General features: G+C 35.9%; 1 protein-coding gene across 6 annotated transcripts; it reads left to right on the top strand.

Moving 5' to 3' along the window:
* Positions 1 to 1,965: 1,965 nt before the first annotated feature.
* On the top strand, positions 1,966 to 38,926 carry LOC145663957 (uncharacterized). 6 transcript variants are annotated; one of them, XM_081730192.1, is made up of 4 exons: positions 1,966 to 2,000; positions 3,083 to 3,313; positions 5,104 to 5,234; positions 10,292 to 10,974. In XM_081730192.1, the coding sequence occupies exons 2-4, from the start codon at positions 3,170 to 3,172 to the stop codon at positions 10,353 to 10,355; spliced, it is 339 nt and encodes a 112-aa protein (XP_081586318.1). In that variant the 5' UTR covers positions 1,966 to 2,000; positions 3,083 to 3,169; the 3' UTR covers positions 10,356 to 10,974. The 6 variants fall into 6 exon arrangements, 4 of the variants coding, with proteins under 4 accessions (XP_081586318.1, XP_081586326.1, XP_081586344.1 ...); XM_081730200.1 differs by lacking the exon at positions 1,966 to 2,000 and adding an exon at positions 2,020 to 2,176; XR_014127304.1 differs by lacking the exons at positions 1,966 to 2,000; positions 10,292 to 10,974 and adding exons at positions 8,169 to 8,285; positions 37,143 to 38,926 and having other exon boundaries at positions 2,229 to 3,313.
* Positions 38,927 to 72,089: the final 33,163 nt, after the last annotated feature.

The following is a 72,089-nucleotide window of genomic DNA, read 5'->3' on the forward strand; positions in this document are numbered from 1 at the left end:
TTTTCGGTCTCTTGTAGTACCGTCCCTAGATTCTAGGTGGGTATAAATTATAGTTAGATTGATGTAGATCATTATTTCATAACTTGGATTTCGATTTCTATAAGGTCACTTCCGGTTTTTGTTTCTTAATTGGTATGGGAGCTGGAGTTGAAAGTGCAAAATTATTCTTTAAAACACCTCGTATTTTCGGTCTCTTGTAGTACCGTCCCTAGATTCTAGGTGGGTATAAATTATAGTTAGATTGATGTAGATCATTATTTCATAACTTGGATTTCGACTTCTATAAGGTGACTTCCGGTTTTTGTGTCCTAATTGGTATGGGAGCAGAACTTGAAATTGCAAAATTATTCTTTAAAACACTTCGTATTTTCGGTCTCTTGTAGTACCGTCCCTAGATTCTCGGTGGGTATAAATTATAGTTAGATTGATGTAGATCATTATTTCATAACTTGGATTTCGATTTCTATAAGGTCACTTCCGGTTTTTGTGTCCTAATTGGTATGGGAGCAGAACTTGAAATTGCAAAATTATTCTTTAAAACACGTCGTATTTTCGGTCTCTTGTAGTACCGTCCCTAGATTCTAGGTGGGTATAAATTATAGTTAGATTGATGTAGATCATTATTGCATAACCTGGATTTCGATTCTATAAGGTCACTTCCGGTTTTTGTTTCTTAATTGGTATGGGAGCTGGAGTTGAAAGTGCAAAATTATTCTTTAAAACACCTCGTATTTTCGGTCTTTTGTAGTACCGTCCCTAGATTCTAGGTGTGTCTAAATTATAGTTGGATCAATGTAGATCATTATTGCATAACTTGGATTTCGATTTCTATAAGGTCACTTCTTGTTTTTGTGTCTTTATTGGTATGGGAGCTGGACCTAAATGTGCTAAATTATCTTTTAAAACTCCTCGTATTTTCGGTCTCTTGTAGTACCGTCCCTAGATTCTAGGTGGGTATAAATATTAGTTGGATCGATGTAGATCATTGTTGCATAACTTGGATTTCGATTTCTGTAAGGTCACTTCCGGTTCTTGTGTCTGGATTGGTATGAGAGCTGGACTTGAAATTGCAAAATTATTCTTTAAAACACCTCGTATTTTCGAACTGGTGTAATATCGTCCCTAGATTCTAGGTGGGTATAAATTATAGTTGGATCGATGTAGATCATTGTTGCATAACTTGGATTTCGATTTCTGTAAGGACACTTCCGGTTTTTGTGTCTTCATTGGTATGGGAGCTGGACTTGAAATTGCAAAATTATTCTTTAAAACACCTCATATTTTCGACCTCTTGTAGTACCGTCCCTAGATTCTAGGCGTGTATAAATTATAGTTGGATCGATGTAGATTATTATTGCATAACTTGGATTTCGATTTTTATAAGGTCACTTCCGGTTTTTGTATTTTAATTCTTATGTCAGCTGGACAAAAATACAAAATTATTTTTGAAACACTTCGTATTTTTTATACCTTCCCTAGATTCTGAGCGCTTGTCAGTTATATAAGAATCTAGGTAGATTATTACTGTATAATTTAGATTTCGATTTGTATAAGGTCACTTCCGTTGCATGGGTTTTAAATGGAAAGTTAGCTTAACCTTTTAGCATATAATTACTTTTAAGGACACCTCGTATTTTTCGTCTTTCATGGTTTTGTTCCCATATTCTAAGTGGGCTTATATTTTAGTGTTATTTATGTAGATGAATATTTGATTGTTATTGCTTCTATTCATCAGCGGCCATTTCTTTTTTTTTCTCTTGTTTTCAAAATTACTTTTTATTGTGTTGTTTAATCTTCACCTTATATTTTGACCGTTGTTGTACATATGGCCGTTTAGTTGATATATTTATAATTATTGGAGTATGCCATCTTTGTTTTTATTTGGTTTGTGTATATCGAATAATTAGTAGAACACTGAATGGTATGAAATTTCGCATGTTGCTGGCAACCTTGTTAACATTTTGTATTTAAGGTAGTAGATGTCTGCTAGGGTAACCGGGGTGAGAAATTCAATGTTGAGAATGTTGTTTTATCACATTTGACTAGAAGAAAATGTTGCTTTATCACATTTATTGACATTTAACAAGAAAATGTTTTTGCTTTATCACTTACCCAACGAAGTTATGATTTTTTTTTCGACCACCACTTGGTCTAGTGGTTTTCACGTTTTTCTTTGGTACGCGTGGTCCCAGATACGATTCCTGGTGAGGGTAGTGTTGAACGAAAAAAGTGGTTCGGATTCCACTATAATCAGTTGTCCACGTCTCCTTTACCCTACATAGCATAACGTGGGACGCTAAACCCAACATTAACTAACTTTTTTTTCGTTTCATAGGACTAAGGCTGTGACACAGACAAAATGGTCCCAATTATCAGATCTGGCACTTGTGTCATATAACTCTCATAATTCTAGAGCTTCTGTATATTTTTTGTAGTTCCGTGGATGGTACATTTTTCCTGCCCTTTAATCTCTCTAGAATTTCAATATAAACAAGAATTATAAACTAATTTGCATCTTGTTAGGGTAATCTCTGAAGAGGTTAAGTTAAATTAGCTGTGAAGTTCCATTGACCGCACTCCTGAACTATATTTTACGAAAAAATAAAAAAAAAAAGTTTTAAATATCACAAATTACAAAACATAAATAAGAACATTTCGATCCCTCCCTGGGACAGTGAGCGAGTGATGAAAGAATGAGGAGAAAAGCTAGATGCTATGTTTCAATATTCATAATTCTACTAAGGAGGAGGAGGGGGAATTATTTACCGATGGCAGCCCAATCCCTTGGCAATAGTCACTTTCTGCCGGTTGCATCCGATGGCTTCGACACCTCGTTACTTTTAGGGTGGAAAGGTGTGGGAAATGTGGCAGATGTAGGAGAGACACAACGAGAGGGGTTGAATGCCATTAGTTTTCTTCATAATTATATTTTGTATATATATTTAGGTGTCCCAATGTTGATGGCTTTGGTAAAAGGGGGATAAAAAACGTGTCAAAATAGTTACATATTTCAACTTACAATATTTGGGGTATACATCTATTGCTTTTTCATTGTAACCCTATTCTAATTTTCTTTTTGTAGATTTACAACAAAAGCTTCTGGAGAATCAGAAAGAATCAAATAAAGTGTTAATTAACTTGACAGTTATGCTGCAAAAGGTTTTCCAAAATGGAGCACAGGAAACAATCCAAAGAAAATAGTGTTTGTTCCTTAGTCTCACAATTGTTCAATAAGCTGCCACTCGACAGTGTTGAGGATATGAATGATTTGGAAGCGGAGTTGGCCGAAGATTCGAATTTGATGGAGATTATGGTAATTCATACGTTTAATGGTTCTTTGATTTACGAAAATTAGTACAGTAGAAAGAATTCAAATACTCATAAGAACATATACTAAAAACGGGAGAATTCGTCATTCGACCAAACATCTGCGTGTATTTGTGGCCTAAATGGTTAGCTCTCACTTATGAGAGAGATTTGTGTTTGATTACCGGCTGCAATGCATGTACCTTAATCCATTATGTGTTAAACTGTAGGTCGATATGAGATACTCTCATGATGATCACCGATGGTTAAAGTAAATAACATTTCAACAATAACTAATGGTGTTCATATTAGTTTTATACTTTTTTTTCATGGCAGTGCTTTTTCTTCATCTAATTGCAGAAATGAATAAGATTTGCATTGAAAATAATATAGAAATACTTTCTTACCCTTAAACGGTATTCGATCTGTGAGAAAAATGTACAGGGCTTGATTACGCTAGCCAGGATCATAATACTGTGTGTTCCGTATACCAAGTACAGAATAAAACCCTTGTTGAGCCTAGCAAATATACTAGTTCGGTGTGTCAACATTTCTACTGCTTCGCCTATAAGCTTTCTGAGAAATCTCTTTTTGGAATATTTTCTACATATATATTTAGTAAGCATCAATGAGAGTGATTATGAATTACGTTGGGAGCCAAATGGCTAACATGCTTACCTTCGTAATTTCGGATTCGATTTCCAGTTTAATTTTAGATATCCATGATAATCCTGAATCGTGAGAGAATTGGGATGCTATTTAAATTAAGGGGTAGCAGATTCCAGTCATGTAAGTCATAAATAATAAAACTTGGAAGCTGACGACCTGGCCTCTTCTGTTCAAAGAATTTTAACTTAAAAATTAAGTAAAATAGTAAAATTTAAGTTGTGTTGATGTTTATTATGTGGAAATAATACCACCGCCTTCTTCCGATCAACAATATCTTGAATTATCTAACAGTTTTTTTTTTTTTTTTTTTTTTTGCAAGATTAAAAATTTTACTTCAATAAGGTTAAATGTTATTACCCCAAATCACTCATAAATTTTACTGGAAAAATTGATTAGACAACTCTTTACTTTAGGTTGCACATGTAAGAACTCGTTATTTATTTCACGAAATATAGCTGAGCGAGCGAAAGAGGTTAGCAGCCCCCCAAAGGTCATTGATTTCTACCTGTATCACAATTTAGACAAAAAATAATAAAATAAAACAAAAAAATACCCTTGACAGCCGAAGAACTAGGTGTTGAAGTCACTGTGCGACCCAAAGTAAATTTTTGCCATCTGTGAAAACTGAAGATGAGGTGAAAATAATGTTTTTGATGCAGAAAGTTTTTTTTTAAGAGGGATCCTTAAAAGTCGAAATTTCATCAGTGATAGTAGTTATTACATTGCTTTGAGTCTCTTGTTTGAATGTTGTATTCTATATTTCACACTGTTACAAAATATGTAGCAAGCCCACAATCAAAGGGGCTAGGGATACTGGCCTCAAAATATGGTGTGGCCCCTTAACATAGGGACCTTTACTATAGGAAAATATAGATAGACCTTCAGTAAACAGTCATTTTGCACCCCTAACTTTTCCTATCCCTTTTTTTTTTTTTTTTTTTTTTTACCTGCTGTGGGCTGCTATATAGCTATTCGACGAAGGACAACGTAAGCTACGTTTAGGAACGAAGCTTAAGTGAATACTGACAGATAGATACTTCGTTAGTTGCTAATATTTGCACATTGTTAAATGTTAACTGATTAGTAGTAGTAAGTTCTATTTCAAAAGCTTCATTCTGTTTCCTACAGAGACAGAAGATAATGGAAATAGGAGGAAATAAGGCTCCAAACATTATCCGAGGGATATGCCGAAAACTCCTCACAGACCAAATAGCTTCTAACTTAAAGGAAAGAAATCTCTCACGAAGACTTATCCCAATGTGAGTAAACTTTTAATTTGTAAGTATTAATTACTTTTGCTTTTACTTTGCGAAAAACACAGCTTTAGAGAATGCAATCTAACTTCATTTCTCTCATTACATTTAATTTGCGAAGGGATTTTGTTATCTGCTTCAATGGACCAGCAGTCAGTGACAAATATATTTGTAATATAACTTGTGGAATTACATTGCACAAAAAAATACAAATCTTAGTCGTTTAAAAGAAGACCCAGGCTTCTGAGAACATCAATTTTGTAGATTTCTCATAAGTTTCAAAATACATTTACAACAGATGAGAGATCAGTTAGCCAAAAATGTGTCAAGTGGCGTAACCAGAATGTTTTTCCCGGAGAAGGGAAGGGGCATTTCTCCTTACTTCTGAAAATTGGAAAAACCTTTTAGGAAGGCCTTCATATAATGCTTTTATAATACCTTAAGTTCCGCTTCCCCTGCCCTCACGTCCACGTTCACAATAATAATAATAGAATAGAATCCGTAAAGATTCCATAAAGAAATCATGGTCAGTAGTTGGATCTCTGGACCTTTAATTTTAGTAGCAAACACAACACCAGCAAATACTCGAAATTAAATGAAATACTGAACTTTCTCACGTATAAGTCGCACTTTTTTTTCGGAACTTTTGGATCCAAAAGGTGGTCGTGTCACGCAATAGTGTCTTTTTCCTTGCATTTTCCACTTTGTTGTTTTTGCGCAACTTGTCTTTTAAGTTTCTAGCTTCTTGCCTTTGTGCTCATTGTTAGCCCAACACGTAACAAGATACTAGTAAAGTAGTTAATAATACGTGCTTCTGGTGTTTCGGTGCGGACTTGTTGTGGTGCTCATTGGGCTTTTTTTTTTTTTTTTTTTTTTTTTTTTTTTACACATCAGGTTACGTTTTCCAACATATGGCTGCAAAAAGACATTCGTACAATGCTGAGTTCAAGTTAAAGGTTACCGGATGAATAAAACTTGGTTCAATTACTTTATGTATAAGGTATCATTTTTTCTTAATTTCGAATCCAAAAATCATGGGGAAGAATGGATCTAATTTAGCGTCCCAGGTTTATGCACCAAGGCTACGTGTGATGGTGATGATGATAATGAGAATTGAAGGAACTCGTAGAATGAAGAAAGTGAGAGGAAACGGTAGAATCTTAAGGAAACCTACGCACAGAGTGTTTGTTTATTAATTACAAGGCTCATTTGGTGCGAGTTGGGATCGACCCAGGGTCCACGTACTAGAGGCAAATGCTCTACCACTTAGCCACTGCGGCCCCTTAGCAAAGTACTCAAGCTTGTTTAAATATGCATACAGTGATTATAAATTAACTGAGAAAATTTTGTGGATTAAGTTTCACACCCTCAATAACTTTCACGGTTTTCTCTTTGCTACTCATACCTCTGGATTAAATACAATAACACGAGCTAAAATTTTGTTCTTGTCAGTATTTCCACGCTCGCTCTGCAAATATAACAAACTATCCTCATCAAGGATTCACACCCTCGCCAGAACTAATTTTAATGTAGAAAGTAAAGAAAGAAACGGAACCAATAACATTGTTTGGAAAGAAGCCTATCAGGGTTGAATAGCAACGATTAAAATAAAAGTAACGGAAGATGTCGAATAGTCACTTTGGAGTGGGTAATATATGCTTGTCCTTGTACGTAGAAGTTCAACAATCGCTTAAGATTAGAACCTTAAGGATACCGCTTCTTCTTTCTGTTTTTTTTTTTTTTTTTTTTTTTTTTTTTTTTTTTTTTTACCTTAATACAGGAGTTTGCTCTGAGAATCTTAACTATTCAAACATTAATATTCCATAATACTGGCTTTTCATATATATAAAGAAGAACTTATTACGTCAATAATGTTAATTACTTGAAACAGTACAAAAATAGTTTACATTAATGAAGCTATTCAATTAAAGAAACGTATAGCGCAAGCTGAAAAATTTCTATATTACCCACTATCACAGGGGTTCAGGGATTTTATTACATACAGGCATTAGATCATATTTTTAAAAAATCGATGGGTGGACGAAATATAGTCACTAAGTGGGTCAAATGCAAACATCACTAAAATGGTTATGCGTAAATTTAGGTAAATTTATTACATTATTCTCGTCCAGTAAAAAGAATCAGAGGGTCAGCTTTGGTTTGAGGATGGCCAGGCCCCCCTGGCCCCCTCTAGTTACGCCTATGTTCAAGTAATGCATCGATACTCAACCTGAATATTTTAATGATTCGAATAAAAAAAAAAACCTTCTGTCAATTATCATCTCTAGTTTAGAATGTCGAGAAACCTGGTAATTATAAATAAGATCATTACAAAAAGCTGTACTAGTTAAATTACTGCTCCAAATTTAAATTTCTTTTACTTGTAGTAACCATCTAAGAAAGTATGAAAAACTGTACTGCAGCAATAATAAATTTATTTTACTTGTAAAATGTTAACAGTAACTATGTAGGAAGAGGCATCAAACGGATATTATGTCCATTTTACAAATGTAAAATTTATATCAAATTAATTCATATTTAATATTGATGTATTTGTCTTTTACATATACAAGCCTTTCACTAGAATATCTTCGTAGTTCCTAATATGTATTATAATTTATATTCTTTGCTTTAGTTTTTTTCTGTAGTTTAACGTTCCTTGGTTATGCCTTGGTGGTTAAGGAGACTGGGACCTACTGATTGTAGGGGAATCCGAACCACTTTTTTTCGTTCAACTGTACCCCCACCGGGAATGGAACCCAGGAGCACGCGAACAGAAGGCAAGCGTGCTAGCCATTAGACAAAGCGGGTGTTTTCTTCCCTTTAGTGGTATTTGTGTTTAAACTAGTAAGTGTGTTACTTTTAGTACATTAATTTTTTTTTTTAAAAAAATGTATTTTTGAGGTTCTAAATTTAAAATTTATTTTGTTCACTGAACAGCTTCTGTCATGGAAAAGAGGATAGATGGCGTGACGGAGGCATTTATAATTGATGTAGTTGGAAGGTGGTTATCTCAAGCTTCTTTTCGAGGAGAACAAAGCCAAAGGAAAACAGCATGTAACTATATATTTTGTTGCCTAAATTAGTATGCAGAGGGGAATAATTTTGATTATAGGTAGTTACATGGTGAGACATTTAATAGAGTAATTCAATTACAACTAAAACAAAACATACACTTGTGTAGTCGCGAGTGTTCTAAACAACTCGTTACCAGCAATGTGGATTTCAAAGTATCCATGTAGCAGCGCCTGTTCTGTTCATGGTTCTGGCGGAGAAATCTATTGTATTCAGAATCTCGGGAACATTCCGGAACCAATATCCCCGAAGTTCCTTCATCTTGACGAGATGTGGACCCGGTCGTACGATTTTCACTTCAAATATCATTCCAATATGTAGTGTTTAACGTTCCACAGTTATGCGCCGAATACTGAAGAAGGTGATGATGAGAAATGAATGAAGAAAGTGGGAGAGAACGGGAGAACCCCGAGAAAAACCCACGCATACGGTGTTTGTCCAACACAAAGCTCACTTGGCGTGAGATTTGATCAAACCAGGGACCCTGCACATTAGAGGTGAACGCTCTACCACTGAGCCTTGCTGCCTCTACATAATGAATTTATTTGTACTCTTCTTGTTTACAAACATAGACGGGAAGCTGACAAGTTGAAACTGCGAAAATGAAGTCGTCATAGAGGTGTTTATGTATAGAACGAGGTTTAGGGAGACGGTGATAATGAACGAAATGGAGGAATGAAAGGTGGGAGGCAACGAGAGAACACCGAGAAAACCCTCGCACATGGTCTTTGTCCACCACACAGTTCACTAGTGCGAACTGGGTACAAACGAGGGTCCCATTCATTACTATTTGTTTATACAAATAAGAACGTATGCATATGTTAGGGATTTTATAGTTTTTGGCAAAAGATTTTTCTAGTAATAAAATTGTTAAATGCTGGCGCCGTTTACTTGAAAATTGAATATTCCTTAAATTTCAAGACAAGAGATGAGTGTTATAGATTAATAATTGAAAATGTGCAGAGACATTTACTAAACCGCAACACAATATATGTGTGGAAAAATTATTTTCACGTACTATTAGCATTGTTGTAGCCTCCCATTTTCTGTATTACTAGTGTTCGCAATCCCAGCTTCTGTTCCCGGCTAATACACAGATTTTGTGGTGTTAACTGAACGTTGTGAATTAGATTGTAAATTATCGGCTTGTCGTACTATCGGCAAGGAATTTTCTTAAACGGAAATTCCATATGATGATTACGTCCGTTTCACCGCAGCGGAGTAGTTGATTCAGCTGAGAGACGGATGAAACCAAATACTCGCAAACTCACTGATCAACGAACAAATCAGCAATACTAATGAATGCAGCAGTAGGTTAGATTACCTGTCAGCCGAATGATTTTAGCTCTTCCGTGCGTTTCCCTAAAATTTGTGGAGATGTTTTGAGAGATTTTATCTTCTTGTTTTCTCAAAACCTAAAGCACTTCAAGATAAATAAAATTATATCTTCAGACGTTCCCTATAATTGTTCAACACAAAGTGTGAAATCAATATTTTTCGTTAAAATGTATTTCCAACGTCACTATTTATGAACCATAAGATAAGTTTCCATAAATCCGGAATTTGAAGATTTAATTCCTTTCGGAATGTATATGAAAAGGATCATAATTCAGGACTTTTCTTTACGTCTTTGTGCACGAAGGTTATGAAGAACGGAATATAATCGTATTGTCATTTGACTGTTGTGTACAATTTGCTTGTATACGGTGTACAATTAGAGTATGCACAGTCATTCATGTGAAACGATTTCGGATCACATTGTCTTATTGCCCCTTCCCTATACATTGTGTTATTGCCTTTAAGAAAAAATATGAGACAAAAGCAAACCTTTAGACTCTGACGATGCTAATTTTTTTGAGATAGGATAATAGATACGATGACATCCTAAATGTTGGAATAGGAATAAATAAGTACATTTTTTTACAGCTTAGTTTCAGCATAATAAAGTTTATTTAATGAATTTAATTTTCTTCTAATTTTGTATTTAGGCTAACGGAGAAAGAAACAGCAGAGGCACAACCTACTAATGAAGAAAACCCTGTTAATGATTAAAGTGATTTTATACGTACCAACAAACATTTTGAAATTAACATATAAAAGAAAAATCGAGAAGAATAATTAATAAGGATTAAGTGCATGTGTTACTGATGAGAAAATGTGGTTCAAATGCTCTGTGGAGCTAAATATTTACTTTATTAAACTTATTGTTAAACACATTGATTCTGGAATGAGAGATTTTAGTAATATACAATCAGAGGGATGCTGATGCAAGTAATTGTTACTTGTAAATTTGAAAACTATATATTTTTATGCAATAAATATCCATAAAACACTTCAGTCAGCAATATTATATAAAACAATTATTTGTCTTTTGGATACTATATTTTTTACGCTTAATTCACAGAATATTTAATACTAATAAAATTTCAACATTCAGTGAATATTTAATAAGCGCTCAAAACAATGAAAATAAATATTTGCAAATATTCTTTCAATTATATTACATGAATATTTATTAGGTTTGTGAACAATATTTCTTTCTGGCTTAATAAATATTCATAAAATATTTCATAGTGATATAATTTCAACATACAATGAATATTCAATGAACAGTCAAAAGTAGTGCAAAATAAATATTTGCAAATATTTATTCAATTTATCAAAAAATATTACGTGAATATTTATTAAACTTGTGAACAATATTTCTTTTTGCTTAATAAATATTCATAGAACATTTCATAGTAACATAATTTCAATATTATATAAATATTTATTTAACTTGTGAACAAAATTTTTTCTTGGGTGATTAAATATTCATAGAATATTCATGATAACATAATTTCAATATTCTATGAATATTTATTCAACTTGTGAACAAAATTGATTTTTGGGTTAATAAATATTCATAGAATATTCATAGTAACATAAATTCAATATTCAATCAACAATCAATGGGCGGTCAAAAATAGGCCGATTTTCAACATTCTATAAATATTAGCAATTCAATATGTGCGGTGTTTCACAATATTCAAAAAATATTATTTCAACTTTCAATGCTGTTAGGGGAATTTGTAGGGTAACAGAAATACTGATACTATGTGTATAATCGGGAAATGTATATTTTTGGTAAATTTCATAGGAAAAGAATTACAAATACGAAAATTAGAATGAGTAAAGGAATATGTTGCTAAATGGACAAGGAAGTTTTTTTTCGTTTTATTGTTCTTATTTACTGTTCTTTTGACATGAAATTTGCCACATACATGTCTTTGCCGATTATACACATACTAACTTTATAAGAAATACCGTTCGAATTCGTTATCTATTTATATCTCTAGAACAACATATTTCAGTAGCGGTTCGTGGTCTGTAGAAATACCGGTTGCAATGTTGCAATATCAAAGATATGTAGTTACGCGCAAGTGTTCCCCTCCCCCAAGCATTCTTGATCCTTATCCAAAAGGTATTCAGGAAATATGCAGAGGAAAGTCCTTATAAACTCCATTTGTATATTTATTGATTAAAGTGTATTATCTAATATTGATTAAATATATATATGTTATTTCCTGTTTTTCAAACAACCACTATCAATGTACGTTTATACACTATTTATATACAAAAGCTTCTACGTCCATGTTATTGAACAAGAGATAAATCCATTATATAGCATGTGTTTTAAGCCATAAATTATATCGTTAACTCAAAAAGAAGAAAAAAAGCAAGAAAATTGCATATATTCATGCAAACAGTTAAACATAATTATTTAATTAAGTAAACTATGCATTATTTTAGAATGGAAGGCCTTTCTTCGTTCTTTTCGAGCTTCAAATTCTTCTATGACTTCATTGAAATCTGAAATGCTGCTTGCCAAGTTTTCTGAATAGAAAGCATCGCTACTGCAAATACTTTCAGCTTTATTTTCTTTAAGGTACAGAAACACCTCTCTCCTCCGACAATATGCATTTTGTTAGCATTTCTTTGTATGAATATAAGGGACAAGTTCATTTTCAGTAACTACGTATTTTTGTCTGCTGTTCTATTATAAAGAAGCATGAAATATAAGATTTTTTCCTTCGGAAATGAAAAAAGTAATAGTTTAACATTCCAGCAATTTAGGCTAAAAAAGACAGATGAGTATTGAAAGTGAATAATTTGAGATGAATTTTTTATGCTCTTCGCCGAAAATTGAACACGGGATCATGTGCACGAGCGACACACAGCTAGGAATTAGACCAGTGGTAAGACATTCTCTTCTTCGAGTCTCGATCGCCCCTTCCCCCCCCCCCAGAATAGGATATTTTTTTATTTTAAAAATAAAATCTATCCCAAGAATTTTTACCTTTGTATTATAAATGTAAAATAAAATCTATTTACTTCGAACGACTGCTCTCCCCCAAATATCCACCTTGGATCCGCCCCTGCTACCACCAGACGCGTATTTGCTCTTTGCGAGTTTCTGTTTGGTGACTTAACTTCTTTCTTCCAAGCGTCTATATCTCACTCAACCTATCAATTGAGTCAAGCGCTGTCAAACGGAGGAATTCGTAAGTACTACAGAAGCTGACTATATACCAGTTGCAACGAAATAGCAACTGGAAACGCGTAATACGGGAGGATAGCAGCGATGCAAGAATAAATCCACTTCCTCATGTTAAGAGATAGAAGCTCGCTGCCATATGCTCAATGTTACTGCTTCCAGTGGCAACACTTGCTGCCACTGGATTTGTATATCACTCTTTCTTTCAGTTTTTTTTTAATTATTTGTTTTAGAAATGCATCAATACTGTTTTGCGCTCAAGAGCAAAGGTTTATTTTTTACTGATACACTACTTTAATACTTAAAAATATCTTTAGTATTAAAGAAATATTTGGTGCACAACCATGCAACATATAGTACCAGCCGCCACTGACATATTTATAGGCATGGGACAATAATTTTGGACATACGTGTACTTTATGTATAATGGTGTACACGCCTATGCGTACACCGACCAGTTCAAAGATTCAGGAAATTATTATTATTATTATTACTATAGTAAAACCGTCATCTTCTTCCCGCCCATTGTCATTTTCTTTTTACTTTCAATGTACTTAATGTTTTTAATTTTACATCGGCCAGTCATCCTCACAAGTTTTTACCTTAACCAAGCCACACCAGTTGATTCAGTAACATAACTTGGTTGAATCTTTGATTTAACTTCTCTCTCTCTCTCTCTCTCTCTCTCTCTCTCTATATATATATATATATATATATATATATATATATATATATATATATATATATTCATTTTTGTCCTTCGTTCAATGAAAGATCTCCCATCCCTCCCGTTCACCCTGAAGTTCATCTGTTTCCAAAGTGGCATTTTCTTGACAAAAGTGGTGAGAAAACAAAAAATACTTCTTATGCCCCTCCGCCACTGTTTTGGCCAGGATCGACGGTCAACATTCATTCATATTGCTTTGCTTGAACAAAGTGACCTTGCTTGGGGATATGGGCCAACGCCCCAACGGTAATGACACCCGCTTCTGAAAAACTAGATTTAGGTACCAAGGAAGAAAGATAATTTGTATTGCATCGCCCTGGAGTCAGGCGTTGGCGCTCGTGGTTTTTAGAAGGCAATTTTCAGAAAAAATTATAATAATGAAAGTTTGCATGAAAGGAACTTCGCAAAAATCAGCAATGATCAAAATTTTTAATTGTGCCAAACTACACGCAAAATGCACACAGATTGGTATTACACACAAAATACACACACAGGACAAAATTGCACACATTTTGTGTAATTACATACACATTGACAACACTGCGGGTAGGGCCTACAACTGGTCGATAAATGTTCTTCCCTTATAATTACAAAATAATTATTGTATTGTCGCTAATACTAAATGACTTCCACATCTTTTCTCCATAAATCAATCCATCACAAATGAAGAATGAGTATTACCTGACCAGGATAGCAGTGCGGTTTTGGAAGGATGGCGCTGCTGTTGTGTTTACATGAGTTTCCTGGCAAGCGCGGTAGGACAGGGGAGCGGAGAGTTTTACTCTACAGTGTATCCAACGGTTTTTAAAAGTTGCAGTTTGCATGTTATGCATAGCCTAATCTCTTTCCGCTTAATAAAGAACGCAGTAAGTTATGTAGTTGTAGTGAACCATTCCTGCAGTAATGCAGATGTATTGTGAATAATGATATATGAATGGAAATTACCAATTTGGGAACAACATAGCACAATTGACATTTCAGTGAGCATCTACCGTGTATTAAGCAAATTGTATAAAAGTTGATTACGTTTTATTCTATGTCATTATAAAACAGGAGCAACCTATAAAACGCTGCTCGCTAGTTTGTTCGCAAGTTAATATGGAGGGTGTATTTTTGTTGTAGTTGCTTGTTACTTAAGATGTACTGCAAATAACTTCAATAACTTTTGAAACTGTTTGTCATAACTTGAGCCAGGGGCGGATCCAGATTGAATGTTTAAGGGGGCGGTCGTTCGAAGTCAAATCAAGGTAAGAGTGTATTGCAAAAAAAAAAAAAAAAAAAAAAGTAAAACAACTTTAGAAAAGGAGAAGTAGCTATTGTTTGCAATTTCTAGAACAGAAATGGACACCTGCGATTTCGAAGGTGGACATTTGTTTTAGCAAGAACGCCAATGTAAGTAATTTCTTGCCATTTATTGCTTTATTTGACTTCTGCAACGTAAAACAAAAAAGTAAGGCCTACCTATTTTAGGTTTTATTTTACATTTATAATACAAAGGTGAAAATTCTTAGATATTATTTTTAAAATAAAAAATACCCTATTCTGGGGGGAGGCAATCGCCCCTTCCCCTGGATCTGCCCCTGACTTGAGCATATGCGTGAAGTGATTTATTACGAACTGGACAAAAACAACTGTGATAGATTGATTACAAGTAATCCGTTTAGAAACACTGCTGCTTGCATTTTAGTTCCAAAACCGGCCGCTGCACTCGTTCGCTGGTCAGGTAATAACTCGTTGTTGTAAATATTTACCAATTACCGTCAACCACAATCACAACTTTAGGATCTCGTCTGCATTTTCGCCGATCCCAAGAGGTTCGTCCAGTACATGGCTGAAGTAGCACTCTTATTGGCCACGTACGGATGACGTCACAAAGATTCAAGTTCAACCTGCTAATATGCGTGTTGCTTTCGTTCCTCTGTTTTGTGTGTGTGTTTAAAAACAGAGAGAGGAGATTATCAATATTATTACTTGTGAACAGTGATTTATTTGTGGATTTTGTAGAAGGGGGAATGCAAGATTGTATTCCGTATAACAGAATAACTTTAAAGTCGGTTTGGGACAACGTTATTTTTAAACCTACCTACTTTAAAATTATGATAGGCGGTCCCCAAGTTCTTCATTTTTTCACCTTTTAAAAAACAATTTTATGATAAATACGGGTAGGTATGTTAGATAAGATTTGGTTAGGTAGATTAGTTTACATGTGTTACCTTGCTGCTTTTCGTCCTACTGCCGAAGACAAGTGTGCAGCATCCAGTAAAAGTCCTATAGTTACATTGTAATATGCACAACTTGTCGTAACAAGTGTCACACTCCTACGTAAAACAGTTTTGTTATTACAAATAATTCTTTAGTCTGTTCTAATTTGGTCTTTGAAAACCAAATTCCTTGCCCGAACAATAAATACGATAAAAGATAAGAGTTTACTTTGGGCAGAACAGTGATAGGTGCACATACACTTGAACCTGATTTTATTAAATAGAAGGAGAAAGACGGTATTAAATGTCATTCCTCATATCATAAATGAGTTTTTGCACTTGCTTCTTCTACTTAATAAAATTAGATGCAGGGGCGTGTGACGCTAGCACTGTTCTGCTGAAAGTAAACTTCTGTTCAACAAAACATATTGGTATTAAAACGAATCCAGAATTGGACAAAAACTGTAATCTGGTTTCCGAAGAATCATGAGCATGTATTAAACAATTACCAATATGATGCTACCTAGGAAAAAAATGCTTTACCTTTTCTTTCACTTTTACTCTCGAAATCGAAACAGCCATTGTAGCCTACAATATTTACAGTTTTTGCAACAAAATCACAAGAAAGGATTGACTGAAAGCTGAAGCATGACTTGCGGCGTGTTATCTAACACTGTCTTTAGAAATTAACAATATTTTCACAGGGTACCTCACTTTAGAATAGTGAAGCAATAGGAGGTTGGTTTACATCGGATAACGTCTTTTTCAGTTGGTTTGTCGGTAGCAGCATGATGTCCACTTTTTATCCAGCTGAAGGCATACTTTTGTGCATTGAAAGAAGTAATGTCTGGCCCATTAATGTTTATGGAAAGAAGAGATTCGAGGGTTTTTGCAGATAAATGGTTTCTAGCGTCTGTATGCTGTAAGTTTAAGTTGAAAAAGCCTCTCTTACACTCTGCAGAATAAACTGAAAACAATTCTATGAACAATTCTTCGGGAAGCAATTTTATAAACAAGACCAACATAGCTCGCGCCAATAAACATACTGAAAAAAATTAAGAATCGCTACTAAAAAGTTAAGTTTAATCAATGCACTTCAAAAAAGTTTATAGCTTATGAAAGGGGGAAAATATCTTCCCAGGCTGGGAAGATTGAATTAAGCCTAGAGACAGGGAAGTCACAATTTAGAAGGGGGAAAATTCCCAGGCTTCCCTGGCTACAAATAAATCCCTGCTTGTGAAATACATTGCATTATAATTCTTGATTTATGTTCACTTCTTACGCGGTACAAATAAATTATCCTTAAATAAGTCTTCGTCCAAATAAAAGTGTTATAAAACGTACTTCACATGAATGTTATTATTGACTACAATTTTAACTTTTTTATTAAATCACAAAGACAATGTTAGCTGACGGTGCTCACTAGGGTGAGAATTACCGGGGGGATTAGGGGGATTTCCCCCTCAATCACATTTTGTCCCCCTCAAAGAAGTCAGCTGAAGTATTCCCACCGGGGATGCTCGCTTTCCCCCCAAAAAAATTTGCTTAGTATAGCGTCAAATTTCACTGTTTTTGTCATTTCTTGTAAGTTTAATCTTCTAGCTGTATTTCGAAATGAACGATGTAAACTATTCAGTTTTGGTCATTTCTATTTACAACCTAATTACCCACTATTTTCAACGTTGTTTAGTTGAACTATATTATTATGGCTTGCCCTTGAGTTCGTCATCGTTGGTGAATTTAAGTGTACTAATTGCGCATAACAGTCACATATGGATTTATAAATGCTCTTAGCGGTTGACCAAGAAGAAGCAAAGAAATAACTTCTTCCACTATACTTGGCGAAGTTCGGACATGTCATATTCATCCTCTACATTTGTATCATCATCTTATTTTTGTTATATTTCATTTTCCAGTGTATTCTTTGTTGGCACATGATCCTCGCCCCTAGTAGTTTTTTGTGTATGCAACTCAAAAGTTGCATTTAATTTGTGGTAATTATCATAGTAATCACTGCATTTTACAGTTTAAGGAAATGTACTTTTGAAACTCTACCCAAAATCTGAGGTGTAGGTATTCTCTCGTAATTATATGTTAACGTACACGCTGGGGATGCGCCCGTAGTGAGGAGACATGTTAGTGAAGGTGAATAAGCGCATAATTGAATATATGTTTCAGCAATCGTTAATACGACTGGTTCTCCGTGTCATTGTCCGTGTCTGTTTAAGCACTTCAACTGGAGCGGGCTTTTTAAAGTTAACCCTTCATTTTTTCATCTTTCTTTTCGCTCCACAGTTTGTTGTCCACGCCAATAATGTTCTCTGAAATACTTCAACGTAATGTTTTACTTTATTTGAATAACGTAGCCCATAGTGAATCAACTCATCTGTAACCCAATAGTATAGTAATTGTAAGTGTTGACTTCCTGAGCTCCATCACAGAATCGATTTTTGGAGAAAAATGTGTGAAAAGTGCAACTTTAAAGGGGAGTAGAAGCACAAGCTCGAAATTTGAATTGAAGATTTTTAAATATTTGGCCTTCGATTTGACCTTGATGCCAGAAATCGGGACCAGCAACAATCCATTTCTCGTATGATAAGATAATACGTAGATTTTTTTAAAAGTAAGTCCCGTGTAACTGATAATTTTAGTGGTTTTCATAATGTTGAAGAAGGTTTTCTTTTGCAAGCTGTGTGTAATAACGCGAAGTGGAAGATTTCAATATGAGTGAAAAATTAACATAAGCTTGTGATCATGGCTGTCGCTCAGGCCGAATTATTAAGTAATACGGGGGCTTAGAGAGCTACGGGGACAAGAGTGAGTACAACATTTAAACACGTTCAGAAAGTTAGATGGGGTGTGTGCATGTCAGACAATATATACGTACATAGTTATTGTCGGTAAATTTATTGAATTAATAAATCTCTTACTTATTACAGATGCCATTTTCATATATGTGTGGGAGGAGGGGTAAGGCACTATTGTCTCATTTTGAATTATAGCACTTTAGACTTTACGTTCTGTTGGCTTAATTTTATCTCCCCCCCCCCCAATATATATAATCTAATTCGCACACTGGTGCTAACAATGAATACACTGGCTTTTGCAGAAACACCTCCTTTTGATTTCAAATTTGGTACAGAACTTGAGTTCCACTCAATTGATGATGTAAAATTGAAAACGTTTTGGGCATTTACTTTTACCATGTACAAAAATGTTTCTCAGATTAAATTTACATTACACGCTCCAGTTCGTGTTTATTTGCATCCGAGAGTAGGTCTGGTTTAAAAGTATTTTTCGCCAAATAACGTTGTAGTATCATTATTGATAAGCTATGCTCGGTTCAATCGCACGAGAAATGCCCACCAAACTGAACTAGATGACCATTATTAGCTAGCATTCTTTATGAATCACATAAGGATACCAACTGGAACATACTATATGAATTGCATTATATTTCTTTGCAGTTTAGCATCACTTTCAACACCAAGGTTATACTGCCTCTGTGAAGTTGGCCCCCCAAAAGTTTGGGGTACACGAGATCTTTATTGAGATAGAAAGTACTTCATTTGAGCTATTTGGGCTAGCAACTTTTAGCGTTGGGCTACTCGGGAAACAAAGCTACAGCCTCACAAAGTTTGAGGGACCAACTTCACGTTAGCCCCCCAAGTGTTTGGGCCAGACGAGATTTTTATTCGCCTGGGTAGTACTTTGTTTGGGCTGATTGGGTCAGCAAGCATTAGCGTTTGGGCTATTATAGTTTCCGAAATATGAATTATTAAACTTTTTGAAAAGTGATTTTCCTGCTTCTTTTGTCGGGGCCAACTTCACTAATATGATATTTCTGACAAACACGATTAGTGGAATTGGCAATATTTTGTGTCGACCAGCAGTTTAGGAAGTTTCAAGATTTGGGCTGTACTTAAAACAGAATTAGAGCTTCACAAAGTTTGGGGGGCCAACTTCACATTAGACCCCAAGTGATTGGGCCAGATGAGATTTTTATTGGGCTGGGTAGTACTTCGTTTGGACTGATTGGGTCAGCAACATTTACCGTTTGGGCTATTATAGTTTCCGAAATATGGGCTATTAAACTTTTTGAGAAGTGATTTTCCTGCTTCTTTTGTCGGGGCCAACTTCACTAATATAATATTTCTGACAAACATGTTTATTGGAATTGACGGTACTTTTTGTCGACTAGTAGTTTAGGAAGTTTCAAGATTTGGGCTGTATTTGAAACAGAATTAGAGCTTCACAAAGTTTGGGGGTCCAACTTCACGTTAGCCCCCCAAGTGTTTGGGCCAGACGAGAGTTTTATTCGCCTGGGTAGTACTTCGTTTGGGCTGATTGGGTCAGCAACTTTTAGCGTTTGGGCTATTACAGTTTCCGAAATATGGGCTATTAAACTTTTTGAGAAGTGATTTTCCTGCTTCTTTTGTCGGGGCCAACTTCACTAATATGATACTTCTGACACACATGTTTATGGAATTCACAGTACTTTGTGTCGACTAGCAGTTTAGGAAGTTTCAAGATTTGGGCTGTATTTGAAACAGAGGCCGTGTCCAAAAGATACAAGTGCACATTTGAAGTACGCTTATTTCCGGAAGTGACGTCACCTAGTGTGCGTCAAAAGGTCCAAGTTCACAAGTGTGCGAGTGCATAGTGCGTAGTGTGCGAGGATGTACACTACGTTAGTATACTTGTGTGCTTAATATGGCGATTTCTCGTAGAATGACCTAATAAAATTTTAATAGGCATATTCTTAATATTTTTGTTTAAGTAAATATATTTGTGGACTGATTTTATAATAATTTACTTGATAAACATACAAGTTAGTGATTTTACAAGTCGAATATAAAAATATTACGCAAATAACAAATGTATTTACGTTATGTTCTTTGAGTATGCAATAGAATTTAAAATAGTATAGGGAAAACAAACAAATAGTTTCTTTAATAATGCTATAAAGACATTTGTGCTTAAATATTACATGGTTTATGTAGCTTAATTAAAATATTTGCTCTATCGGTAATGCGGCTATTTGTACGTAAATGACAAATTTTAATGGTGTATGAATATATTAAGTTCTAGCATAGTATACATAGATTATTCATTTCTCTATAGCTACAGCTACAGCCGCAGCCGCAAATGTTAATTCATAGACACATTTAATAGTTTTATAGTTTTATAGTTTTGATTCTAAACGAATTCCTTTCAAGGATACCATATTTCCTTGCACTTGAGAGAGACTGTAATATACCAATTACCATACATTGTGTATTTTTGACAGGTACCGAAAAGTGAAATACAGATCAAAAATTCCTTTCTCCACATTTATCAAAGATTTCACAAATTACTCCTGGTAAGTCTTTACTATGGCCATTTCATTTTTTTTATTCTTCGATTTAGCGATTTGATCTCTTGGTTCCGGTTTTAACTACTTGCCTCTTCACCCATATACTGTATATAAGGTAGTAGGTAGGTTGGTTCCTTTTTGTTCCAAAGTATAATATTTAATTCACATAATATTGACGAGCGAGTGTTAGCGAGTGAAGGCTGGTTGGAACCCCGCAGAGCACTTTCTTTTCCGTCTTCGTTACGAATCGGTTCATTGAACGATTCATTGAAAGAAATGTCCAAAGTAAAGACTTGCCTTCCTCTTAATTCATATAATCCCATTACTGTACCCAGTATTAAAAGATTATGAACAATAATTTCTTCCGTATAGTTGAACAATGAGAGCCATTACATTACATACTGTATTTTTTCATAAAACCGTCTCTTAATTTTCATAAAATTCTTATTATATTTTTAGTAGTTTATTTTACGTTTATATTTGGACGAGGGGATTTGCTTCGTTACTGAATAACCATTTTCGCAGTGGGAAGCATGTAGGAGAGTATATTTCAAGAGAGATGTAGGGCGCCGAAAGCGTAGTAAAATGCACGTAAATGTTGAAGTGTATACAATATACAGAACTCCATTCAAGCAGGCTTATAAGATAGTAATCTCACTTTTTTTTTTTTTTTTTTTTGTTATTTTTACCATACTACTTTCATTAGGGTTATTCGCCTTGAGTATGCATTATCCTTATAAATTGGTATTTCATAGCGACATAATAGTTTTTTTCTGTAATTTTGGTCCTCATGTTGTTCAACTTTACCATTTCTTTCCTTGTCATCCTTCTATGTGTTAACTTTTGCTGTAGATTAAGAATACGGAGACACTATTTCGATGATTTCCAGGTAAAATCAATAAATTCACAGTGAAAGAATAACATCTAAGGAACTTCAATATTAGCGCAATATGGTAGAAAGAGTTCAATCAGTATGCCTGAACTGAAAGAATACAGTAGAACTACAACAATTATACTGTCATTGTTGTGAAATCTACCGTACAGGAAGCAATTATACTCAGTATCAACCCTCTCCCAAAGTAGTTTTGTGCCACATTATTGTAAATACCGCTCCCCTCGGTGTCCTAACGCTCTTGCACGTTGCCTACTTTCAGTTGGAATAAAATTCCTAAACTAATTCGCAAAAGTGTCTTCAGCGCCCTAATCACCAGTGCTACTCTTCTTTCGGGAGATTATTAAATATTCCCTCCGCAAGCATGCCTAATAAAGTAGAATATCGCCAATAGTTTAGTGTTTTTTATGCTGTTACGAGTTTATTGTGCACATAAGACAACGCACACATATATTATATATGTATTGCATTTATGCTCCGCTCTTGTTAATCTGCGCGTGAAATACCCAAAATGACAAATATTTGCAGGCACGGCAAAGCTGAAGCTGTTGGCATACATGAAAAAAACTCTTAAATCATTTTATGGTTACCCCATATAGTCAATCTGTACGGTTTATTTATCTTTAATATAACTGGAAAGTCATTCATCTAAAGAAAAAAAAGCATGCTAATTTTTTCTAGTACGCGAAATTCTCCCTTCTTTTGTCATCAATGTTCCATATTTCACCACAACGAGGCGCTGTAAGCAAGTGCTGATCAAAAGCTAATTTTACGAAGTGTACACTATTTAGTGTGCACTCCATTTGTAGACTTTGAGTGTGCATCCTCGAAGTGTGCACTATGCACTTTTGGACACGGCCAGAATTAGAGCTTCACATAGTTTGGGGGGGGGGGGGCAACTTCACATTAGCCTCCAAGTGATTGGGCCAGACGAGATTTTTATTGGGCTGGGTAGTACTTTGTTTGGGCAGATTGGGTCAGCAACATTTAGCGTTTGGGCTGATTGGGTCAGCAACATTTAGCGTTTGGGCTATTATAGTTTCCGAAATATAGGCTATTAAACTTTTAGAGAAGTGATTTTCCTGCTTCTTTTGTCGGGGCCAAGTTCAGTAATATGACATTTCTGACAAATATGTTTACTAAAATTGGCAATACTTTGTGTCGACCAGCAGTGGAGCAAAGTTCAAGATTTGGGCTGTAGTTGAAATAGTTGGGCCTTCACGAAGTTTGGAGGGCCATGTTCAAACCCTTCCAAGTGACTGGACCTGACGGATATTTTATTGGGCTGGATAGTATTTCGTTTGGGGTGATTGGTTAGCAAGTTTTAATGTTTTGGACTATTAAGATTTGGTCTGTATTTGAAAGAGGGTTAGAGCTTCAGATATTTTTTTGCCGGAAACAATGGGTTTTAATCTAGTAGGTAGAGATTTTTCTTATCTTATAAACTGGTTGGACTATACATCGGTGGAACGCCAAATGGTGAAGAAAGATGTGATGTTCCACACATTATGCAAGAGGTTTTGACACAGAATTTCGTCATTATTAATTTTTACGATAGTACTAAATTTATATTTGGCAGAGGTTGGAAATGGTCACCCAAAACCATTAAAATGATTCCGTGCAATTTCGCACTGTGCAGTTTCACATGGTGCTCATTATCGAGCAATTTCGCACTGTCTTCCTTATCGGATTAATCATTCTGCAGGTATGGTTCATTCTCACACGGTCCAACTGTCAATCATGTGATTCATCCTAAAACCGCTTTCACTAGAAAAAAATATAGGGTGAGGGAGGAAAGAACAAATGTCAACTAAGTAAGAACTGAAACTGAGCAAACATAAGTTAAAATAAATACGAACAATTGAATTAATACTACCTCAATTGAGCCGATGGCTTGAGCAGGCTGAGTTGAAATAAGTCCATCGGCCCGGTTTGACTCGGCTCAACTGAGCCCATGGCTCGAGCAGGCTCGGTTGGATGGGTTGTAAGCTCGGCCAACTTCTCGGTTCGGCTCAATAGTGAATGAGCTGTGACCCGAGCAGCTCAAGCCGTTGACAGCCCTAAATCCGGGCCGAGCAGTTTTGAACATGTTTGGCTGATGCCCTATAACTTTTAACGATTTTTGGCTTGAGCCCGCATACTTGGTTCTCCGGAAGTCAAACCGAGAAGCTCGTAAACGGTGTCATTGCCTCCGAGACTCGCCTTGGATTTTGGTATTTAGATATAAACCGCCTGTCTTTCCTCTTTATATGCTGTTGTTGTTGTTGTTGTTGTTGTTAATAATAATAATAATAATAATAATAAATTCTAGCAGTAGTAATATCATTGATAATAATTATATTGTCTATGTAGGAAACTTGAAGAAAGTACTTGAAATTACACACAGGATTTGGCTCGATTTGGCTCGACTCGAAACTTAACCTGAATTCCGGTCAATTTGGAGGAAATTATCCGAGCCGAGTTCTTGGCTCAAACTTAAAGATGTCTGTTTCGAGTTGAGTCGAGTTTCAAAAGAACTCGCTTCTACCCATTTCCAAAAGCTGGAATAATGAACTATGAATTGTACAAAACGGGTTGACGATGTACAGAAGTATGAATGTTCCACCTCGGCGATGTGCTGTTCGCTCGGAAAACTTCAAGACGACAAGGTTCGTCTTCAAACCGCTTTGGAGTATGGAGCTAATGTTTTGTGTTTCACAAATAACAACGTTTTTCTATGCTTTGGGGCGAGCACATTTTTTTTCGATTTTTGAACTTCCTGACTGAATTTTGTGATGTGCTGCTTATTTTATTATTTATTTATTTTAATTTGTGATTGTTCTATCTCCTATTTCTAATGATTACAATTTTATGTTCCTTTTCTGTTCTTATTACTTATTTTCATTTGCTATTCTTTTTTGTTTTCATCTATTTCAATTTGCGATAATTTTTGTTATTATTTTTCCTATTTATTTCAATTTCATATTGTTTGTTATTATTTTCTCTCCTTCCTTACTATAACTTTGGTTTGCTTATCTTTTCTTCTGTCTTGTTCTTAAGTCATTTTAATTTCCGATTATTTATTTTATTCTTTATTGATTATTATTCTTTTATTCTTTTCGTGAAATTATTCTTTATTCTTTTTGTGAAAGTGAAACATTTCCTAAGCTCTCCTCCTGTAGTATTAATTGTTCATATATAACTTGTGTTTGCTCTTTTTCTGTTCTTAGTTAGTTGACAGTTGTTCTGTTTCTTCCCTCCTCCTATAGTGAAAGCGTTTTCAAGAGAATCAAATGATTGACCGGTGGACCGTGTGAAAGTGCACGACACCTGCAGAATGATTAATCCGATAAACAGGACCGTGTGAAATTGCACCGTGATGAACTGCACGTCACCATTAAATTGTAGGTCATGTAATTACGACTGCCATTTATTTACGACTGTACCTGCGGGAACCTGATCGCCTTTGAACGGGGCATCGTCCCGGTTGCCCTAGCCTTGTTACGCTCCTGGACCGAGGATGCATATGCAAGACCAAAACCAAGACTAAATGTGTAAGAATAAAAAAGCCTGCCAAGGCTCCAGCAAAAACTTGACCCACCTGCGTTGATATTTTTATAAATAGGTGAAAAATATAGAAAAGCTTTATATTTCAAATTCATAATTTTGTATTTCGTTTTCAGCAAAGTGGAGCAGAAGGATTGAAGTACTTCCCTAGAAACATGAAGTGCTCATCGTAATCTTTTAAAATAAACGAACTGAGAAAAAAAGATTGCTTTCTTATTGCTTTCCCTATATACAATATAATGCGGATGAATATTCGGCTTAAAAATTACAAAGAATTGATAATAATAATATAAAGGAGACTAGTTAGAATACTGTATGCTCCTTGAGACTTCATTGGAAATCAAACCTGGAGCTTTCTGCATCAAACACATGTATATAATATCCACGTATTCACAAAAGGCTTACGTAAAAAGGAAAGAAAGAATGGATATAAAAATTATTTGGACATAATTCTTCAAGGTTTGATGCAATTCAATTATATAATTTTCACCAGTGTCTTATTCATAGGTTAGTTTACCGTATATAACCATTCCAGTTGTAAAGTTATTGCTTTAACAGTTTATTAAGACAGTAATTGTTTTCCAGTAAAATAAATTTAGGGTATTAAAGCCGATAACTACTTACACAAAATTAACGCTGTCAAAAATTAAGATTCACAAAATCCGGATTTAGAATTTCAACTGGAACCGAAAGCCGGATTTCCGATTTAATAAAATGTCAGAAACCGAAATTAGAATTTCGGATAATGAAATGTCAAGAACCGAAAACACTTCGGATAATAAAATTACGAAAGCCGAAATCCGGGTTTCGTATTTTGGTCTAGGAATTAATTCGTGCGGTTGGTACGCACACATTGAAGCTGTAGTACAAACACAAAATACATAAATACCTTAAGAAAAATATTGTCCATCGCTAGCCACCACTTTCGCCCATCTGTCAGGCAATGTACGGATTCCGTGGCGAAAGAAGTCCTCATCCTTGGAAGCGATCCAGTCAGAGACCCATGTTTCGATATCTTCTGAAGAAGTAAACCGCTGTCCAATCAAATCGTTGTTCATGCAATCGAACAAGTAGTAGTCCGAAGGAGCAACGTCTGGTGAATACGGCGGGTGGGGTAAAACTGCCCATCCGACATTTTCTAAATAGTTTTTGACCGGTTTTGCGACATGTGGGCGAGCGTTATCATGTTGAACAATAAGTTTATCATGTCTGTTCTCCCATTCTGGTCGTGTTCTGGCCAGAGCTTGCTTCAAACGCATTAATTGTCGTCGATAACGTTCTCCATTCATAGTTTCACCCAGTTGCAGCAGCTCATAGTACACCACACCTTTCATATCCCACCATATGCAGAGCATAACCTTTGCACAGTGAATATCTCGTTTTGGTTGTGATGGACCTGGTTCACCTGGTTTCACCCAGGCCTTTTTTCGTTTAGGGTTCTCGTAATGGATCCACTTCTCATCACCCGTAATAATTCGATGCAGAAACCCCTTTCTGCTCTGTCGTTGAAGCAGCAATTCGCAAATGGTTTTTCGTCTTTCAACGTCTCTGTCTTTCAATTCATGTGGAACCCAATGTGACATCTTTTGAATCATTCCCATGGCTTTCAAGCGTTTGGAGACTGTTGTTTGATCAACGCCTAATGCTGCTGCAAGTTGTTCCTGCGTTTGACACGAATCCTGCTCGAGCAATGCTGTCAATTCTTCGTCTTCAAATTTTTTGGCTGTCCAGTTCGCTCTTGGTCTGCCAAGCCGAAATCACCACTTCTAAACCGTGCAAACCACTTCTGACACGTTCGCTCAGCTAGAGCATGGTCACCATACACTTCCACCAAAATACGATGACTTTCAGTCGCACTTTTCTGCATGTTAATGTAATGCAGCAGGACACCCCGGAAAAACACTTTATCAGGCACAAATTGCGCCATGTTCACTTAACTACAAACTGGTGTTGTTGACGCTTTAATCCACTGCCCTATACTACGAACGATACGCGATGACAGGGGTTTGCAACACATGTGTGGATACAGGGAACTGTGGGACGCTCCGTTCGTTGCGCCATCTCTTGTCCACCCGCACGAATTAATTCCTAGACTAAATATAATGAAATACTAAAATCTGGGTATCTGCACATTGAGCAGCATTAGAAAAAAAAATCTTAAGAAAAAAGAATTCCAAATTGAATTACATGAAGACGAAGAAAACATCGTATATTTGAGTTTATAGTAACTGGTATCTTAATCTATCTCAAAATAATTGGCACAAGTATCATCTCTATTAAAAATAAAATTCAAAAAACTAAAAAAGAGAAAAAATTGTACTAATTAGTAAAAGTATTTGTGAAGTTGGCCCCGACAAAAGAAGCAGGAAAATCACTTTTCAAAAAGTTTAATAGCCCATATTTCGGGAACTATAATAACACAAACGCTAAATGTTGCTGACCCAATCAGCCCAAACGAAGTACTATCCAGCCCAATAAAAATCTTGTCTGGCCCAATAACTTGGGGGCTAATGTGAAGTTGCCCCCCCCCCAAATTTTATGAAGCTCTAATTCTGTTTCAAATACAGCCCAAATCTTGAAACTTCCCAAACTGCTAGTCGACACAAAATATTGCCAATTCCACTAATCGTATTTTTCAGAAATATCATATTAGTGAAGTTGACCCCGTCATAAGAAGCAGGAAAATCACTTCTCAAAAAGTTTAATAGCCCATATTTCGGAAACTAAAATAGCCCAAACGCTAGAAGTTGCTGACCCAATCAGCCCAAACGAAGTACTACTCAGCCCAATAAAAATCTAGACTCTCCTAATCACTTGGGGGCTAATATGAAGTTGGCCCCCCAAACTTTGTGAAGCTCTAATTATGTTTCAAATACAGCCCAAATCTTGAAACTTCCTAAACTGCTAGTCGACAAAACGTACTGTCAATTCCAATAAACATGTGTGTCAGAAATATCATATTAGTGAAGTTGGCCCCGACAAAAGAAGCAGGAAAATCACTTCTCAAAAAGTTTAATAGCCCATATTTCGGAAACTATAATAGCCCAATCGCTAAAAGTTGCTGACCTAATCAGCCCAAACAAAGTACTAATCAGCCCAATAAAAATCTCGTCTGGGCCAATCATTTGGGGGCTAATGTGAAGTTGGCCCTCCAAACTTTGTGAAGCTCTAATTCTGTTTCAAATACAGTCCAAATCTTGAAACTTCCTAAACTGCTAGTCGACACAAAGTACTGTCAACTCCAATAAACATGTTTGTCAAAAGTATCATATTAATGAAGTTGGCCCGGACAAAAGAAGCAGGAAAATCACTTTTCAAAAAGTTTAATAGTTCATATTTCGGAAACTGTAATAGCCCAAACGCTAAAAGTTGCTGACCCAATCAGCCCAAACGAAGTAGTACTAGTGATGGGTAAATTCCCGGGAAGATATTTTTCGGGAATATTCCCTGGGAAGATTCCCAAAATGGGAATTTATCCGGGAATTTATGTACAATCAGAAAGAAAATTGCATTCTATTACTATATTATGATTTCAAAGTTGAATTAATTTTTATATCACAGCATATTATTACTTTTGACCACAGAGGATTCTTCAAAATGTATATCCTAAACGGTACTATGTTACTTTATTAACACTTTATTATATTTAGAGAGTACGCATAAATGTATATTTATTTACAATATGTTCTATCAATTAATTATGTGTGAAAAACATATAGTAACAGTTTATATGTAAATGGATTTGCTCAACTTGACTCTATTACTGATATTATAAACACATTAAATATATACACGTTAATGTTAAATGTTATAAACCAATTAAATTGGGTAAATGCTAGAAGATACATGTCTCACCAATTTATCAACATTTGCGCACACACGTATTTATGTTCACAAAATTTGCAAGATGCTTACTTATTATCTTTATATTTTAGCACGTAACGTTGCCATACACGACCTTTCATTCTACCTATTTCTCGAAATTCCATACGTTAATTCGCATGTAAAAGAAGTCCGAGTGCCTCTTCAGAAATTCGAGTCAGAGAGAGGAGACAGACCGATGTCTATTACTAATGATGGTTCAGGGTTTATTAATAGTACTTCATCTCTATTTCTACATAATTCTAAATTACTTTACAAAATGGTACCTTTTCATTATTTGTAAATTAGTACTTTGCTAATTTTGGCTGTTCTTTAGCAATGGGGGCCAGCTTTTGCACCTACTTTTTTGCGATATTCTATTCCGATGCGGTTGCTTTAGGTTTCATACGTTAAATTACGTTACCAACATTAAATTCAGACAGCATTGCAGAGCGAGCGTTAGCGAATGAAGGCGGGTAAGAGCACCGCATGGCACGTTGTTTTCTATCTTCGTTACCAACAATTTATTTTCTTTTCTTACATAAATCACTTTTTGGTTTTGTATAAATCCCCTACTGCCTTAAAAAAATATGTTCGATACTTTCTTAACAACTTGAACATCACTATCAACTCATTTCTTCTGTAAATCATCCTATGTTTTGCTAGTTTTGGGCTCCAATACTAAACAATTACCCTACTCTTTAGGGGGATGCGGCACAGGATCGACACGGCATACGACCGACAATTCAGCTCAGAAACCTGTTTCGGTCCTGTGCCGTGTCGATCCTGTGCCGTTTCGGTCCTATGCCGTGTCGATCCTATGCCGTTTTGCTCTCACGCCGCTGCTCTGAAATAATTTAACTTTTAATCATGTGCCTAAAAAAATAATATTTTTATTATCTGTTTAATCTTTGCTCTTACAAATTATAAACTCCTGTCGATTCTATGCCTGTGCAAGTTATATGCATAGAATACGTACGATCGAAACGGCATAGAGCCGACACGGCATAGGACCGAAACGGCGCAGGATCGACACGGCATAGGACCGAAACGGCACAGGATCGACATGGCATAGGAATGAAACGGCACAAGATCGACACGGCACAGGATCGAAACGGCACAGGATCGACACGGCGCAGGACCGAAACGGCATAGGACCGAAACGGCATAGGACCGAAACGAAGCACGATCATCCTTACTGCGTAGGATTTATAAAACCAAAGATTTATTTCTCATAAAAGCAATCAGAACCCTGTCAATTGATTTTAAAATATAAAAATTATAAGATATTTACTATATGAATATTAATAATTGTGAGTGACAAAAGAATGATAGTGCTAAATGGACAAAATATAATTTCTTGTGTGCTTGGTCAAAAGCATTTCTATATGTATGGAATACTTATATTTATTATTATTATTATTATTATTATTATTATTATTATTATTATTATTATTATTATTATTATTATTATTATTACGTTTTAACTCGTTTTGAAATCATGGCCTGATTACACTTGAAAGCGAAAGCCATGAGAAATGTAAGCTAAGTAGTAATATGAAATACTTTTAATGTTGCTCACTAGAGGAAACACTGCTCGCATGTCTTCTCGTCTCGATATCGAGACCACAAGAGATTTTTTAATAAGAAGCTCAGTTGGGAAGTAATAACTGAGCCGATGGCTCGAGCCGGCTCGCTTGGGGTGAACCATCGGCTCGAGCTGGCTTGGTTGGGATGAGCCAGCTGCTCGGTTCGGCTCATCTGGGCCGAAGGCTCTAGCTGACTCGGTTCGGTGAGCTGTTGGCTCGGCTCACTTCTCGGTTCGGGTCGATAGTGAGTGAGCTGTGAGCCGAGCTGCTCAAGTTGTTGACAATTGTAAACTCGGGGCGAACAGTTTTGAAGATATTTGGCCAGTGCCCTATAACTTTTAACAATGTTTGGCTCGAGGCCGAATACTCAACCTAAACCCTCAACCCAAATTCACAAGCTCGTGAACAATATCCTTGACTCCTAGAATTCACAACTACCGAGGTTAGCAATCAATTAGTTTTTTAGAATTCGAATACAGACCGCATATCTTTCATGTTTAAACACAGTGTTGTTATAATTATAATTATAATTATAATTATTATTACTATTAATAATAATAATAAAAGTTGTACTAGTATCATTGATAACCTATATTGTCTATACAAGATACTTGAAGAGAATACTCGAAACTACACTCCAGATTTCGCTCGACTCGACCCGAATTCGAGTCGAGTTGGAGGAAATTTTTCGAATCGAGTTCAAAGATGTCTGTTTTTAGTCGAATCGCGTTTCAAGGAATACTCGCTCGTGCCCATCGTAGGATGAAAACATTCTAACAATCGAAAAGTAGAAAACAAGTATAATAGTATATGATATCTTACTGCGCCGGTAATACACATATCATTATTTCATTTAATGTTAACCTTAAGTTAATAAACATTTTTGTTAAAAAGAAGCACTGAACAAAAGTATTAAAGGAATTAAACACAACTCCAAATGCTTTGATGGTTTATTTTATGAACGTACAGTCAAAGTTCGTGTTGGGCTAAAAAAAAATAATAAATTTCGTAGCGTGGTATTATTTTAAGAAATGAGAGAAAATTTAGACCGGCACAAGGGAACTTCTATTTAACTTGGTTAGCATAACTGTCATAAGTTCAAAAAGAAACCTTTCCTACCTTACCGATATCTCAACAAGCCCTGCTCAGTAAAAACAATGATTTGTCGATTGTTCTCCTTTCCTAATCTTTTGAGGTATGTTATAAAACACAGCGGTTCACCATTCAGGAAAAGAGTGTGTTTGATTCAAAATACTGTGAATAAAGAATGAAACATTAAGATATTGCAAATAAATTAACTCTGGACATTTCGCAGGACATTTTAAAGAAGAAAGATATTTCTCGATTTCCTAGGCATCTTCGCAACACGCAGGACAGCTCTTTGAAAAACAGTACTGTACTGCGAAAATCAGTACGTCTGGTTACCCTAGCCCATCCCTACGAATAACGCAGTATGGCATTTTAGCCAATGTTACATTATATGAAAATATTCATAACTTATAGCTGTCAAGTAAAAATTTATCCTTGCATTTACATAAAGCGATTCAGAACGTGCAATAATAATAATAATAATAATAATAATAATAATAATAATAATAATAATAATAATAATAATAATGAGAAGTAGAAGAAGAAGAAAAGCGATAGTAATAGTAGTACGGAAAATTGAAGTGATAACATTTTTCCACATATTCTAAGTTTCGGACCTAAAAGTAACGCGTTACCTTCGAAGTAAAGTAACAGTTACTTTTTGGGGGCAAATAACGCATTACATTTTAGGAAAAAGTAAAGTAACTTGTAACGCGTTACATTATTACATGTAACTTACCCAACACTGTCCATGGGAAAATTATTCACTGCTCGGGCCAAGGATTGTTTCTGACTGTCGACAGATGGATGCCGTTTATGGCAGACCTTTGCCTGAAGGACTGGCCAAAGTTTGTAGTCCAACGGGTTAACGTCCGGGCTGCTAGAAGGCCAATTAGTGGTAGAAATGAAGTGAGGGACGTTCCGTGCCAGCCAGTCCTAAGTTGTTTTCGCTGTGTGGTCTGGAGCGGAATACTGTTGGAAGGTCCACCTTTCTCCAGGGAACATGGTAGCAGACAGTGGTTACACTATAGGTGTTAGCACTGTGTCCTGGTATACCTTGGCAGATGTTTTAACACCTTGTTCGCAAAAATACAGCTGGGTTGTGCTTGAGTAGCTCATTCCCCACCAAACCATCACTGAGGCAGCATGATGTGCCGGGTGTCATCCAGAAGTCCTAAACGGCAGAAGTCCTAAAAATATAGGCACTAAACCTAAATTTTAGGACTTCTGCAGTTTAGGACTTGTGCCGCGGTATGATTTTTAGGACTTCTGCCGTTTAGGACTTCTGTCGTTTAGGACTTTTGCCGCGATATGATTTTTAGGACTTCTGGCGTTTAGGACTTCTGCCTTTTAGGACTTGTGCCATTTAGGTCTTGTGCCTTTTTCATTCACTTGATTTAGTTCTGAAATTCGCCACCACCACACGAAATTGCGACGATGCAGCAAATAATGTTACGAACGTAGCTAATATTTGTACTACTAAGATTATTATTATCACTATCTGTTCTGGACTTACACGAATTACCTAATACAACCTATTTCATTCTAAGAATTAATTACATAATTAGTTAAGAAATTCGTTTCTTTCGAATGGAGATACGAGAATCCCAAGACAAATTCCTAAAACAAAAATAAATAAATAAATAAAAATTTTAAAAAAAATGTTTAAAAAGCATATTTTACCAGACTTCTGAAACCAAGCAAACATTCAGAATTGCAATATATACTGTGCGGAGTGTATTTTATTAAGAGTAGGACAAAAATCCACCAAAGTTTATTTAATTAGGACAAAAGCTCACTAGACATTTCACGAGTGAACATTAAATACCAACTGTATACATAAAGAACGCAGTAAATTTAAAACTGAACAAAGAACATTTATTATGCAATACAGTGGGTAACATTCATAAGTCTTAAACAGCACAAGTCCTAAAAATATAGGCACTAGATTTAAATTTTAGGTCCTGTGCCATTTTTGCAGAAATTACTACACAGTCATTTAGGGGTGTAGCCTGCAAATTTTTCTAGGGGGCATGATTTTTATATATTAAAAGCAAATCAAAAGTTTATTTCCCGATTACGAAAGCTTCAATAAGACAATAAATTTATACATATTACACATGTACATAAATACATAATATTATTATATTTCCAGTTAGTTCCTTTTTGAAACCTGGACCTTGACAGAGCGTAAATTTAAAACCATAGCTTGTGGGAAATGTACGAATAAGTTAGTTATAAGAAATCGGAAACTGTTCATGGAAGTCTATTTGTTTGACAGTATTTATCTTCTGTACTCTTATGTAAAAGAGTAAAGATGAGTGATCTTTTGGGCATACCATTACAAGTAGAGTCGTTAAATTTTAATTATAAAATATAATTTTCTTATGAAAGCCGGACATAAGAAAGAATTTTTGGAAATAAATATCGTAAAACGGGTGGGGCAAGATTTTTTGAAGGGTAGTGTATCTCGCAAGTTTCTAAAGCTAGTAAAATGAATCTTGGCATATAAACTTTTCTGTTAAAAAAAACTGAAAATTGAACACACAAAAGGGAAAGAGCAAAGGGAGCACTTTTTTTTTTAACGTTCGAATTCCCCATTACTTACTCAGAAAATATGTAAATAAATTAAGGAAGGATTTGTTTAAGCGATGCGTAAAACTCGGTATTTGAACTTTTAACTAAAAGTAATAAAATACTATATGTTTTGGCGTCTTGAAAATTACACTTCTAAGGGAAAGGAGGATCAATTTCTATAATATTAAAATATCCCACTGTTTATGAGATTTGGGCAGAAAACTCTTTTCCTTTAGGCCTCGGTTCATCCAGTTAAGCAAACGAAAGTACAAAGTAGCTGATTAATTAGGTTCTTTTAATTATTTTAACATGTTGACGTAGTTTAATTCTTTCAATACTGTATTATTTCACATTCTATTATAAACATCCTTTATTTGCTGTAATTATTAAACACGTTTAATAAACATAAAACAGACTAACCCCCGGTCCCGGCCAGGAATGTGTTTTTGGTGTTAAGCCATCATTTGCCGTCCGTAACATAACCTTTGATTTTAACTTCACGTACTATCAAGACTCAAGTCTCAGAAATGTAGCATATATGAAATATACTACTACTACTACTACTACTACTACTACTACTACTACAACTACTACTACTACTACTACTAATAATAATAATAATAATATGTACTTCTGAAATACATATGTATCTATGTGTTATTAATTCTTTCATAATCTTGAAAGAAACTTTTGATTTGTTTTTAGTTTGTAAAAATCAAGGCCCTCTAGCTAATCCCTGACTGCGACTGCTACTTGCTGGCTACTCCCTGAATGACTATGTATTGGTTTCTGTACACGTATTGTGTTATCACTTAGTAGTCTAGTGTTATTTGTAGAACAAGACAATGGTTCTTTTCTTGGAATATTACTAGTTTGGTGTGGTAGTACAGTGATAGAGTGTGACCTATAATTTAATTTCCCTGTAGGGTATGCTATCTGCAATGTAATAAACTGTATATGCTTCTTTTTCCTAACAAGGCTGGGCGATAAGCCCCTGCAATTCCATTACAAATAAGGACGAAATTATTTTATAAACTAATTGGTGAACCTTTGTTAATATAACGCTATTAGTTCTTACAACCTTTTGTTAATCTTATTTAACAATTGCAAAATGGAATAAGAGAGAAAATATGTAATGATGATGATTGTTTATTTACATAAGGTATACATACAACAAAAGGGAATCTGTTGGTCACTACTGCGCTATCTGCTAAACCAGGGTCAAACTCTGTGTGTCACATAAGTTAGTTTAACAGAGTTTAAAATAATATATATTTTGTTTGACTTACAAAAAATATCATATTAGCAAAATGATTTGAAATAACACGCCAGGCATAGGATAAGCCTTGGGCTATATCGCTTAGAACTGTTTTAAGAGTAAATCCATCATTTATGCATTACAATTCATTACTGGCTACTTACACGTTTCGGCCTCGTATTGGAAGTCAGCTTCTCGTGTTCTTTTCATATCCCACGATAACTGTTTTAATTGCAGACTCCTCCAAATTACCTTTCCGACCTTACAATACTTTCTTAAAAAGCTGCGGCTAACATATATCACCAGACGTTTCGAAACCCGACATCCTTTACTTCAGGATACAATGCGTTATTTAGCACTTCACTCAACACCTCACCGTTACTATCATTCTCCACTTTCGCTTCTCTTCACCTTATATCACTATACTCTACCACCGTTAGATCCCGCTTTACGTATCATCGCCGATTGCGTCATTCATGAACATCTTCCTCTCATTCACCCATCATTTCCAGCACAGTGATTACCATTATTTACTAACATGGGCCTCATTCGTTTTCATCACTGAATAGAGCAGCCTCTAGGCTGAAGATAAGCTCATTTGTCTAACTAATATCACCCACGTGTTGTCCTGTGTATGCACCTCGCCACATCATTCACGCCCATTAGTATATCATACGTATCGTGCATGCTATACCTAATCCTTCGTTATGATCATTAATGTTCTTCGCTTATAATATACTGTCTGATTATTTTCTTATCATTAACAATCATATAGGGGAAACTGTTGTACCTTGAGCATAGTGTACCTTGGAACACTCGCATGTTTCTGAGCTCCTATACTATCTAGAGGTGATTCAATGAACTATATGATGCTTTGACATTATCAGACAGTGCCATCGTAGCTTTCGTTGTGCTGAGAAGCGTGTGTGATTTACGAAAGTGAAAAACTTTTTTTCAGGGATAAAACGAACTATTTTAAAATTGAAATATTGTCTTTTAGTTTCATTACTGTTTTTTGTTTGTACCATCTGTAATAATCTATTAGTTCAGGGGGATTTGGTGAGTATTTTCGTGACTTGTTTTTCTACTCTGGATGTAGCGTTGCCATTATGGCGCCATTTTAGTAATTGTCTACAGCCTCTTGTACCATGAAACAGAAACATATCGTCAAGTGTATTTTTGAACATTCTTTTATTATCGTTGCAGGAATCGAAATGCCAAGAAGCAAGACAGAAAAGAAAATGCCTGCCATTAACCCAATTTCAATTAAAAATGTAATCAAAGCAGTCACTGCCGAGCCTGGGGATCGTATTTCAATGCGTGAAGCTTGCAGAGTTTACCAAGCGTCTTTAGCTACTTTATCCTGACATCTGAAATCTTTTAGACAGGGCAAGAAACATTTGAGTATAGTGTGAAATATGATGTTCACAGTGTGTTTAGTGAGGACGAAAGGGAGAGACTAACTACATACATAACAACTTTGGCCAATGACCACATCGATAACCATGAAATGCACTTATCTGTCGAGGCTATTGAAATGGCTGCTGAAGCTGGAGTTGCCATGCTGACTCCCCATGCGCATACTCCAGGAAAACTACAGTCGCTGGATTTGGCTGTTTACGGTCCTTTTAAATGTTTTATAACCAAGCTGTGGAAGAATGGTTACATAATAATCCGGGGAAACATTTTGATATTTATGCTGTGGCCGAAGTGTGGGGAACTATCTATCCACGCGTGCCTTCAGCACATCAAATATCAACAGTGGTTTTCGTTATTCATGGATTTATCCTATAAATAAAATCATTTTCTTGGAGTTAGAATTTTTACCAGCTTCACTACCAGACCACCGGCAGGATTGTCATATAAGTGATACAGATGAAAAGGCCAACACTTCGGTGCAAGAACGAAACGAAAGAACGGTGCAAGCTTAGCTTTCTGCTGAGGATTTGAACTTGCCTTCTACATCAGTCCTTCCAAAGGAAGTACAACAACCACACCCGAAAGGACAAAGTACAAAACGACGAAGAAAGGGTGGTAGAAGTAGGATAGTAACAGACACCTGAAAAGCAAGAACTGGAAGATAGAAAAAAGCACAAACTACACGGAAAGGAAATAAGAAGCAAGAAGAGCAAAGAAAAGGAAAGAGAAAGCAAGCAGAAAAGTTAGTTTCGAAACGTCTGATGAAGAATCTGAAGAGAACACAAGCCTGCATGAAGATGATGATAGTGATGTTATGCTTGCAGAACTGATGGACACGTTGAATTAGACGAGATCATTGAAGCACATAATCTCAATCCGGATGACTATGTGTTGGTGCAGTTTAAGAAAAAAAACGAAGCATTGAATTTTATGCAGGAAAGATTTGTAAAGTGAAATAAAATTACAACGAATTTAAAATTAAGTTCTTGAAGTGTATTCCATGTACTGCAAATAAATTTTATAAAGACTCTGCAGGACAGTTTGATGTGAATGAAATGCATCTGATATTATAGTGAAACTGCCACCACCTGTGAGGCCAATAGGCTCCAATAGAGTGTCTGAACAATTGTGGCTTCAAGTGAATTTGGTTCTTATGATGTAGTGTAATGGATCGCGTAGGCCGAGATCGTTTCCACGAATAAGTCAATATTTCCTAATTTAGTAATTAATTCCTTATGTTATTTTCTGATAGGCCTACGTCTACTTAACGTGCAAAGAATTAGAACAAAATGTGTACAACACATGTTTAATTTTGTAATTGTTTTAAAAGCCATTGCCCTTTGTTTTCTTTCTAAGAGTGGACTGACAAACAGAATATTGTTATAGTCTTCTTTTCATATTTCAGTTATTGCTATGTTTATGAGTTTTTCAATAAGTAAATAAGGTTAACCTACCGATTAAAATTAGGTTCAATATGAAGGTAAAAGCCTATTCAGAGTAAGTATCAAAATTTTTCCTTCTCCTTCACACGCTTTTGTATATCAAGAACAACAAATCTCGATATATCAAATAAATCGTAGAATAATTATTTGTGATTTTATTTCTGCGAATTACCATATTACAAGTATACGTTTCAAGGCTGTGTTCCAAGGTACAAGAGACTGTGTTCCAAGGTACATGAGTATTTGTACCATGGAACACTTTCTTGGGAATTTTTGAAAACTTAAAAACATATCGAAGAATAGAAATAAGAACTTAAATAATGACACAATTTCATTCAGAAAACTTCCAAGTTTAAATGCACTGCAATAGAATTGCAGAAATAACTGTTGGTAATATTATATCTTGAAAAACGCAAAAAGTGTTCCATGGTACAACAGTCTCCCCTATATGTAAAGTAACGTTTCTTTTCATCTATTTATATAATCTACCTCATCTTACGTTTCGCACTTCTATTGTTCTCATGTTTTGCTTTGTTTCCTCACTTATATATATATATTTCTATAATTACCATATTTATATTTATGTTGTATTCAATTATACTCGTTATTATGTTACTGTTCTTATGTTATTAAAACTACACCCACCATTCAAGTATGATTATGATCGAAAAGATCATAATGTCCTAGTTCTAGTAATAAATAAATAAATAAATAAATAAATTACTCTTAGCCCACCCATTCCTTACTTCTTTACCATAATACCTTCACTTCTCCCGCCTAAGAGTAGAGATGCAAAAAAGCCGGCTTTTCTCAATCGATGGTTTTTTGCACATAAAAAGCCGGCTTTTTTGGGAAAAAAACGAGAATTTTGGAAATTTTGGCTTTTCCATTTTCATGATTTTTCTATTTAAATAGCTTTCTTATAGTATACTCTAAAGTTAAATAAGATTTCATGACTTAAGTCCTATATTTCGCTCTGGAATTCACCATCATGATGGATGGAACACGTTTTATGAATTAAAGTAAACATAAGGTATGTAGTATTTGAGGGCAACTCTAGAAGATATTTAACTCTATTTTAACTTCTGAGTTATCGACATTTTTCTTTTCTACATCGTTTCTTTTTAGTCATTCGTGTTTCATTTCCTAGGGATTAGTAGGCCTACTCTAGCTTCTAGCACATAGGTTAAAATTTTGTTTTTCAATATATCCGTCAGAGCGTACGTTTGTCAGTATATCTGTCAAAGCGTACTTCCACATTCTTGTTATACTGTAGTTGTGCAATGATTTAGAAAAAATCTTCCGGATACAAACTTGAATACCATTTTATACAAATAATTAGTAGCGGATTTAGAAAAGTATTTTGGGAAGTGTTTCTCTGCTTAATGTTTGGTTTTTCTAAAATTTCCTAATTTTTATTTGGGAGTTTATGAATACAAGCATAACTAATATTTCGTTTTGTTTGTATATTCAGCAATAATCTTCCGGATACAACCTTGAAGACCATTTTATACTGATAATCAGTCTTGCATTTAGAAAAGTATTTTGGGAGGGGTTTTTCTTATTAATGTTTAGTTTTTCTAAAAATATCTAATTTTTATTTGAGAAGAGCTTGAAGTTTATGAGAAAAGGCATAACAAATATTTCGTTTGTTTTAGAAATTATGTAATTTCGGGGTACAAGCTTCACCCGTAAAACATCCCCACCTAACCCTCTTCGCAAATCCGTCACTGCTGGTAATTAGTAATAACAACGATTTAAAAACGATAAGAAAGGAAGTCGGCCAGAACTCACAGTACATGCATTATCTTTACATTCACAGATACAATTAAGAAAAACTTTTGTTAAAATGGTCGAATGCGGGGTTGAATCCCGAATTTCCCGATAGAAGCGCAAAAGCTAACCACTCACTCATGATTGTTGTGCAGTTGTGCTTAACTTAAATATATTCTCTCTCTCTATGGCCTATGGAATCCGAAGGTTCAATGCCGCGTTCACAAAAGCTCTCCACTGACTTCAATCCTTAGCCAACTGGATCCAGTTTTTACTTTGTATTCCTATTTCTGCGAGATTCATTTTAATATTGTCCTCCTATCTGCGCCTAAGTCTTCCTAATTGACGTTTCCCGATTGAATTTCCAGTTAAAACTTTGAAAGCGTATTTACCTTCTTCCATTCTGCCTGCATGACCTGCCCACCTGAGCCTCCTAGACTTGATGATCGTAACGATGTTTGGTAAACCGTATAAATTATGCAGTTCTTCGTTATGAAGTTTCCCTCATTCCCGTTCCTCTTGGGTCCGAATATTCGTCTCAGGATTTTATTTTCAAATACTTTCAGTCTGCGTTCTTCCCTCAAGCGACCATGTTTCATAACCATAAAACACAACAGGCATGATTATCGTTTTATATATTTTAAGCTTTAAATTCCTCGACAGAATTCGCGACGACAAAATACTTTGAACTGAATAATAACACGAATTTCCTTATTTCAGTCGGCATTTGATTTCTTTGTGGATATGATTTTGGTCTGGTGATATCGATCCCAGATATTTGAAAGTTTTCCCTTTGTCGAAAGTATTATTTAATATTTTAACGCATTCATAATTTGCCATAATATGATCCCGGTGAACTTCCATGTATTTAATTTTCTCTGCATTTACTTTTAAACCAATGTCGCTGCAAGCGTTTAATAAGGACTCTGCATTTCTTTCTATTGCTCTCCTATCATCCCCTATTAAATTTACATCATCAGCATACGCCGTAACCTGATGGATACAATTCAGCTGCAAGGCCTGGTTGCTATCTTTAAATTTCCTTATAGCGTACTCCGGAACAAAGCTGAACAATAATGGCGATAGCGCATCTCCTTGTTTCAGCCATTCTCGACGTGGAAGCTAATGGACAAGAATTTTTCTGCTCGGACTTTACTTTGGGATTCATTTAAACATATTTTAATTAATCTAACTAGCTTTTTCGGTATTCCGAATTCTGTAATAATGTGCCTATCGGTCACGAAAGTCACGAATGTCATGAAAAAGTCACGAAATCAGAAAACGGTCACGAAAAAGTCACGAAATTTAGCTTTTGGGTCACGATTTTTAAACTGTACAAATGTAAGTAGAGATTAAAAAATTTTGTTCTATGAAACGTCAAAATTCACCACCAAAAATGTCTATGGTGGGCTTTAGATTCTACAAAATCGCAAGCAAAGTACGTTCCTATCGCATGGATGAAAATTCGGCCTAATTTGCAGGCAAATTTGCTCTTGGAAATGTTAGGAAATTTTATGATTTGGTGATGAAAGGGTCACGAAAAAGTCACGAAATTTCACTTTGGAATTTTAGTAGACACCCTGTGTAAGAATATTGTGCAATGTACCCCATCTGAGTCGTAAGCATTTTTAAAACCAATACAGTTAATGCACTGGGTAATATATTCCCATTTCTTTTCGAGTATTTATCGAATAGTAAATATCTGGTCGATAGTTGATCGATATCCCTAAATCCATACTAATAACCTCCAATAACTATTCTATGAGGTCTTGTTTCCATTTTGTACTAATACACAATAACACACTGAGCAAGGCTATGTGATAATATGTAAAAAAAAAAGTATCACTTAACAGTTTCAACACAATAACTGTGCCTTCATCAGATTTCCACTCCTTCTGACTTGAGGAGGAGTGAAAGTCTGATGAAGACACAGTTATTGTGTTGAAACTATTACGTGATACTGTTTTTTTTACATATTATCACATAGCCTTGCTCAGTGTGTTATTGTCTATTAGTAATAATCTCCAATAATTTCATCCGCGTATGGAATCAATCTAGTTAATAGAATGTTAAGAGAATTGCCTCGATAATTACGGTCAGTTTTGTTGCCTTGTGAATTGGAACAGTGATTGATTCTTTCCACTCTTCTTAAATGTATTCCATAGTTTTTTTTTTCGTAATGATACAGGGTTTGTCCGGGAAGTAATAGGACTGATTTTATTCCGCCATGACTCTACTTCGGAGCGTGCGCGCACCGACTGGATCCGGTAGAGGGCGTTCCTAGCTAACGATCGAGCGGCTGGTCAGTTGTCTTCGAGCACACGGAGAGTCAGGACAGGCTTTTTCGCGCGACGTGTTTCTGTGCGTGGTGCAAGCCGAAAATGCAGCGTTCGTTAGAGCAGAGGTACGCGATTAAATTCTGTGTTAAACTCGGTAAATCTGCGACAGAGACGTTTGATATGATCAAGCAGGCTTATCCAGATGATGCTTTAGCAAGAAGTGATGTGTTTCGGTGGCACAAGGCCTTTTCGGAGGGCCGGGAAGAGGTCGCCGATGAAGACCATGCTGGACGACCTTCGACTTCGACAAACACCGACAATGTGACTTGTGTGCGCGAAGGTTTGAACTCAGACCATCGACTAAGTATTCGTTTAATTGCCCAGATGTTAGATTTACCAAAAACTGTGGTTCATAAAATTGTGACGGAGCATTTGAACATGCGCAAGGTGTGCGCGAAGATTGTCCCAAAGTGCTCACTGACGACGAGAAATTGCGGCGAGTGGAATTGTGCCAAGAAAATTTGAACATGTGTGAAAGTGACCCCCAATTTTTGAATAACGTAATCACAGGTGACGAATCACGGATCTTTGAGTATGATCAACAGACAAAGAGGCAATCTTCCGAGTGGCACACGCCGGCGTCTCCTCGCCCAAAAAGGGGAAGAATGAGCAAATCCAAAGTGAAAACGATGCTCATTGTCTTTTTTGACATCAAAGGTATCGTCCACCATGAATTTGTTCCTCCCGGAAAAACCGTCAACGCCAAGTTTTACGTGAAAGTGCTCAAGAGACTCAAACGAAGGGTCAATAGGGTCCGACCAGACATCCGATCCGACTGGAAGCTGCATCACGACAACGCCCCGGCTCACACCGCCTTTCTTGTGAACAGCTACCTGACCAAGGCCGGTATCCCAACGCTTCCGCAGCCGCCCTACAGCCCAGATGTGGCCCCCGGACTTCTTTTTGTTTCCTCGCCTGAAACGCCCGATGAAAGGCAGGAATTTTGAGACGAAGGAGGGGATCCAAGCAGCTTGCACCGCTGCTCTCAAGGCTATTCCGAAGAATGACTTCCGTGACGCCTTCAATGCTTGGGAATCGCGCTTTCAGCGCTGCATAGACGCAGAAGGAGCCTATTTTGAAAGTTTTTAAAGAATTGTAACGATTGGCTCAATATTTTCTTTTTTAAATCGACTCAGTCCTATTACTTTTACGGACAAACCCTGTATGTTGAATTCTTGTTGTTAAAAATTCAGAAACCTTCAGGAATGGGTAAACCATGATGGTGGCTATAAGTCTAGGAAACCGCACGATCAGGTGAACAATCTATTACGCATATGATCCATTAACAGAAAATTTGGTACTTTTCCGATTCTGAACAAGCTTAAGACACAGTCAGTGCATTATAGAATTCGGAATTTTTACCGATTTTACAGATTCCAAGCACCTGATAGGTGGTAACATTATTACGTATTTGATCAATGAATGAAAAATTTGTTCGAAATATTCATACAATGTATATGAAAGTTAAAACTTAAAAAATTCAAAAATGTACAGAACCAGCCGAAACCAAGCTCTTGATGTGCAGCTTTTAAGGTTATCATATAAATGTATTTCTCTCATATTTGACTTTTTGTTTCAAAAAGAGGTTGTGTGATATTTTGAAGTAAAAATACTACATACAATTAAGCTAGTTATTTGTGTATCTTTTTTTTAAAAAAAAAAGTACTTATTTTTGTGTATAAGAAGTTAAAAAATTATTATATATATATATATTGGTTAATCCTTTGGAATTCATAATGTAAATATGTTAAGAATTTTTAAAAAAATCTTTTCGAAATTCATGGTTTATTTTAGAGGTTCTACATTATTATCTACATCAACCACTAATCAAATAAGTTCTTGTGCTGTAGAGAAGCGAAACAAAGTATGCTTTATCAATATAAAACAAAATTTTGAAAAAAGCCCAAAATTTCCCAAGCAAAAAAGCGAAGCAGAAAAAAACGAGTTTTTTCAAAAAGCCGGTTTTTTTCCGAGCCCTTGCATCTCTACCTAAGATAGGGTGTAGCCCTCAAAAAGGGAGCTAGCCTATGGCGAGCACTTAAAAAAAACGCTTTTAATTGCTATTGTAGCATTTTAATAGATAGATGTTGTAGATGGTTTTCTGTTTGTGGTCAATCCTTTCGACAATGAGATCTCGGAAACTGCAGGCTCTAGAAAGATGACGTTTTCACTGATCGATTGCAAATTTCATGTAGATTGTCCAGTTCTAATTGAATATTTTAAAAACATGGACACTATTTCTTTATTACATTTTTACGGGTACATTGGAAGGGTTGAAATTTAAAAAAAAAACTAAAGCATCACATCCTACGCATTATACATTCCAACACCACATAGTTGTATATAGGAGTTGTATATATCTCAGGCGTTTGTTTCATGACCAAATAATAATGGAAAGGCAAGGATAACCATTTCTCCAATTTAAGATGAACCTTTATTTTTGGAGTATTTTGCCCAATGAACACCATATATAACTGACATTATAATTAATTGTGTATGTAATGTATTGTCTTATTACATACTGCATGCAAGAAGAAAGAAAACACTGGTCATGCATGAATTAGAAACTCCAACCGGATGTAGGCTGAAATCTTGCAAACGGTGTGAGATATTGAGAAAAAATAATCGAAAATAGTCTCCCATTTATGATACCCCTTTGCTTTTTCTTAAATCAATACGTCTTTCACTTGTGTCTGTAAAGGGACATGTACAGATGTTGTGAGGAATGAGAAGGAGATTTATGCTCATATGCGAATGATGCGCTGTGTAGAGAGCGCAGGTTCAGCTAGTAAACAATTAATATGCCTGTAACTTTTACCCAAATTAGCATATCTTCAAACTAACTTCACCATTGTATTCCTAATTAAATTATAGCCCGAAATTATGTATCGTATTACCTATTCCTATTTAAAAAAAACTTGGCCTTAATTCAAAATGGCGGATTTCAAGATGGATGCCGTCAAGGTCATACCTACCATACGACTTCCCCCTAAGCTTGTTGTTCTTTTTTTTTTCATTAACGCTCCGTTTACAAAGGGTAGTAAGGAACTTCTGCAGTAATCTCTAATAACCACATCACAACTCTTAAAAATTATAAAAAATAGAAACATGCACCACGGCAAATATTTCTATCATCACAAATAGTGCATACATGTCCTTTAACAGAAAAAGAATCATTGAAATCAGAGCCAGACAATTGAGTGATGTCCTTTGTTAGATTTAAAATCAATCAAGAACGATGGAGTGGATTCCACCCCACCCCACTGCGACATGTTTCATACTGTGTTCGATTGATTGATTAATAAATTAATTGAGATTTAACGTTCGTTTTCAATACTATTTTTACATGAGCGAGTTAAGCACTTTCCTTCCGCTGAAATCGATATTATACGTGGCAATTGTAATAGAATAATCTAAATATTTCTGATTCTATCTGATGTTCTATCTACAAAAGTTATAATTCTGCCATTTCGAGATGTATAGCAAGAAACCAGGGAATTATTCTATTTGTCAAGAAAGCATTGAGGAATGATTTTATGTTACAAATCAGAAAGTAATAATCGATTAATTAGAGTTTAGCAATGGTTAGGACTCCACGCTAATCAGTAGGTCCATGTCTCATATAGCCTCGCTGCTGAAAGGGGTGTTAAATTCAAAATCAACTCAATTAGAGTTATTCTCCCTTTCAGCAGCGAGCCTACTTGAGATATGGAAACACAACTCAAGGTGGGACCCGCACCGTATATGCTTCTACCTATAATCGAAATCTGGTGCCTCGTGTAAGAAATTACAGTAATACCGTTGCAACAGTGAAGATATTTACCATCCTGTTTTCAGCTATGGCATTTTACATTTACAGTTCTTATAATATGGTTTCCTAATCAAATTTGAAACGAAAACACTTGAATAAAGAATTACTTTTTAAAAATGTTCTCAGTCTCCGGGTAAGTTAGAAAGAGAATTAAAAAATCAAATATGACTTTCTCCATGTCTTGAACACACGATTAACAAATTATTCATCGATTAACAAATTATTCATCAAACTTTTGGACTATTGTGTACGCTACTTTAGGTTTATTTTGTGTAAAGTGGTTTTCTGTTCCACAGCCAGATACTATAGAATTTGCGACAAATAATTGGAAATTACATTTCTTGCAACATGTTGTATTTTCCTGTTTCGCCTATTTCAGTTTTGCCGAATGTCTTTGCTACTTAATTATCGCACACCTGTACAGGCGGCCATGTTCGACGCATCAGTACTTCCTGTTATCCCGAAAGCTAGTTAAAGGGAATTTATACTCACAACGGAGGACCATGAAGTGGCTCCGCTGAGATCCGAACGAAACAATTGTGTTTGCATTTGATATGTTAAAATAACTAGACGAATCCCAAAGTTACACGTGCGACCGGGCGGGATATCGTGAGTTACAATATATTTTTTAGTGTAAAAGCTACAAAACTACCAGAATAGTTGGAACCGGGAGTAGTAATTGCCCCACTTGGTCTCAGTTTGGACTTTGACCCCGACCTTTGTGACGTCATAGGTCAAAGGTCAATGACCTTGGCCCAGGGTCAATGACCTAGGGGTACCTAGGACCACCCCCTCTAAATTTTGGCAGGGGTACCTTGGCCCACCCCCTAAATTTTGGCAGGGGTACCTAGGACCACCCCCCTTAAATTTTGGAAATTGCCAAATCTAAAAATTGGGTATGGTAGCCTAGGACCATAGTATGTACCTCTAGCAGTATTCGGGGTCTATGTCGTTCCCTTTCATGGGTAAAAAATTGCCAAAAATTCAAATTTCGGAGGTTTTTGACCTAATTTATCCCCTTTGATGAGGTATTATTACCTTATATAGTTATATGGGCGTATACAGGGGTCCATTCCCTTTCATAAGACATGGGTATATTAATGCACCCCTTCAAAAATTTGGGAGGGGTACCATGGCCCACCCCTTTAATTTTGGAAATTGACCAATTTCAACATTGGGTATTATAGTACAGGACCCTAATATGTATTATAATAAATTTGGGTGGTCCACCTCATTTCCTTCTAGGGGTACAAAATTGCCAAAAATATAAACGTAAGCAATACGTTATACCACGTGTTTGGTTTTTGGCTCAATTTATCCCCTTTGATGAGGTATTATTACCCTATATGGTTATATGGGCGTATACAGAGGTCCATTTCCTTTCATAAGACATGGGTATATTGGTGCACCCCGGGAGGGGTACTTTGGCCCACCCCTTAAATTTTGGAAATTGCTCATTTTATATATTTGGTATTATAGTACTGGACCCTAACATGTATTATGATAAATTTGGGTGGTCCACCTCGTTCCCTTTTAGGGGTACAAATTGCCAAAATATAAACGTAAGCAATACGTTGTACCACGTGTTTGGTCTTTTGACCCAATTTATCCTCTTGGATGAGGTTCTATTACCTTATATGGTTATATGGTTATTATAGGGGTCTCTTTCCTATCATAAGACATAGGTACATTTGTGCACTCCTTTAAAAATTTCGGAGGGGTACTTTCCCAGACAGCATGTTTGCTTGCCGCAAGCTTGCCTGCCGCTTTTATTTGATTTTATTTCGCTTTGGCTTATACACAAAAGCTTATTTCTGCTTAGCGCAAGCCGTAGTGCGGGCAACCCACGCTTCGCTTGCGAGACGATTTTCTTTAGATTGAAGTAAAAAGCCAGCGCGCGTTCGATTTTCAGTTGTTCTCAAAATCCACGTGACGCTGACCTCCTTACTTTCGGCGATAAGGTAGTGTTTTCGTTGTTAGTGTCTTGTTAGCATTCAGCTTGAATAAAGGACAAACTTAATTATTTTTTTTAATTGTTCCGTCTAGTACTCTAGTACTCTAGTCCCACGTACCTATAATATCGCTCTTTATTTCCTCATATTTCGGTAACTATGAGGCATAACGAATTGTAGTATTTACGTATAAAGCATAAATGTGAACATAGATGGCAGCAGGTTTGAGCATACTTATTTCGCGAAAGAATACAGAACTGTTGCAGATATTTTAATATAAACTTCAAGTTTAACTTACAGTTTACTATAAACTTTATCTGAACGCTTTGTTTAAAGTATAAACATTTTTCTGCGTTTTTATATAAAAAGGTAGAAATTTCAAGTACTCGCCACTAATATAGTAACATGTTAGATATTTTTAAGAAGCAACGGCGCGTTGCGTGTCACAACTAAACCGTAACAATTATGCTTATTTTGATGTTTTGCAGAAGCGGATGGAGGACTTGGGTGTTTTCATGGTTGTGCATATGCTCCAATAATTGGGGAGGTGAGGGGATAATATATTGTAGCATAGATTTAGTCAGACGGTTAAATTATACTGATTTCATACTGTTTTATCTAAATTCGCTTAGTGCAAGGTTCCATATAACTTCTTTGGATTGTGTTTCGCTTGCAATAAGCTTAATAAAGCTTGCCATTGATGAGAATACGCTTAAATTGGCTTGCGTTTGAGATAATTTGACTTGTGTTTAACTTGTGAAGACAAGCTTGCCCCAAGCCTTGCCCAGATGTAACTAACTAGCTTGCCACAAGCTTAAAGCAAGCTAATTGGCTTGCATAGTATAGCTTGCGGCAAGCTAATTTACCTTGCAAAAGCAAGTTTGTGGCAACTTGCAGCAAGTTTAAATTGCTGTCTGGGTTGGCCCACCCCTTAAATTTTAGAAATTGCTCATTTTATATATTTGGTATTATAGTACTGGACCCTAACATGTATTATGATAAATTTGGGTGGTCCACCTTGTTCCCTTTTAGGGGTACAAAATTGCCAAAATTTTAGTACAACCACGTGTTTGGTATTTGGTACATTTTATCCCCCTTTGATGAGGTCCTATTACCTTATATGGTTATATGGTCATGTATAGGGGTTCATTATCTATCATAAGACATAGGTACATTGGTGCACCCCAGGAGGGGTACCTTGGCCCACCCCTTAAATTTTGGAAATTGCCCAATTTAAACATTTGGTATTATAGTACAGGACCTCAATATGTTTCGGTGTTTCTATTGTTAAATTTTTAAGTACAACCACGTGTTCGGTTATTGACTCAATGTATCCTATTTGATAAGGTATGGACGGGTATCCCCTTTCAATTTGGTAGGACCATTCGGGTGTAGTACAGTCACGTGATCGATGATTTGGTTTTAATGTGCGACGAGGTCCCTGGTCAATGTTCTCTAGGAATTAGGTGGAAACTTTGTACATGATTCTTGGCATTTAAAACTTTTTTTTTCAACTTTTCAAACTAAAAAAAATCAAAACAAAAATTGAAACGAAAACTTTTAAACAAAAATCTTGAAACTAAAAAATTTTTCAAAACAAAAATTTGAAACGAAAAATTTTGAAACGAAAAAAGTTGAAACAAAAATTTTGAAACAAAAAATTTTCAACCCAAAAAAATTTGAAACGAAAAATTTTCAAACAAAAAATTTTGTAACAATAAATTTACATACAAAAATTTCAAAACAAATTTTAAACAAAAAATATTTGGAAACGAAAAACTTCAAAACAAAAATTTCGAACAAAAAATTTTAAACAAACAATTTTCAAACAAAATTTTGTAAATAGAATTTAAATCAAACAGTGATCAGCTTTCACGGTTAACCGTTAAACTTTATCCGGTTTTTAACTATTCGATTAACAAATAAACGGTTTTCAACTATTCGATTAACAAATAAACGGTTTTCAACTACTCGTTAAACAGATGAACTGTTTCTTTCCTTTTCACACCAGTGAGTGCAAGAATTGTTGTACTCGCTTTAAATACGCATCATTTTTGAAACAAGGTGTTAGTGTTCATCATGGATACACAGTGGAAACATCCATTTACCTGTATTCTCGCAGGGCCTAGTGGGTGTGGAAAAACGTATTTTGTGAAGCGATTACTGTCACATCTCCCAACCATGATCAATGCAAAATTTCGTAAGATATATTGGTATTATGCAGAATGGCAAGACGTGTATGCAACAATGCCAGTTCCAGTAGAATTTCACGAAGGACTTCCACGAATGAAAGATTTTCAGCCTCAAGATGGACCACATTTGATTATTATTGATGACCATATGCGAGAAGTGAATAGTGATATTGTTGATATGTTCACAAAAGGATCACATCATCGAAATATTAGTGTGATTTTTATAACACAAAATGTATTTCATCAAAGTAAAGCAAATAGAAATATGAGTTTAAATTGTTCGTATTTGGTGTTGTTTAAAAATCCACGTGACAAGTCACAAATCAAGCATATGAGTTATCAAATCATGCCTGAGCATCCACTGTTTCTACAAGAAAGTTATGCAGACGCAACAAGAAATCCACATGGCTATTTATTGCTGGATCTTAAACAAGATACACCCGATGAAATGCGATTTCGTACAAATATTTTTCCCGACGATTTGCATCATTATGTTTACGTACCAACAAAACATGTTTAAATTATTGTGCATGTGAAAAGAATGACTTAGTCTGTCACGATGTCTCCTACAGTGAAACACGCTGATCTGCTACGTGCTCTGCACAAAGCTAAACCAAGATTGCGTAAAGCTATTATTGCCAATGCAGACGCTTCATTAATTCATAGTATTTGTGAATGTTGTTATAATGTCTTAAAAGGCAATGTTCCACTGACAAGTGCGCAGAAGTCAAGATTAAAGCGTTACAAGAACACGCTCCGCTATCTCGTAGACAATACAAAATCATTGGATAAAAAGAAGAAACATTTAGCCGTACAACAAGGAGGATTCTTACCTGCATTACTTGCACCTATTGTAGGAAGTGTGTTATCCAGTATTTTGTTTAAACAATAAACATCATGGAACATAGCAAGAAGATGGTTTTAGTGCCACCAGAAATATTCAACGAATGCATGCATCATCATCCCGTGTGAGTGAAAATCGAGAATCTAATCTCGATCGTGAAATGCAATCTATATTGAATACATCGTATCCAAGTGATGAAGAAAAATGGAATCAGTACAATAGAATATTACAGAAATATCTTTATGTGATACGTAAACAAGAAGAACCAATACCACTTACAATTACATCAATGAAACCTAATGGTGACGTCCCGAATGTTGACGATAGCACGAAACAAGAAATTTTAGCCGCAATACCACAAATGTATCGTAAGAAAGCCGAACTACTATTCCGTCGTTTAAAACAAGATGACGCAATTACGTGGGATCATAAAGGAACAGTGTACATCAACGATAATAAACTACATGGATCCAATATTGTAGATTTAATGTGCGATGTGACTCGACCGAGGAAACATTCTAATCCTCAAGGCTGGGAATTGTTTTGCAACTACCTTGCATCGTCAAACACACCTCAAGAATTGATTGGTAATCCACGAAGATTAAACTATATTGTCAAGCATAATAGTACATCAGCATCTGAAGGATCTGCACCACCAAAACCGGCACCTGAACTATTTTCTTCCGGAGAAGAAGAAGAAGAAGATGATGATGTTTTAGAAGTCCGACCAAAAAGAAAACGTATCATTCCACAATGGTCAACGTACAAACCATGAACAAAAAGTTGAAATCCATTTATTACAATCCAGCACATCCTGCATCGTTTTCTACTGCAAAGAAATTATGGCAAGCCACAGGAAAATCTATACCTCTAACCAAAATAAAACTTTGGTTAAACAAACAACCTACCTACACGTTACATCGTCCTGTACGTCGTCGTTTCCGTAGAGATTTTTATCTTGTCAACAATATTGATGATCAATGGGAATGTGATTTAAATGATTTACAAGCACTTCAAAACTATAATGACAATTACCGCTATATTCTTACAGTGATTGATGTGTTTAGTCGGTACGGGTGGGCTGTACCACTAAAATCAAAAAGTGCCGAGGATATAGTGAATGCATTTGAAATGATTTTCCAGGACAGGAAACCAATTGTACTACGTAGTGATCAAGGAACTGAATTTACCAACAAGACAGTACAAAAGTTTTTCAGAAAACACAACGTGCAACATGTTACAACAACGGATCCAGATATTAAAGCCAGCATCGCAGAAAGATTTAATCAGACATTGAAACATCGTATGTGGAAATACTTTACCAAATATCAAACATACAATTACATCAAAGTATTGCCTTTACTTGTAAAAGCATACAATGAAAGTCGGCATTCCAGTATTAAAATGGCACCTGCAAACGTTTCTCAGGACAATTTACTGGAGGTGTGGCATAACTTATACGACAAAAAGCTACAACGTTCAAAACAAGATACGGATTTATCTGTTGGTGATACTGTTCGTATAAGTAAAACAAAACGTATCTTTGACAAGGGTTACCTCGAGAACTGGACTTGGGAAATATTCAGAGTAAAAGCCATTGTACCAAGAAACCCACCAGTGTATCGACTAGAGGATTTAAATCATCAACTTATCGATGGTGTTTTCTACAGAGAAGAATTACAACCAGTACCGCTCCCTTCGACGTTCCTCATCGATAAAATATTACGTACAAGAACAAAAGGTCGCAGAAAGGAGTATCTCGTCCAGTGGAAAGGATATCCTTCCTCATTCAATTCGTGGATCCCTGCAACTTCATTGAAGAAGAAGAAGAAGAATGGAACCTGATCAAGATTTTTACGTTACACTTCCCAGTAATAGTTCCATGGATTATTTTCCAGAAAATACATTGACTTCATATATTACGAAATTACAACGACGTGTAGAGTTTCGCCAGAAATGGGATGTGGCAATTGTAGAGATTCATTATCCACATTCTTTGCTGAACATTAACAGTGAAAACAATAAAATATATTACAAATCATCAAGTAGTAATGATCAGGAACCGTGGAAGGTTGTAACGATCCCTGTACGCTATTATAACAATATACGGGATCTTATTCATGCAATTAATATACATCATAAAGAAACCAATTTATTTATATCTCATGACGCAACTAATAATATATGCCTCATAAGACATCCCAAAAAGGAAATCCATACTTCTGTACAATTGTCACCAAGTGTTAGTTTAATGCTTGGATTTGACCCGAAAAGTGATTTAAAAGATATGGAAAAGGGACAATATACACCGGATGTACGATTAGGCTTACCATCACAAATGTACGTCTACTGTGACATTATTGAATCTGTCATTGTTGGAGATACAATGGTACCCTTGCTACGAATTGTCAACATGGATCCTGTGAATCATACTTTTGGAAGTCATGCAGTACAAATCTTTAATCCTGCACATTATGTTCCGGTGGAAAAAATGAATTTTGAGCAAATACAAATCGATATAAGGGATAGCACAGGTCATCCTATGCCATTCACCTTTGGAACGGTGTCTACAAAACTACATTTCCGTCGTCGTCGTCATGACTGATCCGTATTTGCAATACTACCAAAAACAAGCGTTATCCGGTATCGGCAACGTCTATGTGGGAAGTCCCTATCAAGCAGGACATGGCATTGGAAGTTTCCTTGGTGGCTTATTTCGTTCAGTGTTACCACTTGTGAAGCAAGGAGCTAAAACTGTGGGAAAAGAATTATTAAAATCAGGTGCCAATATGATTAATGACGTTGTGATCTCGAATCAACCGCTGGAAGAATCGTTTCATCAACGGATGCAAGAGGCAAAATCAAATTTACAAGAAAAAGCTAAAAACAAGTTGAAAACTATGCTGGGAAGTGGATATCATAAACGAAAATGGGATGACTGCTCTCAGTTTGAGGTTGACCTTCCAACGATCAACAACACCATCAATCCTACAAAGAGACGTAAATTATCACATAAGAAGAAGAAGAGATCATTGGCATCGTCACCAGATATTTTTGATTAATTCAACGATGGCTTTCTTACATCATCAATCCTGTGAATGTGTAAAAAGTGAATTGGACATTTTTTCAACGTTGCCCACGCAAACCAGTGTTCTGGACAATCGTATTATTGGCTACAAACCAATTAGTTCAATAGCTGAAAATTCACCAATAGAATTTGTAGTGAGTGGTAGCAGTGATGAATACATTGATTTACCACAAACCTTATTGTACATCCAAGCACAAATTGTGAAACCAGATGGTTCCTCCTTCATCAATACGGATAAAGCAATTGCACCTGTCAATGATTTTCTAAATGCTATGTTTAGTGAAGTACAAATCTACTTGAACAATAAACTGATTTCATTTCCGTCACATAATCATCCATATCGTTCGTACATGGAAAAACTGCTCAATTATAGTGATGGAGCTAAAAATACACATTTACAAACAGCAATGTGGTTTCAAGATACGGCTGGTCATATGAACGCAACCACAAGTGAGAACAAAGGATTTCAACAACGCTATGAACTGACAAAACAAAGTATGAAATTCGATATGATTGGACATCCTCATTGTGACATTTTTAATCAAGATAAATTTTTAATTCATGGAGTGGAATTACGTGTGAAACTTATTCCTGCAAAACCAAACTTTTGTCTCATGGCCGGTGAAAGTGGTGTCAATGCAAAAATCAATATTCTAGATGCATCGTTACAGGTGAAAAAAGTCAGCATCAGCCCTAGTGTCAAATTGGCACACAATAAAATTTTACAATCTACACCGGCAAAGTATCCTCTGACAAGGGTTCAAATGAAATCATTTACCATCCCGAAGGATATACAATCCAAAACTATTGATAACCTGTTTATGGGAACATTGCCAAATCGTATTATTGTAGGATTTACATCGAATGAAGCATCCAGTGGAACTATTACCACCAATCCATTTGAATTTCAACATCTAAACATTAATTTCTTTACATTGTACGTGGATGGAAAAGCTGTACCTTCAAAACCATTGCAACCCAACTTTGAAGAAAATCTCTACATTTCATCGTACCACACATTGTTCTCAGGCTCTGGCATACATTTTACCAATACTGGAAATACAATTTCAAGAGCCGACTACAAGAATGGATATACACTGTTTGTATTTGACCTAACTCCCGATTCTTCTGCTGGAGATTGTCACTATTGGAATTTACAACGACATGGAGCCATGCGATTGGAAGTTCATTTCCAAGAGAAATTAGCAGCACCTGCAAACTGTATTGTGTATGGAGAGTTTTCCTCACTCCTAGAGATCGACCACCAGCGCAACATTATCCTGGACTTTTAAATTACAAGGTACGTATACGTTATGTATCATTTCCATTCACGATGTTGAATACATTACAATTAGCTAGTGCTTTACACGGGAGTCCATTATTCAGAAATCATTTTACCGGGGTATTTGCAAGCGATGAGTTACCCTCACGGATTTCTCTTCCTCTGGCAATGATTGTAAATACAGATCCATCCACAAAACTAGGAAGTCATTGGATTGCAATTTATATTGATCATCGCGGTGTTGGAGAATATTTTGACAGCTATGGCCTTCCTCCTTATGTACCACAACATGTTGCATTCTTAAAACTTCATTGTATATACTATAAATATAATAATAGCCAAATGCAAAGTCTTGGTTCATCCGTATGTGGCTATTATGCTTATTTTTATTTGTGCTGTAAAGCCCAAGGAAAATCTCTGCGTGAAATTCAATATTTGTTCACAACAGTACCCACGGTTAATGATCGTAGACTGCTGCAATATACCTTCCAGGTAATTTTATCATATTTATCATTGTAAGTGTATTTGTTTAATCATCATCTATTTCTATACTAATCATCTTTTTCCTCGTTCTTTTTTACAGAATTCACAATACGAAGCTTTGCAAACGGGTGCTATGCTGCAAAACATGGAAACAAATCATCGCAATCAAGAAGAGGAGGCGGTCTAATGAAGAAACATTGTCAATAAGAAAGAAAAAGAAGAAACCAGAAAAATGAATAAAATACAATTTATACTTATTTATGTGTTTTTATTGTCCATTCCATATACAACGTTATCAGATTCTCCTAAAGAACTGTGCGATATAAGACGAGAACCCTGGACAAAGTTTCCACCTAATTCCTAGAGAACATTGACCAGGGACCTCGTCGCACATTAAAACCAAATCATCGATCACGTGACTGTACTACACCCGAATAGTCCTACCAAATTGAAAGGGGATACCCGTCCATACCTTATCAAATAGGATACATTGAGTCAATAACCGAACACGTGGTTGTACTTAAAAATTTAACAATAGAAACACCGAAACATATTGAGGTCCTGTACTATAATACCAAATGTTTAAATTGGGCAATTTCCAAAATTTAAGGGGTGGGCCAAGGTACCCCTCCTGGGGTGCACCAATGTACCTATGTCTTATGATAGATAATGAACCCCTATACATGACCATATAACCATATAAGGTAATAGGACCTCATCAAAGGGGGATAAAATGTACCAAATACCAAACACGTGGTTGTACTAAAATTTTGGCAATTTTGTACCCCTAAAAGGGAACAAGGTGGACCACCCAAATTTATCATAATACATGTTAGGGTCCAGTACTATAATACCAAATATATAAAATGAGCAATTTCTAAAATTTAAGGGGTGGGCCAAAGTACCCCTTCGAAATTTTTAAAGGAGTGCACAAATGTACCTATGTCTTATGATAGGAAAGAGACCCCTATAATAACCATATAACCATATAAGGTAATAGAACCTCATCCAAGAGGATAAATTGGGTCAAAAGACCAAACACGTGGTACAACGTATTGCTTACGTTTATATTTTGGCAATTTGTACCCCTAAAAGGGAACGAGGTGGACCACCCAAATTTATCATAATACATGTTAGGGTCCAGTACTATAATACCAAATATATAAAATGAGCAATTTCCAAAATTTAAGGGGTGGGCCAAAGTACCCCTCCCGGGGTGCACCAATATACCCATGTCTTATGAAAGGAAATGGACCTCTGTATACGCCCATATAACCATATAGGGTAATAATACCTCATCAAAGGGGATAAATTGAGCCAAAAACCAAACACGTGGTATAACGTATTGCTTACGTTTATATTTTTGGCAATTTTGTACCCCTAGAAGGAAATGAGGTGGACCACCCAAATTTATTATAATACATATTAGGGTCCTGTACTATAATACCCAATGTTGAAATTGGTCAATTTCCAAAATTAAAGGGGTGGGCCATGGTACCCCTCCCAAATTTTTGAAGGGGTGCATTAATATACCCATGTCTTATGAAAGGGAATGGACTCCTGTATACGCCCATATAACTATATAAGGTAATAATACCTCATCAAAGGGGATAAATTAGGTCAAAAACCTCCGAAATTTGAATTTTTGGCAATTTTTTACCCATGAAAGGGAACGACATAGACCCCGAATACTGCTAGAGGTACTTACTATGGTCCTAGGCTACCATACCCAATTTTTAGATTTGGCAATTTCCAAAATTTAAGGGGGGTGGTCCTAGGTACCCCTGCCAAAATTTAGGGGGTGGGCCATGGTACCCCTGCCAAAATTTAGAGGGGGTGGTCCTATGTACCCCTAGGTCATTGACCCTGGGCCAAGGTCATTGACCTTTGACCTATGACGTCATAAAGGTCGGGGTCAAAGTCCAAAGTGAGACCAAGTGGGGCAATTGCTACTCCGGGTAACTTGTTCGGAAACGGTTGAGTAAGTGGAAAACTCGGCGAACACGAATCCCACCATTTTCAAGGGCACACAGTTTGGGGTAAAATAGTATACCCCAGGGTCCCCCACAGGGTCCCAGACGGGGTTCAACTCAAAAGTTTCAAATAACAGGGGGGTTAAGTAGCATATCATTTGAAAGCTGTTGTTAAATGAAAGAAAATGGAGCAAGTCTCGACTCTCTACGACAAACCTGTGCAAAATGGCGGCGGGTGAAAATGTAAAACAAAAAATTAATTGAAAAGTCAATGGTTACCCTTATAAATTGGAAACGGTGAGGCAAATGTGAAAGCAGGAAAGGACGTGTGGCATTATTTGCAAAGTGCGGCATTATATTCAAACGATTTAAGTTGAAACGTCTTGTCCCAGGACCCCCACAGGATCCCAGATGAGGTCCAATTCAAAAGTTTTAAATGGCAAGGGAGGTTAAGTAGCACATCGTTTTAAAGCTGTTGTTAAATGAAAGAAGATGGAGCAAGTCTCGACTCTCTACGATAATCTTGTGGAACATGGTGGCGGGTTAAAGTATAAACACAAACCAAATTGAAAGGTCTATGACTACTTTGAATCCAAGATGTCATTCATAACAGTACAAATCTATATCTCTCTTTTCTTTTTAATTATGTATTTAGAAACAATAGGAAGACTAAATAACAACTGAATTTCGATTCACTTCAACTATTATTTCATTCCGTAACAACACATATATGTTTTCTTCCTAATGCACGTTCGTCACGGTTCTCTCGATATCATTTGTGTTAATATAATGAATATGTGATGAACACACAACTCTGATTTCCTATTCATACTGCTAAACAAAAGTCGAATATTTTATCATACGGATATTTTTCTAATTTTATCATACACTAGTTCATACATAAAGGACTTGCTGCACTAGTCAGGTTGGGGGCTATATTGTAACGTATTCGTGATGCTTACATTTGTATGCCATTCGTTGGTTTGATCGCAATATTTCAAGCAATAACAAATATATATTACAATAAACGTTCACTTGCAAGATTGGCGAGCAGTACCAAACCAACGTGTAAATCATTCCAGTACATCGAGCTGCACCAAACTTTGTTTGTTTGGTCACGATATTCAAAAAAATAGCATATTTATATACAAACTCATTTTTCACGCTGGCGCCCATATTGGATTGCAGGTGGATATCTATCTCTTTATATTTTGTGGATATCTACTATTGACCATAAACGTAAATATCACATTTCGCCTGGACATGCATTCGATACATAGTGCGGCATTTTGAACTCAAGATGTCGCGTTTTTGACCATTTCGTATCTTTTCGTCACCTAATGATCAACGTTCATGCCAAATTTGGTTTTCCTACCTTCAAGAGTCTAGTATGCCTATCCTCTCGGCATAGGTTTTAAGCGGCCATCTTGGATTTAAGGTGGCCATAGATTTTTCAATTAAGCTTTTGTTTTCATTTTGACCCGCCGCCAACTTGCTCAGGGTTGTCGTAGAGAGTCGAGACTTGCTCCAACTTCTTTCATTTAACAACACCTTTCAAACGATGTGCTACTTAACTCTCCGTGCCATTTGAAACTTTTCAGTTGGACCTTACCTGGGACCTTGTAGGGGTCTTGGGACAAGACGTTTTAACTTAAATCGTTGTACTTTGAAAATAATGCTACAATTCCTTTCCTGTTTTTACATTTGTCTCACCGTTTCCGATTTATAGGGGTAACCATGGACTTTTCAATTAAGTTTTTGTTTACATTTTGCCCTGCCACCATTTTGCACAGGTTTTTCGTAGAGAGACGAGACTTACTCCACTTTCTTCCATTTTACAACTTTCAAAAAATGTGTACTTAACCCCCCTCCTCGTGTCATTTGAAACTTTTGAGTTGGATCCCGTCTGGGACCCTGGGGCAAACTTTATCCCAAAAAAGTGTGCCCTTGAAAATGATGAGATACGTGTTTACCGAGTTTTCCATTTACCCAACCGTTTCGAAGAAATGACTCGGTTCAAACTATTCTGCCAGGTAATTTTTTGCAGCTTTTACATTACAAAATATGTTGTAACTCACGATATTCCGCCCGGTGGCACGTATAACTTTGGGATTCTTCTAGTTATAACATATCAAATGCAAACACAATAGTCTCGTTCGGAAGTCAGCTGAGCCACTTCGTGACCCTCCCTTGTCAGAAACAAGTTTTACCTGGCAAAGTATAAACTTTTTTGTAGCTTGATTTGTAGAGTGTTGCCAATTTTCATGGTGGATTAGGCTGATTATGTAACAAAATACTCTAGGGATGTTACCGAGACCGAGACGGGCTTTTATATACCGAGACGAGACCGAGACGGATTTTATATAACCGAGACCGAGACAGGCCTCTATAAATCGAGACGAGACTTACGTCAGTCTCGAAAGTCTCGGTCTCGTCTCGAATATTGATAAAAATTAAAATTGCCTCCACTCAAAATTTCTTTCGTCGCAGTGTTAGATAATATGGAAATGGTTCACTGATGTACAGTCCTGTATTTAGGGGGTGGCTATCAGGCTCAAGCCTCTCCCGAAATAAAATCCACTGCTGATGTAGCCTTATCTGTCGGTCTGTCTGTCTCTCTCTCTCTCTCTCTCTCTCTCTCTCTATATATATATATATATATATATATATATATATATATATATATATATATATAGGGTAACTTCGGCAAATAACGCCAGTCGGGCAATAACGCCATTTAAAGTTTTCCACAGTGCTAGCATAAACACGTGGTTCATAAGGTGACCGCTTATGAGTGTGTGATAAACAGTGATGTTTGTTGTATTTGTAAACACAAAGACTAGAGGTCAGCCAGGCGTCAATAAAGAGAACCTGGTGAACAAATGTTGGCGTGACAGCCGGAGAGCAGAGGAAACAGCTCGCAAATTTTTAGTGTGTCAAACGAGGTAGGCGAATTGTTTGGGTAAAAGTGAGATTTTACTATTACTAAAGGTATGCATTGATAGGGCCGTACTTGCATAATATTATGATATAGATAAAATATGCAGGACCTCTATTCTTGGTATATAAATAATGGCCAAAACAAAGTCTATTGTTTCTGAAAATAACGCCACTATCGCGTCGGGAAATAACACCACTCCATCTAATCGCTAATCGAAACTATTACTACTGTTAATTGTTTGTTTTTCTTTGTCGTAGTGGTAAAGCCGGAAAAGTCTAGTTTTATGTTTCATGGCAAGACACTCGAATATCATGTGCAGAAAGGCGGAGAATTTGAGTTATGGTAAACTCATGCGTTTCAGCAGAACTATGTGAACGAGTTGTATACGCTTTTGGAAATACATTTGATGCTATGAATCTTTTGTGATAATCATGAACTTATTTACAATGCAGATTAAATGCAGGACTCTAACTAACGTACAACAGTAGCCTAAAAATTTTGGCACAGAAAGGAAGCAAACGAATACTTAATGCCACACATGTCGAAAAAGGTAAAACTGTGAGTGTTGTTGCGTGTACTCTCAGGTTCAAATTAGATCCCTCCGATGGTGTTATACAACGGAAAATATAAAAAAAATAGTTTGGTGATGATCTTCCTCCAGGTAACACCTATGCAATGACATCTAAAGGATATGTTACAAAGGGAGAATTCCGTATATTTCTGGAACATTTCAACAGACATCGGATCCCTGGCCGAGCACTGCTTATTGCAGATTGCCATCGCAGTCATCTTGATATTACCATTTTAAATGCTGCTGAGACCATGTATATTAAACTGCTGTGCTTGCCTGCACATTGCACCCATGAACTTACCGCTCGACAAGAGCTTCTTCAAATCGTTAAAATTGTACTGTTCTGAGGCAGTTGACAGTTATCGACGAACGCATCCCAGAATAACACTTGGGAAGCTACAGTTTCGAAAACTGTTTTAACAGGTATGGTTCCGTTCAGCAAGACCTCAGACCACAATTTCAGGCTTCAGCGCTACAGGGCATCCATTTAACAAAAGTACTATACCCGATGTCGCTTTTTCCCCCAAATGATGTCTCAGAGCAGTAGCAATCTCCACTAACACCTCCAAGCACATGACCAGCCTCCATCTCTCCAACACCACCGAGTGCCCACTCCATCCACGAGCTTCTGCCTACAGCTAAAATAACTTGAAGCAAATCTCATCCAGGGGGATTTCTCTTACTGCCAGAGTATTGGTAACACTAGACCTATTCGCAAGAGCTGGCCCTTTCACTTCTTCCGGCACGAAGAAACAAACATCATCTGGAAAGACGGAGGATGGAAATATGCTCAGTGGGGACTGTAGAGGATATTACTATGATCTCGGGAGCCTTATTGAATGCAAGGTCTGGTTTCAAGAATTATGTTATTCTGACAGCATTGTTAAATATGGCTTCTGAACATTTTGTGACGCTGGTTGTGCATTGTTGTCTGGCTCCGATTAGTAATGCTCCATATGACTGCAGCTGTTATGTTAAGAGGTTTGCTATCATCAATCATCACAAGAGTTACCGTTTAACGACATGAACGATAACTATGAGTTTTGTGTATCAGCAAAGCAGGTAGCATATTGCCAAGAACATTGTTTAGTTGTGTTCAGAATGTATTTCGTTACTATTCCAACAACTTTCCGTTGTTGTAAAGCAAGTGGCGTTATTTGCCGACACGTCTGGTAATAACGCCATCTCATACTCACTCCAATTCTCAGTGCATTGTGGTCGACATTTTATGTGTAGGATCTTTGTTTTCTCATTAAATTATAGCGGAGGGTTCATTCCATCTTCCATGTAATTTGCACGGTTCTAGATATAAAAACATTTTAACACCAGAACAATATGTTGAATTGGTAGCGTTATTTGCCGAAGTTACCCTATATATATGGTGTTTCAAATATACGTTCCCGTTAGTAATACGTATTGTGTTGATTTTTGAGTTGGTTTGTTTTAGTTTAACGTCCCACGTTTATGCTAGGGCGGCTAAAGGAGACGTGGAGCTACTAATTACAGTGGAACCACTTCGGTCGTTCAACTGTACCCACACCGGGAATCGAACTTGAGACCACGCGAATTGTAATCAAGCGTGCTGCTTACGGCTCTGCTGTAGTCAATCGTGCTGTAGTCTGCTTATGTCTCTACGTGACATCATTGAAATTCTATGGTTAATCAGAGCAGACAATAAATAAAATAAAATAAAAATAAATAATAAATAAATAAATAAATAAATAAATAAAAATAAATAGATTTTAAAAAATTATACTTCACATAAACTACTGCGAAGAATAGTACGAAGAGTAAAACTAGATATTTCCAAAAAGAAACAAATTATTGTTTTATCCTACTTAGATGAGTAACAATAACTCTGTGGGCCCCCAAAGCTGATTTCGTCGCCACCGAGGGGCGACATTTTTCCTAGCGTACGAAGAGATAGATCTGCAGTATCCATGACAAGTTATTTAAATTATAGCACTAAATTCTTCAATTTCTTAGGTATTGTCCTTTCTTTAGTGCTCAGAGTAAAAATTTTGTAAGCCTGACTGAGTTTTTCGACGCCCTTATGGGTGAGGACCCCGGGACACTGCCCCAGTTGTTCCTGCCTAGCTACTGTTCTGGATATATGTTTATGTAATGCATTACGACTTTATGAACTTGTATAAGAAACAATGTACTTAAATTGAGACGCAAACTATGCGAAATATTGGACTTTGAATCTAACTTGTTTGGTGACCACACCAACCCAAGACCACACATAGCAAAGGTGAGTGCCTTAGCTCCCACCACAAGGTTCAGGAAGTTCATGTTATTAAGTGTAAATTAAACACGGAGATGTGAAACGCTAATAAAGCATTTGATCAATTAGAAAAAAAATATTGTAGTAATAATTTACCCTATTTGCTAAGATCATGAATGTTATATTATGTTTATAAAATGACAGTCAAAGCAGAATGCATTGGATAATAAATGAGATATTGGAAATTTCAATTTCGGTCTGATTTAATACATTCGTGCTGCTATGTGTTGTGTTATCCGTTAGGAGGTATTGATCAATTCTGATTCAAAGGAAGGAAATAAACTACTATACAGTACTGAAGTTAATTTAATAGTTTAATTGTATAGGCAGTTCTGAGGCTATATGAGACAAAGTCTATTGCTGAAAGTGAAATATGAGTTACTATTAGGGTTTTATCCCAGATATGATATACCCACTGATGATTGAATCTGGAACACACGCATGGAAAGCATCAGCGCTAGCAAATTAGCTATGAACAGGTGCTGCGTACCATAATTGTCAAGAATGAAGCAAAAAATAAGAAGCGGAAACGACAGACTGAACGATAATAATACTTTCACAATTTTAATTTCACACTATTTATTTCGAGACTTTCGAGACGAGACCGAGATCGAGACAAGCACCTGTTGACCGAGACGGCGATTTTTGACTCGAGACGAGACCGAGACTGTACAAAGTCTCGTCTCGTCTCGTCTCGATACCATCCCTAAAATACTCCACTTACTGTTACGCGTACAAAACAATTCACAAGAGTTCTAAAAACCTATAAGTAATAACTTTTGATTAATTATTATCCCTCATTAACTGTTTTTAAAATTACCATAGAAGACAAGGAACCAATCATAGCTTTATTATTCGATATAATTTGTTATTACCTAGATGAGATAAAAAGGATTGTGTGAATAAAAAATTCTTACGATTGCCAGCCACGAGGATTGAGCTTCCAAGGTTCTGCATAATCCACTATATCATTTCACACGTTGGAAATATGCATAAAAGTAATTTGTTAATTCAATCTAATGATTACAAAATAATTTGAAAAACGGTCTGTGGATAATCTAACAATTGCATCAGGCAAATAAAAATCAGTTGCGTGTTATGTAAAAAAAAAAGCCTTGACCACAGGGGTGTAGCCAGCAATTTTATGTAGGAGGGGCCCGTCGTTTTTTAGGGGGGGCAGCTACAATGTACAAAGCCAAAGAAATTGTGTTTCAGTTAGTGCTCTTGAGGCCTGGAAAAAACGGAAAATTTTAGTTTACTTCCGGAAAACTAAAAAGCTGGTTTTTAGCTTATTATTATTATTATTATTATTATTATTATTATTATTATTATTATTATTATTATTATTATTATTATTATTATTATTATTATTATTATTATAGGACAACAATGATGGCTTATTGGTTGCAGTGCCTAGTAGTAGTTGTTTCCTTTCATCTCCTCAATTAGAACTTCAGACTGCAGGTCAAAGTGAGCTTCATCGATCACCTGCAAATGCATCTAAGAAGATAGTGTAGAATCCCTCAAATGATCAAATACCAGGGCCAAGTGGTCTTCCAGAGAAACCTCACTTCTCTCCTGAACATGTATGGTTCTATCCAAAATCTGGAACTAGAAAACTGACAGCTCGAAAAAGGAAGAGATGTGCTATTTTCACAGACACTCTAGAAAAAAGTACTATCGAAATTAAAAAGAAGCATCTAAAAACAACCAAAAAGGTAAAATTATCAGCTAAGAATAATTTATTCTTAAGTCATCTGTTTGGTTTCTGAAGAACCGTACGAAGAACAGGATGCAGAAGAAGACTGGGTACAGTGTTTACGTTGTGAGAAGTAGTCTCATTGGTCGTGTTCCGAGAGAAATCCGTACTACATCTGTATAGATTATAGACATTAACTGCCACAGTGAAAGTGAGTGAAGCGATGTTGAAGCTGTAGATTGATAGCATTAAGTTTCTGAACCAAGTCCGATTGTTGCAACTTACCCCAGATGATGTTGCAATTTACCCCATGGCCGGGGCAAGTGTCAACAGTCGGACTTAGTTCAAAAAGTGGATGCTATCAAAACTGCCGTTCGATGTTTTGCACTTCTATTTTTTTTTTTTTTTTTTTTTTTTTGATATGTAGTTAAGGCATGTACCTTTTAGTCCACTCAATATAGTTTTTATATCTATAATAGTTTTCGAGTTAAAAAAAAAACAGACCTGAAAAGTGTTGCAACTAGCCTCACCTTCCCCTACAATCACTTTTTCAAAAAAAGAAAAAATTGTATAAAGCCAGTAAAGCAATTAACATGTAGGTCTATTTTGGAAGATAATATAGGAATTTTTCGTGCTGCTACTCATTTATTAAAAAAAAAAAAAAAAATCAGATGCTAAAAGCAATCGATATACCGAACTTTAAGCAATTCAGTTTGTTTTATTTAAAAACAAAATTCTATTTACAAATTTGGTTGTTCCTATGTATTAGAGCAGTCTTCGAATAATCAGTGCCTATTGTATTTATATAGCTGCATTGATTTATTGGTATATATTTACCTTCAGTTTGTTTGAGGGAAAATTATTACAAGAACTAAAAAGTGTTTCTCTAGTAAAGACGTTTTCATAGTTTAGCTATTTACGTTACTAAACAAATTTGGTGGTTTTAATACATAAAATGGCGCGTGTATATATATGGTGGAACTTAATTAATATAACAAACGTCGTTAGGTGATTCCTGACACCGAAATAAAACGAAAACTATACAACAACCTGGGTGTAACACCCAAGAATTTGTCGGAAAAATGTATAAACCGCCATAACTCATGAACAAAACGTCGGATTGAAGTCGGGTAAAAGAATGTCCATTATTTTTAGTCGTAGATTCGATTAGTGTACAAACGGATATAGTGCAGTGGCGATGAAAGGATGACTTCCAAAGAAACTGGAGTATTCCTTTGAGTATTTTATTAAACGTTGAATGAAGAAATGAACAATCAAGTACAAGATTTAACATTAAAAAATAATAGTGCGTCGTTCAAGTTAGAATAACACTCAGAATTCGAAAGAAAGAGAGATACACATGTGTGATTCATCTATTTTGTCTCAGTACAGAATAGTCTCGGAAGAAGATTTTAAATGAAACGAAGTCTTTAACGTATCACACTTATATCTTCTAGGCTAATGGTAACGGATGATAAATGAACGGCTTCCTGTCCAAGAGTGTGTGAAAAAGGAAAAATAACTTTGATCCAGATTAGGTTTAAAACGACTTTGCATAGGACAGTCAGGCGGCATGTAAAGAAATATAACATCGAAAAATGCAAAGATCATATGTGATGAACGAGTGTACAAAAATGACCCAAGAAATTCTCCAAATGACCAAGAAATTCTCCAAATGACCGAGGGATTCCAAATATTGTGTGAATACATATGGGGCAAAAGTAAGCTGCATTAAACGGTTTCCTCCTCGTAATATGTAATTCCGTGGAATATGGTACTTCTGTGCACAGAAGCAACAAAAGTGGAGAAGCAAAGAATGTTGTACACGTTGCATAACGATACCAAGAAGTGCGCTGGAACAGTATACTTGATTTATCCGTTAGGTGAATCTTCTCCCAGGAATACTTTTGATGGCGTTTTCCTCTTCCTTCGAGTTGGCAAACCTCAACTTTTCCCTGAGCTATGAAAAATCTTCATTGCTATTGTGAATATACCAAAATACTATCCAAGTGTAGACCACTTACATTTGGATTTTGTCGTTGCTGGAGAAATTTTCTAAAAGAAAGCTCGCTGAAAGTACATTTTAAAAAAGGATAGTCTTTTTTCGACATTCTAATGTACCAAATTTCACAAAATTAAATCCCCACGTTAAGCGGGTTTGCATATCCAGGCTCCTAACTATGAAAACATTTACGCTCAGTCCAACCTCAATCATTTCACGAATTCAACCTGTTTTACGTATGTTATTAGGACATAATATCGATTGTGATTTATTCTAAAAACACTCTTATACATTGCAAGAGCTGTAACGTCCAAATATTTACTGAGAACTCATAGTCGTATCGGAATAAAGAAAAGCGAGTATGGAACAGTAAACTGCTTTCACAAAAGGCAAAAGAAGACGTGCAAAGGCATACAAAATGGTCGAGTGGTTTGGGTCGATACACTATCAATCACATGTTTGTGAGTTCAAACCCGGTATCAAGTTGTTTCTTTTTTAAGTGTCTTCCTATTTTCATCCGGAGGCTGAAAATATTTCTTTGAGTAACTCATTGAAAATTTCTTTTGTTTCAAATTCGATTAGAACGGAACATTATATGAATTGCGAATCTTAAATCCATAGTTAAAAAAAAAAGTATACTCACTACTCCATTATCCTCTGATTTGTAACGAAAAACTACTTATAAACAGTGGTGACTTCAGAAAATTATCCTCGGAGGGAATTTCAATATGCGGGTGGAGGGCAAACATTGGTAGTCCGCATTGAGCACGATCGAATATATGGTCCTGAAGGCGGAAATTTCTTAGCTCGAGAGGGGTCTCAAATTCTCCCTCAGATCACGTCCTGAAAGCATCATTGCTTAAAAGCTTTTCGTAACAAATATAATATTACACTTGTTTCTCGTTCTACGTTTAGAATTGGTAAAATCATAACTTATAATAAAAGCATAAAAATTACAATACCAATCATGTATAAATTATCCTGTAAGTTACCAACTTTGGGTCAGATTAAAACTCAAATATTTGTTTTCGGATTGCACTTAGAAATAAGTCCTCTCTATATAATCCTGATTGGATTGAGCCATGTTTAACACTAATTAATTAATCAATATTTATACGAATATTTTTTTTATTTTACTATTTTTACTATTCAATAGTACTGTATATACACATCATTTCCAAAATCAAAATCTCGAAAATGTATATTGTACGAGTGCAGACTCGCAAATAAATGATTATTTATGATATATATATTAGTCTCTATTCGAAATTCTATTTAATCGATTCCCGGCGGGAGCTCATGTGGTTCGGATTCCACGTTAATCAGTAGGTCCACGTCTCATACAGCCTCGCTGCTGAAAGGGACGCTAAACTGAAATCAACTCAACTATATTTAATCGAATCCGACAGGAACACAGACAGAAATATCGAGAACAGGTGAAAAAAAGATAGTAAAAAGCGTTTTACCCGGCGGGGACTCGAAGTTAGTTCGAATGGTGCTTTACAAGCCGAACGCCTTAGACCACTTTTTTTTTTTTAAATAGTCACTTTATTTTCCTATATACATGGTATTACAGAGTAGATTTACAATGGAGAACAAACATGTTTGATCACTAAAGTGAAGAAATAAAGTGATGGTTTTATCCTACTTGTCCAATATCACCTTAAGAAAGTTTTCAAACGTTTTATTTTCCTCCAAAAACTGACACGTCTTCCATCTTGTTCTTCTCAAAAAATCCATGTAATCTTCCACTGTGAGGAAAGCTCTATAGCTGTCAATATACCAAAGAGTATTGCCTATTAGCCATGATACAGCGTTATTTTTAGATGTCGGATAGTATTTGTAGTCAGGGTAAAGTATTATGTCAGGCAAGATAGCATTGGGGGATGTACGACATATTAACGCTAGCATCGTTACAAGTTGTATCCAAATGTTCTTAACGGTAGTACACTTTGTAAGTCTATGTATCAATGTATCATCATCTCCACATTTTGCACAGGCACTTGAATCGGAACGTTGTATCTCGGATAGACGTTTGTTTGTCGGGAATAAATCATGTATAACCATATACCAAAAACTTTTCACCTGAGATGTCAAAAAGGTACAATGTAAATTAGACCATATTTGGGACCAATGTCTGCATGGATTTTTTGTGACTACCCTTGGTACATGTTTGGTAGTAGATCTGTCCAAGAGAAACTTATATAAAATTTTTGAAGTCTGACATATTCCAGGCACTTCCGTGGGTAAGTAACTCCATTCAAGTATAATTGTTTGCATATATTTTGGGCTATGTTTTATGTAATCATAATTTGGTGGATTTGGGGCAGGTAATTGTGGTGTCCAGCAACGTAGCCATTGACTTGTATGTGTATCATCAAGATGAAACAAGGTGTAGGCGCGCATGAGAAGTAAAGCTTTACATTTAAGATCTATATTAATTAGTTTTAACCCTCCTAGATTGTAATCATTCATCATAACTTCTTTTGCATTTCTAAAATAGCATCCTGTCCAAATAAACCAGCCGATCACTGACTGGAGTTTCTTAACATATGTATCTGAAATTTGATAAATTTGTGCAGCATACCATAGCTTTGAACAGAGATACGTGTTCACGTACCAAATACGCTGAACAAGAGTTAAATTTCGATACCGAACTATTGCACTATCATGCCTAATTGCATTCACAATTGGAGTCCAAATTGCATTCTCTTGATCGGCTTCTCCACAAGTAAACGTAAGTCCTAGAATTTTCAATTTTTGTTCCGAATCATATTGCACAAGATTTGATGTCATAGCTCTCCATGACCAATTATTAAACATCATGCATTTACTTTTGTTAAAATTTATTTTAGCGCCACTCGCAGAACAATATCTTGTTAAAGTACTTTGGACATGTATCATTTGTTCATTAGTAGTACATGTTACCGTGACATCATCTGCAAAGGCCACGACAGTTATAGTGCGGAAATCGTGAAGATTGGCTTCCTTGTAGCAAATTAGCGTTCGTAATAATGGTTCTATTGCTAATCCAAAAAGTAGCATAGACAAAGGACATCCTTGACGGATCCCTCTCTGAATTTTAATTGGTGTGCTTAAGTGGCCATTAATTTGTAACTGAGAGGTAGCGTTTGTATATAGATCTTGTATGTTTTTAATGAATCGTGGTGCGATGTTATAAGCAGCTAAAACGGCATACAAATAATTATGTTCCAATAAGTCAAACGCATTTTGAAAATCTACAGATAGTAAACATGCTGGCACTTTCCGAAAACGAAAATATGCAATAATGTCACGGATTGTACTTAGTGCATAATAAATATTCTTTTCTCTAGAGAAGGCTGTTTGATTGTCGCCTAGTATTTTGTCGACAAAGAGGCTGATGCGACGTTTATACACTTTAGTGATTATCTTGATGTCTGTGTTTAAAAGCGCAATAGGTCTAAAATTTTGAATGTGTCCAGACGTTCCCTTTTTGGGAATCATGATTATTACCCCGTTGTTTTGAAGTACATTGCCGTGTTCGAATATTTCGTTACTAATTTTTGTGAAGACGTCTCCAATGATATCCCAATATTTTTCGTAAAACATATAAATAATTCCATCTTTACCAGGGCTGGTATGCTTACTTGTAGATTTAATTTCAGTGAACAATTCTTCTTTTGAAATGGGTGCAATCAAACTGTTATTATCAATATCTGACAATGAACCTGTTAAGTTATCAAAAAGGAAAGGCCATTCATCATCTTTCACCTGGTTGGCTGTAAAAAGATCTCTATAATATTCCTGAAAGTGAGTCATAAGCTCTGAAAACGCTGTTATTTTTCTCCCATCAACTGTGGTTATATAGTGTATAAAATTATTGTTTTTCCGTTTGAGTGTTCGAACTACATGATAGAGTGTCATGCGTTCATTCGTCAATAAATCGGCAGTTTGAATATTATGTTTATAGATATCGAAGTATTGCCTTTGTTTTATTAGAATTTTTGCTTTTATTTCTTTTACACGCCAATAGTTCTGGGGAGTCGCATTAGCTTTCCACAAATCATTTAAGA

This window comes from Thermobia domestica, chromosome 1 (assembly GCF_964235325.1).
Source record: "Thermobia domestica chromosome 1, izTheDome1.hap1.1, whole genome shotgun sequence".
Classification (NCBI taxonomy): domain Eukaryota; kingdom Metazoa; phylum Arthropoda; class Insecta; order Zygentoma; family Lepismatidae; genus Thermobia; species Thermobia domestica.

Coding starts and splice junctions, on each gene's coding strand:
- LOC145663957 (XM_081730192.1), top strand. CDS start 3,170: ATGGAGCACAGGAAACAATCCAAAGAAAATAGTGTTTGTTCCTTAGTC. Junction 3,314..5,103: donor CGAATTTGATGGAGATTATG/GTAATTCATACG, acceptor TGTTTCCTACAG/AGACAGAAGATAATGGAAAT. Junction 5,235..10,291: donor TCACGAAGACTTATCCCAAT/GTGAGTAAACTT, acceptor TTTTGTATTTAG/GCTAACGGAGAAAGAAACAG.